This window comes from Solanum pennellii, chromosome 8 (genome assembly GCF_001406875.1).
Source record: "Solanum pennellii chromosome 8, SPENNV200".
In the NCBI taxonomy this organism is placed as follows: domain Eukaryota; kingdom Viridiplantae; phylum Streptophyta; class Magnoliopsida; order Solanales; family Solanaceae; genus Solanum; species Solanum pennellii.
The window spans coordinates 67,858,656-67,928,790 of record NC_028644.1 but is presented as its reverse complement, the minus strand read 5'-3'; the positions used below and the strand labels follow the sequence as shown (position 1 = coordinate 67,928,790).

General features: G+C 35.5%; 11 protein-coding genes and 3 pseudogenes across 12 annotated transcripts; 1 reads left to right on the top strand and 13 right to left on the bottom strand.

Annotated features, from left to right (window-relative positions):
- Nucleotides 1-345: 345 nt before the first annotated feature.
- On the bottom strand, nt 346-5,047 carry LOC107027948 (PGR5-like protein 1A, chloroplastic). The gene is made up of 11 exons (XM_015229002.2): nt 4,789-5,047; nt 3,498-3,613; nt 3,233-3,329; nt 3,037-3,137; nt 2,627-2,683; nt 2,449-2,525; nt 1,941-1,992; nt 1,554-1,664; nt 1,373-1,470; nt 1,198-1,274; nt 346-630 (listed from the first exon to the last, which is right to left on the bottom strand). Exons 1-10 carry the CDS (start codon nt 4,970-4,972, stop codon nt 1,205-1,207), a joined length of 963 nt encoding a protein of 320 aa, XP_015084488.1. The 5' UTR covers nt 4,973-5,047; the 3' UTR covers nt 346-630; nt 1,198-1,204.
- Nucleotides 5,048-8,607: 3,560 nt separating this feature from the next.
- On the top strand, nt 8,608-10,603 carry LOC107027946 (leucoanthocyanidin dioxygenase). The gene is made up of 2 exons (XM_015229000.2): nt 8,608-9,349; nt 9,568-10,603. The coding sequence occupies exons 1-2, from the start codon at nt 8,838-8,840 to the stop codon at nt 10,421-10,423; spliced, it is 1,368 nt and encodes a 455-aa protein (XP_015084486.1). The 5' UTR covers nt 8,608-8,837; the 3' UTR covers nt 10,424-10,603.
- LOC107027947 (glyoxylate/hydroxypyruvate reductase HPR3-like) lies at nt 10,572-12,610 on the bottom strand. Its single transcript, XM_015229001.2, has 2 exons — nt 12,031-12,610; nt 10,572-11,266 (listed from the first exon to the last, which is right to left on the bottom strand). Exons 1-2 carry the CDS (start codon nt 12,490-12,492, stop codon nt 10,742-10,744), a joined length of 987 nt encoding a protein of 328 aa, XP_015084487.1. The 5' UTR covers nt 12,493-12,610; the 3' UTR covers nt 10,572-10,741.
- A 3,767-nt stretch (nt 12,611-16,377) lies between these two features.
- LOC107027878 (subtilisin-like protease SBT1.7) lies at nt 16,378-18,680 on the bottom strand. Its single transcript, XM_027918993.1, has one exon. The coding sequence runs from the start codon at nt 18,649-18,651 to the stop codon at nt 16,444-16,446; it is 2,208 nt and encodes a 735-aa protein (XP_027774794.1). The 5' UTR covers nt 18,652-18,680; the 3' UTR covers nt 16,378-16,443.
- A 496-nt stretch (nt 18,681-19,176) lies between these two features.
- Nucleotides 19,177-23,665, bottom strand: LOC107028998. Of its 2 annotated transcripts, XM_015230270.2 has the most exons (8): nt 23,389-23,665; nt 23,221-23,312; nt 21,841-21,979; nt 21,584-21,715; nt 21,266-21,415; nt 19,955-21,100; nt 19,673-19,842; nt 19,177-19,581 (listed from the first exon to the last, which is right to left on the bottom strand). In XM_015230270.2, exons 1-8 carry the CDS (start codon nt 23,464-23,466, stop codon nt 19,425-19,427), a joined length of 2,064 nt encoding a protein of 687 aa, XP_015085756.1. In that variant the 5' UTR covers nt 23,467-23,665; the 3' UTR covers nt 19,177-19,424. The 2 variants fall into 2 exon arrangements, with proteins under 2 accessions (XP_015085756.1, XP_015085757.1); XM_015230271.2 differs by lacking the exon at nt 23,389-23,665 and having other exon boundaries at nt 21,841-21,992.
- Nucleotides 23,666-26,827: 3,162 nt separating this feature from the next.
- Nucleotides 26,828-31,529, bottom strand: LOC114078465 (subtilisin-like protease SBT1.2). Its single transcript, XM_027919378.1, has 2 exons — nt 31,205-31,529; nt 26,828-28,774 (listed from the first exon to the last, which is right to left on the bottom strand). The coding sequence occupies exons 1-2, from the start codon at nt 31,527-31,529 to the stop codon at nt 26,892-26,894; spliced, it is 2,208 nt and encodes a 735-aa protein (XP_027775179.1). The 3' UTR covers nt 26,828-26,891.
- Nucleotides 31,530-33,691: 2,162 nt separating this feature from the next.
- On the bottom strand, nt 33,692-36,148 carry LOC107027025 (subtilisin-like protease SBT1.7). The gene has a single exon (XM_027918924.1). It carries the CDS (start codon nt 36,089-36,091, stop codon nt 33,821-33,823), a length of 2,271 nt encoding a protein of 756 aa, XP_027774725.1. The 5' UTR covers nt 36,092-36,148; the 3' UTR covers nt 33,692-33,820.
- A 1,085-nt stretch (nt 36,149-37,233) lies between these two features.
- On the bottom strand, nt 37,234-40,401 carry LOC114078324 (annotated as a pseudogene).
- A 3,183-nt stretch (nt 40,402-43,584) lies between these two features.
- On the bottom strand, nt 43,585-46,117 carry LOC107027023 (subtilisin-like protease SBT1.7). The gene has a single exon (XM_015228179.1). It carries the CDS (start codon nt 46,100-46,102, stop codon nt 43,862-43,864), a length of 2,241 nt encoding a protein of 746 aa, XP_015083665.1. The 5' UTR covers nt 46,103-46,117; the 3' UTR covers nt 43,585-43,861.
- Nucleotides 46,118-47,764: 1,647 nt separating this feature from the next.
- LOC107027024 lies at nt 47,765-49,975 on the bottom strand (annotated as a pseudogene).
- Nucleotides 49,976-52,114: 2,139 nt separating this feature from the next.
- LOC107027339 lies at nt 52,115-54,429 on the bottom strand (annotated as a pseudogene).
- Nucleotides 54,430-56,359: 1,930 nt separating this feature from the next.
- Nucleotides 56,360-58,747, bottom strand: LOC107027338 (subtilisin-like protease SBT1.7). Its single transcript, XM_015228517.2, has one exon. It carries the CDS (start codon nt 58,728-58,730, stop codon nt 56,490-56,492), a length of 2,241 nt encoding a protein of 746 aa, XP_015084003.1. The 5' UTR covers nt 58,731-58,747; the 3' UTR covers nt 56,360-56,489.
- Nucleotides 58,748-63,391: 4,644 nt separating this feature from the next.
- Nucleotides 63,392-65,786, bottom strand: LOC114078372 (subtilisin-like protease SBT1.7). Its single transcript, XM_027919080.1, has one exon. The coding sequence runs from the start codon at nt 65,738-65,740 to the stop codon at nt 63,503-63,505; it is 2,238 nt and encodes a 745-aa protein (XP_027774881.1). The 5' UTR covers nt 65,741-65,786; the 3' UTR covers nt 63,392-63,502.
- A 1,227-nt stretch (nt 65,787-67,013) lies between these two features.
- Nucleotides 67,014-69,475, bottom strand: LOC107027877 (subtilisin-like protease SBT1.4). The gene has a single exon (XM_027919081.1). The coding sequence runs from the start codon at nt 69,420-69,422 to the stop codon at nt 67,521-67,523; it is 1,902 nt and encodes a 633-aa protein (XP_027774882.1). The 5' UTR covers nt 69,423-69,475; the 3' UTR covers nt 67,014-67,520.
- Between the last annotated feature and the right edge of the window lie 660 nt (nt 69,476-70,135).

Here is a 70,135-nt window from a genome sequence, read left to right as displayed (position 1 = left end):
TAATATTTCAATAGAATCTACTTCTTGCCGAGCATTTTCTCAGCAGTAGGAATTGAGTTGGAAAAATCATATTTTTTAGTGTGAATTTTCCATTAATTCGGGTGAAAATATCTTTGATTTGGTTTGATTTTAATAATTTAAAAATTGATTAAATTAATTTGATTTTAATTTTTCTCCTATATCAACTCAAATCGAACCATAAACACCCATAACTGAGGTTAAAAAATTGCTTCAAGTCACTAGGTCAAATCCCCTTCGATCCATGACATTATATTATTTTTTGAATCTCCTTATTTGAATTCCTGACTCCGTCACTAATTACGGAACATTCAATAAAACATCAAGTAAAACTGCATGATAGGATCCAACTCTATTGAGGATATTTGATTATCTGAATCAAAACATTCCCCTTTGCTTAAAATTTGTTAAATTTTAACCTATAGTATATACATACATTACTTTAACTACATATTGACACACTGCAAATTGCAAAGCATCCACCATTTAACATAAGAATTTTTTTTTTTTTTTACAAATTGCTCTCATCATGTACATATTGATATGATTTATTCCCCATGCAAACTGGTGTTAGTGCATTCTCTTTGCAGATGTCCCAACACACATATCACCCTGCATTTACAACTAAAGTTGTCAGTTACAACAACAACAACTACCTTTATCGGGGTAGACAAACTGTTTCTGATAGACCCTCAGCTCAAAAGAAAAGTTGTCGGTTACCATCATGGTTGATCAGTTTAAACTCGTCTCCACACAAAATGAGCATAATTCTATACATGAGTAAAGGCGGATTTATGCAAATGTCCTTTTTCAAGACCATGTTAGGCGCACGTCTAATGTTTGATCATATATTGCTTCACCTTACAGACGAAGCATCACAGTATCATAAACGTGTGCAATATTCGAACGTTTTAGACTGTGGTCTAATGTTTTTCACATAAGATTTTAAGTCTGCTCAACAAGGATCAGACTGTATTTTAAGAGGTCTATAAGTTGCAAGAGGAATTAAAAAGATGATTATTTACTAAAAGTAGTCTGGGAAAGGGAGAATGCGCGATAATTTCACTAAAATAAGTGTCTCTTCTTTATGCTGCGTTAGGTCCAAGGTTCATTTTCCTTTTAACATAACATAAGCTTCTATTGTTTCTTTCTTGAGTAATAATAGAATAGTATAGGTACCTAGATTTCACGCGCTACTTCCTTCTGGCAATGTGATTAAGCGTGTGGCTGAATCATAGACCATCTCCGTAGCACAACTGAGCAAATTATATCCATGGTTAGACTATGGAGATATAAATCAACTAGAGAATGATGATGGAATAACCTTAGATGAAATCGACACTTTTGGACTTACTTTGTGCATTTCACTTTGTTGGTTTTACCTCCGCTAGACACTGATAATATGGTACCGAAGAAGGAAGTGTTATCTGTTCCACAATTCGGACAGGGGCCCTGAAATTTAAGTTTATCATGCGTCAATTTCAAATAGATACAACCTTTACATCATCATACAGAAAGATAATGAACTTTTATACCTTTAAGATCAGAAAATCTTTAACGATAAAGTTAGTAAATGTAAAGGATAGCCACAATATGAAGGGCAATGCAGCAAACCACACGAAAATGAAGCTGAATGGCTCCGGAAGCTGCAAAACAATTAACCATTAGTTTTCAAGAGAAGGAGAAATGATGACAGTTAGTTTTCCGAAAAACCATTAAGACGAGCAGAAACATGCATAGACAGTGTATTAAGACAAGCAGGATTCTCCTATGTTAGTATTGTCTCATGCTTAGAGATCTTCCAACTTCCTGTCACTTTGCTTCAGCGAATGAACATACCCAACTTTTTAATAATCTGCACTTAATCACTTTGACTAGGAAGAAAAAGTGAAGAACCAGGCAAAAGAATGATATATATTTACCTCCAAAAGATAAGTGATCTCGAATCCAGTCAAATCATCGAGGAAGAAAAACCTGTAATACAGCAGCCAAATAGACCTTATTAACGAAAAATGGGATTGTTGCTTTATGATCTAAGAACACAAATACAAATGATGCTATCTTGTTGTCTTTCCATTTTTGACTCAGAGTGAAGATCATCAAGAATTCAAGATTTAAGCATGAAAGTTAAACGAATAAGTTTATAAAATTGATGGAAGCATTTGGATGTCTGTGTATCTTCTTTTCTTTCACTGTCTCAAGTTGTTATCCCATTCCCAAAATTTAAAATGTCTGTTTGATATTATGAAACACAAAAGCGAGAAAGATCTGACCTTTACACTCTCTAGACAAAATTTTCCTTCTTAAAAGCTCAAAAGCAAACATTTTTGCTGAATACTTTAAAATGTCACTATAAATTTTAGAAATGGAGTTGTTTGAAACAATGCGAGTTTGAAGTAGAATTATCGAGAGAAAAGAAATGCTACTCACAATCCAAGCGCAACAACAGCTGCGGGAACATTTAGCAAGAACATCTTCAGGTAATCAACATAAAGGTCACTGTAAACCTGCAGCAAGTAAAGTTGATCAAAGGCATATTATGAGGATACACAATGGAAATAAAGTAGCATGTCCTCGTAGTACAAATGGAAAAACTGTTGGGACAAACCTTTCTACTACGGAGACTGCATCGTGGACCCTCAACCACAATATCACTGCCATCCATCTAGCAATTTAGAGATACAAAAAAGAAAATTTTGAAAGCGAAATAAGAATGATATATTTAAGAAAGAAAATGAATAAGAGAACAAGAAAGTACCGGTCAAACTTAAAAATAACTTGATACCTAAAGAAAGTACCAGATAACTGTTGATAATCGAAAACCTGGTCTTATACAGTGTAATCAGTCACTTTAATTCATAACAGAGATTACTTTGCTCTTGTTTTTGTGGTGTATTTGCATTTGCAAGTAATGTAAAGGGATATTTTACAATAACATTCAGTACCAAGCTAATATTTTTCTGTTGTATTATATATGAAACACTAATATAAGAATATGATTGACCAATGGTAAAGCACCTTAAGTTTCAACTTCAGCTTGTCAAACTCTTTATCTGTCAAAATCGGATTCCCAGATACATAAGCCATAGAAGCTTCCAAAAATCTCTGTTCATCGGCACCTACATTAAGAGGAATTGATGTCAAGGGCCCATATTGAAGACACACAAAGACCATATTTTAAGAGTTTACACGATTAAATGAAATTATTCTATACTTAGCATGACAACACTGCTCCCTTCCCACATAAGTTCTTCCTTGAGGTTATCAAATTCCTCATTCGACATTATGGCCTTTCCTTCATAATAGAATGCCTGTGGTGCACAACCAAGAAAAAGCCATTCTGTTTGTTAGAAAAGGGAACCATAAAAAAGCAATGAAGAAGAACAATCAAAAGCGGTAAGATATAACCATATATACAAGCCTCAATCATCATAAAATATAAAATCCAGGGAATGAATAGAAGATATTTGCTTCATTACTTGTAGTGCTTGGAGAAACTCTTGTTCCATTTCACCCATAGATTTCTTTTGTTTCCTGTCAAGACTACAATACTGCAAAATCTTAGTGTCCTCTTCCTCTTCTTCTTTGACCTGACCTGAAAGCAAAAAACTGAGGTTTCATGAACAAAACATGGTATGGGAACCATGAAATGGAGAATTTGGTTGAACATGTTTAGGCACTATCATCGATTTCTTTTACTCCTGTTAGTAAGGTAGTTGACAGTGAATCACTTTTCTTTGCAGCAACCTTGCCTCGCCATATTGATCATAGAAAAGGGTTTACTTTTCTGAGGTGCAGCAGAAGCTTGTTAAAACTATTTGAGCAGCCTGGAAGACTAGATGGCATTAACTTTTGCAAGCTTCCTTATATTCTCTCCCTCGATTGATGTAATCTTGCTGCTAAAAGGCCTGGTCTTAATGTATTTGATCAGACTTACTCTGCAAGTACGTAATCACTATCGTCATTCTTTGCCTAGATCACTTCATATAGGCTGGAATATCTCACAAGCCTTTCAAAAGTTATTAAGATTGGTATGTACAACGCCTATTTCTCAACCCCAAAAAAGTTGTGGTCGTCTATATAAATCCTTACTGACCATGTCACTCAATTTAAATTCCTTACATTCAAGCGCCAATGTGATGGAACTCCTAGCGTATTGTTCAATACTCTATATTATGAGAATTCATCATAAATTGACTTGTTTCATGTTGCCAACTTGTCCTCATTCTCATCCTAAAAGTAATTGCAAGACTACTATCTATAACAGCTAAAGTATTTGAACTTGGATTGAATCCTTTATTCCCTAGACAATCCTTCAAGACAATCATATTTCATAAACTCAGAAGAAACAAAAGAAAGGAGAAAAGATCCAAATTTTCCCCATACTACAATGAATATCCTACTTACCCTTCGTTATACTTCCGCGAACCATACCTTTGCTATTAGCAAATAATCTTGTATTTACACTTAGACACTGAATGAATTCCAAAATGTCCAGGAAAAAGGTCCAAAATTACACCTTTACTTTTCAATATGCCTTAAAATTAATTTCTTTAATACTTCAAGTTAGAGTTAAACCCCCATTAAGATCAATGAAAAATACAACCATTTACTAACAGCTAGCAAGTTCTCAAAGGGTATGACTGAACCCCAAAGTAGAATAATGGATAAAAATCAAATCTTTAATCAATTCCCCTAACATAAACCAAAGATTATCCACAAATCAGAGTAAACAGAACCAAAGATGAAAACTTTAAAGCCCTAACTAACCTGGCTGGTCAGCAGCAGCCTTAGGGGAAAGAATCAACAACTTTCTTCTAATAGACAACTTTCTACTGACACCAAAAGGGATCAATGGGGGTCTTGGTGAAGAAGAAGCAGAAAAGATTGGTCTTTTAAAAGGGGCATGAAAAAGTTTAGAGCTTGTTATACTGAATCCAAGTTTGGTGGCCATTCTTGTTCTTGATAGAGGTGGCAACAAATGTGTAGAAACTTAAAGAGAGTAAAAAGAAGAAAATTTTGATGCATTGTGGGAAAAAATCTTGAATGTGATGGTTATGGTAGAGAAGGGAGAGGAAAGAGTGGCAACAAATGAGAGGAATTCAAGATAAGGTTAATGTGTGGAGGGAAATTAATTTTTTCTGTCTCTATTTGAATTTCATCAACAAAATGTGTACGTATCCCATCAGAGCTCGATTAATTTGAATTCGTACTATATAAAATCTTATTTAGATAAAGTTACTTTTTATGATTTATAAATTTTTTTTTATATTTATGATTCGAATTCAAGAACTGACTAGCTAATGAAAAAACAGTATCATCCACGACTTTTGACGATAGCAAAATATACCCTTTATTTTCTAAGTTTAATTTGATGTTACATGATCTGCCACGTCAGCTTTTATGTGGTTGAACACCAGAATCTAGGATCCTACAATTGCTTGACACATGGAGGCTTGGTCTGGTCATGTGTTTGTCACGTGGGATTGATCCATCCAGCTATATTTTGGTTTTTTATCCCGTCTTTTGAATTAAGCATTATCTTTTTAGAAGTCGCAATTTTATAAGTTAATTCATTTTAGTTTCAATATATAAAGGAGTTGTTATGAGTAAAATTTGAGAAAAAGAAAGTTAATTATATGAGAAATCTTTCAAGAAGTTTTCGAGAAATATTTTATTGGACAACTAAGTTATATTCGTATTGATTTTACATATGAAATTATAAAAAGACAAGAATTATAAAAAACATTTGAAACAATCTGTTTTAGAGTAGATTAGAGCTTTCATGCTCACTTTTTGAGAGAATAAAAATAACAAAAAGCTTGGAGAATTTTTTTTTTAAAAAAATGTAAATTTTATTGGAATCATGTAGTTTTAACATGAAATTACAATCTATCCTCTTTAGTTTGTAATTACATTAATTCCTTAAAAGAGTAACACAAATTGGATACAATAATACGTAGTTTATATACATTAAAGAATATCTCAGATACATTATAACATAAATCGGATACAAAATAATAGTTCGAATACATTAAAAACTAGCTTGAATACATTATAAAATAAGTCGGATACATATATGTAGCTCGAATATATTAATATGCAGTTCGAATACATTAAAAAAATAAAAGATTATAGAGGTTTTTACAAATAGAAGCAGACATTGAGAAAATCTAAAAAATAAGACATGTTATTCGAGTAATTTTTTCGTTTTTATTAGGAGTACTGTTACCCCTTCTATATGGGTACAAGTCTCACTCTCAACATAAATTTTAATTATTATTTTTTAAAAAAATAAAACACCCTTTCTATGCAGTATCTTTTCGGATGTGAAATTATTTTATTAATCGACTCCATCATTTAACTAAATCGCCTGAAATAAAATCATTAAATTTTGGAGAAAAAAAAAAGAAAGAAAGAGTGATAAATAAAATTCAGAACCTAAAATAAAAAAAGTGATAAACCAAAATAGAAAAAAGGATCTTATAAGATAAATTAAAAAATTACTAGGATAAAATGTCATAATAATTTCTTGTTGCTTACAGGTTAAACAAGAAAATGTATTTCACTCGGAAGATTGGGGTGTATTCCACTTATGTTGTATGATTGAGTGTATTTAAGTCCAGCTAATCAAGTAAAATGATATTTTTATGGCTATCAGTAGTTTAGGGATAAATTAATGATTCATGCCGAATTTAAGAATGTTTTAAGTACTTTCCATTTTTTTTATTTGATGTTCGATATCTCTATTGAAGTATCAATTAATCTGGATTTGCGCTACACAGATGAAAAAATACTTTCTATCTTGAATTTTTCAATACCATGGCTCGAATAAAAAAAATTATTTAAGAAAGAAATAGTCTCATCTACTCACCGGATCCTTTTGTGGTAGTAAAATCTTTTCTTTTGTTTTTTAATTTGAGTTATTGATGTTATATGATCTGCCACGTCAGCTTTTCTATGGTTGAACACCAAAATCTAGGATCCTACAATTGCTCGAGCTTATTCTCCCTAAGAGTCACAATTTCATAATTCAATTCATTTTGCTTTGAATATAGGAATTGTGAAAAATTAATTTGAGAGTTAAATATGAAAAATCCTTCACAAAGTTATATTTGAATTTTTTTTGAACATCAAAGTTATATTCGTACTAATTTTTCATTAAAAAAAAAGCGAAATTTCTATGAAATATCTAAAACGATCCGTTTTAAACCATATTTTGAGCTCTCATTTCATTTTATGAGAGAATAAAAATAACAAAAACTTGGTATTTTTTTCATAAAAATAAAAATAACTTGAGACTTATCCAACTATTGGCTTTAGCGTAACAAGACCTTTTATATCGAGACATAACCAGACACGATTGCAACATAATTTGAAAGTATGAATACACTCAGTATCCACCATTGGGACAGCAGTAAAACATTAGGATTAGTACTTTTTTTTTATATTACACAAAGTCACATCATATTTTTGTCTAATAATTAATACTCCAGCAGAATTTTCTAAAAATATTTTAGTAAACCATTATGTAATAGAAATGTTTGATAGTTTGGAATAAAGATGATTCTAAATTTCTAGCTACCAGTACATGCACTATTATAAGAAATCTCACTTATTTATTGAAGAATAGACTATAGTTTTTAACTACTTTTATACAATCTTATCAAATATTAAACTACTATTTTAGTCTTTCAAAAGTTTGGGTTTTATATTGTCAAAGACTTATTTGTCAAACACTAAAACATAGAAAAAGTTTTCCTAAAACATAGGCCCATAGTTTAGGTGAATATCATTTATTGAAGAGAATAATTTAGAACCTAAACTTTTGCTCAATACGTTTATTTGTCTTTCAAAGTGCCATTTCCGTGATGTATAATAAGTTTTCCTCTTTTGAACTTAAAAACTTTTTTTTTCCAGTACATATATGAAAGTTTCCCTTCATATATTAGAGTCCGACTAATTCAGATTTGTGATGCATCTCCATTTGAAAAGAAGCACTTCCTATTAAGAATTTTTTCAGGATTCAAAGTCGAGACCTCTGGTTAAGGGAGGTACAACCCATCCGTTGCATTACATTGCACATAAAATATGGAAAACTTTTTTGGAATACCTGCTACTTCCAATTAGCACATATATCAAATATTTCTATTCACCACGAGTTAAAATGTATAACAAATTAACAATCAATCACCTAGTGTTTTTGTGTGTACTGAAATTTAAACATGAAACTCTGTAATTTTCAACTTACTTCTTTGATTACTAGCCAACACCTGGGTGCCAAATCCACCTTTACAATTCCACAATTAGTGGACTGTCAATTAAATGAGATGTATAAGAACATTCAAAAAAACAGTTTAGACAAAAACTCTTAATGATTAAGATAGTTAAATATCTTTTTTTTAAGTAATATAACTAAACTAAAACATATATGTAAAAAATGGATCCAGCCACCAGTCATTTGTTTCCACCTATAACATCATAAAATTGTGTGCCAACCACCATTCCTATTTTTAGGTTAAACTAAAAACTAAAAATTGAAAACCTTAACACAACTGCCAAAAAAAAAAAAGGGTTAGCTATGAGTCACAAGCATGCATGGTGGTTGTTGAATGTTTAAGCTTTATCTTCCATTCAAAATAACAAAACCTACCTTTTGGCACCCACAATATAAATCATCCATAAAGGGGAAGAATTTTTTTAAAAAAAACAACAATAAACAAGGGTGTTCTTTTTATTCTTATTGCTTGTACTTCTATATTTCGAGATTGAGATAGTATTCAGTCTACTTCTAAATAAGTACTCCGCGTATTATAGAGATGGTGAGTGAAGTGGTTTCAATTCCGTCGAGAGTTGAAAGCTTGGCTAAAAGTGGAATCCAAGTCATTCCTAAAGAGTATGTGAGGCCACAAGAAGAGCTGAATGGTATAGGAAACATCTTTGAGGAAGAGAAGAAAGATGAAGGACCTCAAGTACCGACGATTAATCTAAAAGAAATTGACTCAGAGGACAAGGAAATTCGCGAAAAATGCCACCAGGAGTTGAAGAAAGCAGCGGTGGAGTGGGGTGTTATGCACCTCGTTAACCATGGGATATCGGATGAGCTAATTGAACGTGTCAAGGTTGCTGGAGGTACCTTTTTTGATCTACCTGTTGAAGAGAAGGAGAAGTATGCTAATGATCAAGCTTCTGGTAATGTCCAAGGCTATGGCAGCAAGCTAGCAAATAGTGCTTGTGGTCAGCTTGAGTGGGAGGATTACTTCTTTCATTGTGTTTTCCCCGAGGACAAGCGCGATTTGGCCATCTGGCCTAAAACCCCTGCTGACTACATGTAAGCTTCTTTACATAGTTTCATGATTGCACAGTTTTCAATCTTCTCTTTTTTGACAATGGTGGTGTCTGGGCTCGCTTGTGCGTTGCCTTGACTAATCCACCGAGGTCTACTACCTCCACCAACATAGAAGAAGGTGAAGGTAGATAACCAACTGAGGTACTAAGATTCATCAACTTTTACCACTTCACTAACCGCTAAACATTTCTGTTTTGCAGTCCAGCAACAAGTGAATATGCCAAGCAGATCAGGAACCTAGCAACAAAGATTTTTGCAGTGCTTTCGATTGGGTTGGGATTGGAAGAAGGAAGACTAGAGAAGGAAGTTGGAGGCATGGAAGACTTGCTGCTTCAAATGAAGATTAACTACTATCCCAAATGTCCCCAACCAGAACTAGCACTTGGTGTCGAGGCTCATACTGATGTGAGTGCACTGACGTTCATCCTCCACAATATGGTGCCTGGCTTGCAACTCTTTTATGAAGAGAAGTGGGTAACTGCAAAGTGTGTGCCTAATTCCATAATTATGCACATTGGGGATACAATTGAAATCCTAAGCAACGGAAAGTACAAGAGCATTCTTCACAGAGGGGTTGTGAACAAAGAGAAAGTAAGGATTTCATGGGCTATTTTCTGTGAGCCTCCAAAGGACAAGATTATGCTTAAGCCCCTACCTGAGACTGTCACCGCGGCTGAGCCATCTCAATTCCCACCTCGCACCTTTGCACAACATATGGCACACAAGCTTTTCAAGAAGGATAATAACGATGCTGCTGTTGAACAAAAAGTATTCACGAAGGATGATCAGGATTCTGCTGCTGTACATAAAGCCTCCGAAAAGGATGAACGTGATATTGTTGCTGAGCACATAGTCGTCAAGGAAGACAAACAGGATTTTGCTGCTGAACAGAAAGCCTTCAAGAAGGTTGATCAGGATATTGTTGCTGAGCGCAAAGTTCTCAAGGAGGACGAGCAGGATGCAGTTGCTGAGCTCAAAGTTTTCAAGAAGGATGATCAGGATGTTGTTACTGAGCATAAAGTCCTCAAGGATGTTCCTGCTGAAGAATCTGAATAGTTTCTCTTATTGTCATACTCCGATGGTTGTTTATTTGTTGATGATCCCCTATTCCGTGTCCTCCGCGATGTCTTTATTTAATAAGCATATCAACAAAATTTCAAGCAATATCACCACTTTGTATATGAGCAACACAACATCCTGTGGATTCTTTCATCAATAAAAACACAATTATTTAAGCGAAATAATATCATGTGTTCACATACACATACATCATAGCTTTTCACGTTCAGCATGTTTTGTTGGAGAATAAAGTGACCCTCAACTTGGTGAAGAAACTTAATAAAGTTGATCACAGCAGTAAAAGGAATGTATATCTCATTCACATTCAATTTGTGCCCGCAAGGGTTTATTTGAAAAGAAAGCTTCTAAGTTGTAAATGAATAGCTCTTCAAGTGCTTTAAAAGACTCTGGAGTTATAACAGCAACATGTGGAGACAGCACCACATTATCCAACCCAAACAATTCTTCTGGCACATGAGGTTCATTTTCATAAACATCAAGACCAGCACCGCCAATCTCACCTCTCTTCAGAAACTGAACCAATTCCTTCTCATCAATGAGTGCCCCTCGTCCAACATTTATGACAATACCTTCCTTCCCAAGGGCAGTCAGCACTTCTTTGCCAACTATGCGGTGTGTTTCTTTTGTTAAAGCACAACAAAGAATTAGAACATCACTGTTGATAGCAAGATCATGAATATTAGAATGGAAAGGAAACGAAACATTGGGCTTCATCCTCTTTGAGGTGTATGCAATGCTGCAGCCAAAGGCCTCAAGTCTTTTACCAACCCTCGAACCAATGCTCCCTAAACCTACAATGCCCACTCGTTTCCCACCAACCTGCGTAAAAATACATGTTAAGTACAATATCATCTAGCCAGTTCCCACAAGTACTTTACCAGCTTCAGTAGTTCGTAAAATGACATAGAAACCATATACAAGAATCTCTTTTTTCTACTTAAGAAGAAAACTTTCTCCCCTCAATATTTACCATTTGTATAGACTCTTCCAAAACCACATTTCACTATAATGGGTGGAGATAGAATTTAAAATTGGTGCCAACAATTCATTGAGGAACAAACAACTTGCTATTATTAAGTCAACAAAGTGAAGCAAAACTGAAACGAAAACTACTTTAGTGAAATCCTATAGGTGGAGTTTGGGGAGAGTAGAGTATACAGGGACCTTACATTTAACTCGTGGAGGTAGAGAGAAATTGTTTCCGAAAGGCACTCGGTCCAATTGTTCCAAGTTTCTTCTTTTGAAAAGTTTCAATCTTTGATCATATCAAAACAATCCAAAAGAGGCATTGGACAAATCAAGATACTATTTTAAATACATACTCCATGTATTTTCACTTCGCGAGAGTCAAATTGTATGAACTTGGACATATCAAAGATGTTTGTTTTCATCATAATAATTATATAAAAGAATTACAATGTTTTAATATTTCTTTATACAGTTCGATTAAAATGTTTAATTAATAAAAATTAGTTTACTAAATATATCAGTTAAATTGATTCGAAGTGATATGTGACGAGTAAAAGTGCATAAAAAATAAACAGAATATAGTAATGATGAGCACATTTTAGAACAAAATTGACCTTAGAACCGAGGGGAAATTCTCCTTTAACAGGCCAAGAGCCAGCACGAACAAAACGGTTAGCAACAGATACACGACGGAGGACGTCAATCAATAGGCCGACGGCAAAGTCAGCGGCATCCTCGGAGAACGAATCTCCGGCGCCGGTGACGCGGATGCCACGGCGGCGACACTCAGCGAGGTCAAAATGGTCATATCCGGCGCTAGTACCCACGATGCACTCCAAATTAGGGTACTTATCCAGGGTCTCCGAGGTGACCGGAGTAGGACCAAAACAGAGCATGACCCGAACCGAGCCGGAAATGGGTGGAAGTGATGGGTCGGATTCGTCAAGCGGGTCGAAAACCCGGTACCAGGTTTTTAGTTTGGATAAGAACGAATTTCCAAATCTCGGATAGCGATGGACGAGAACTAGCCGGAGATTGGTAGTTCCCGGCGACTGATGCTGATCGGCAGAAGCCATGTTCTGGTTTTCTTGGAGTGCGTATTGAATTACTGCTCAAATTTTCAGAGCCAACCAATGGATGAAACCTTTGTCAAAACTTGTCGTCTTTCTCCTGCCTTTTTCCAAAAAATTATCTAAAAATACAACTTATTTTTTCATATTTTTTAAGATTTTCCGTCACTCAAAAAAAAAATTACAAAAATTTCTACTGTCCTATTATCGAATACATTTACGCAATGTATCAACCAGATACATCATTTTATACGATATATTGAGACATCAAATAATGTATTCGATATCAAGACATGACGTAACCATGATCGGAACACTATATATTGAGACGTTTAGAATGTATCCAAATTCATTAAATTTAAGGAATTTTTGTAATATGAAAAAGAACAAAAATACAATATAATTAGCTCTTTTAATTTTTAAAATTTAAATCAAAAGTTTCAATCATCAATTTCACCTACAATAATATAAATTTTTTGCAATGTTATATATCAATAATAAGTTGATATAGTTTTTTTTTAAAAAAAAAATAGTTTAGCTGCCTGAACAAAATAAGACCTCACTTTCTCCAATTATTATTTCCACTAAACATTATAAAAGAAAAAGACATTGAACAATCCATCAATAAAATGGACTAAATTAATATTAAATAATAGGTGAAAATTTGGGGAAAACATCAAAAGTACATCAATATTTAAGGGACTATGCAATACTTCATATAAAATAAAGATGATTTTAAGTCTTAACTATAAGGTTAAGAAATTATTTTGGGCATCAGGCATGACAATTCATGTTCCAATTTACTAGCAATAACTTTCAAACAAAAATAACTTAGACTCATCCCTCTAACTATATTCATTATTCGATTGTTGGCGTTTCTTCAATAATTCTGTCTATATTCGAGCAAAATTACGTATGTTATAAAAATAAATACATCCTGACAATAGACAATAGTATATTATGATTCTATTTGTACCTACTAAATTTCATGAATGTAAATGTAAAATGATGCCACGAATAAGTATTTACCAAATATAATTGAGGAGTACTTCACAAACTAGAACATGAAACAGCCCAATTCCACAAGTTTTCACCTTTACTTTTGTCTTCCCAAACATGATAATGAAATTTACTGGGAACATTAACCCCTGCCCAAGAGTTAGCTTCTTTTTTTTTTTAAAAAAAAAACAAATAAATAACATGTGTACATTTTTATTTTGTTTTATTTTTTGAAAGGAATATTAATAATGAGTGAATTAGAGCGTGATTTAATTAATCTATGATTTACTTGAGATTAATAATGTGTAGAGACAGAGTGGATACACTATATCTGTAAATAATTCCTAGATAGAGAATTTTTTTTTTATTAGAAATTAGGGATCAGAAATGTGGTCAATATCACAAAGAATAAAAAATCGTTGCTTATATCAAATAAAAATTAATGTTTTCATAGAAAATGATAGCGAGATTCATCAATTCACATAATACTTGTCACATTCACGTCTCAGAACAACAATGCAAATGATATGTTCACATAAATAATGAAGAGACGATCATTTTCATAATAATGTACAATTCACAACAATTCAATCGTGACACAGAAAGACTTACTGTAGAGTAGGAGCCTCGCACCAACCATAGCAGGCTTTTAACACAGTTATAGTGTTTCTATACAGAAATCTCAGTCTCGTCAGGGATCAAGTCAAACCATGTATTAATTTACACCGTATTTGATGTGTAAATATAGTAATATATTAATTTTGTGTAAAATTTATTTGGTAGATTTCCAAAAGTGGTATAAAATAGAGTGCTTTGATTAAATTATGAATTATTAAAGATTAATAATGTGAAGAGACAGATAAAGATATTTATGTTTTCTTAAAACTTTCTTCCCCATTCGTTTCCTTAATTTCTACCTCTTCTGTTCTAATTTACATATATTTTTTATGTTTTAAGAGCCAAACAGTTTAAGTTTGATCAAAAATTTGCACATGAAAATTTTTAATATTTTTGAAATAAAACTTATATATTTATAAACTACATAAAAAGTACAATGACTCACTATAATTGATAATTCAAAATATTTAAAAAATTTATAAAAAATTTACGATAAAAAATAGACTTGTTTGACTCTTGAAATTTGAAATATGACGTATAAAATGAGACGAAAATAGTAACTAATTAGCCAAGCGGGAAAAAAAGTTATTAGTAGAAGTATTTCCAACTCATTAATATTTCAATTTGTTGAATTTCAGTATTTGTAAACATTACTCTTATTAAATACTGGAGTTTTAGTATTTTAATTTTAAAATGAAATGGAGGGAGTAGCCAAGAAAAATAAAAGTTTTTAATATGTTCTCCAATCATGTTTATGTAAAAAATTATTAAACTCACTATGCAAAATAGGAATTAAAAAAAAAGTGTTCAATATCACAAAAAATTATGAGTTATTGTTTATACCCAACAAATATTGATGTTTACATAAGGAATTTCCATCGTTTTCATACAAAACTAATTATTACTCCCTATTTGTTTATATTTCCTTTTATATCTGTCCATTTTAACAAATCAAGAAAGGATAATATTTTTTTTTCTAATATATGCCCTAATTTAATTTTAGAAAATTTCTAGTACTACTAAGTTGTAATGCATGCTTTTTGGAACTAGAAAATATATTTATTATACTTGAAAAATTGTATAATTTTTTAAGTTAAGGTTAAAATTGTAACTAATATATGATAATCATTGGTATTTTAATATGTGTGTCACTTCTAAAGTGAACAACTAAATAGGGACAGAGAGGTAGTATTCTTAAAGACAGAACCATAAATAGTTGGACAAAAGGATATATAAGATTATAAAGAGTGAAATGTCACATTTCTTTTAAACAAAAAAAATGATTTGACACATCCCTCCAACGTAACGAGATTTATTATCCAACTACTGGCTTTTCTCTAATAAGACCCTTTTCATCTGGACAAAGCCACACACGGTTACAACATAGGTTAAAAATATGAATACAATCACTATCTAACGGTACAGCAGTAACATTAGGATTACTACTTTCAACTGCAGCCTTAGCTTTCATGATCTCAACTCCGATCAACTCCGGCCATTCATATGGAGTTGGATCTCCTGGTCGTTTACAACCATTGCCAGTACAACCACAATCATCACAAGGAGGGTATATAGCAGCTACAGATTGAAAAAGAAATAGAAAACCAAAACCAAAAAGTATTATTATTTTCTCCATTTTTTTTGTTATGTTACTCAAATGAAGGGAACTTCAGCTTTATAGGACTGCTAGGATACCTACCTTATTATATGGTCAAATATTTTATTAACTCTATTTCCTTTTTTGAATGTATGTATGTTCATATTTGTAAAACATATCTCCTTCATTGAGTTTTTTTCCTGTATTGTAACAAATTTCCAGATTTGTACATAGCATGTGATAAAATGCTCTTATGGCTCTAGAAATGAAGAATATGTGTTTTATGTATATCCTTTTTTTACAAAAGAAGCACTCCCTTCATTTCAAATTAATTAATTGATCCTGATTGGCTTAGTATTTTAAAAAAAAAAAAAATTTAATCAGAGGTGTATTTTATTAAACTAGCCTTATTAATAATACTTTGAAACTTTAAACTCTTTTAAGCAAAAAATTGTCTCTCTGTATATTTCAATTACAACTTCCGTTAATATCCTCAAATTTTCCAATTTAGATGATTCTTCAAAGATCCCCAAATTTGAGTGAAGTGCGAGGTACTTCAATTGAATTAGTGGTTGCAATGTAGCTAAAATAAAGTCTATAAAGAAATGCAAAGGATTTCATATCAAATATATAGTAAAATCTCACTAAATTACAACAATTTTGTAGTTTTCAGCTATTCAGAATAGCTGCAATCTACTGTTATTACATAAACAAACGTAAAAGATTATCAATTAGAAGTTCACTTATTCCAATTTAACAGATATTGGAATTCTTACAACATACTTGTTAGAGATCCATGATATAGCTCCTTGAACAAAGCGGTCAGTGATTAACCCCGTTTGGGTAAATGATACTGAATATGTTTCCTGTTGGTTTACCTGGGTGAAGACAAGGGTGGCGGGCTCAACAACTACATCGACTCCTTGAATTTGAGTGATGTTAACGGTGTAAGTTGAGCTTGCATCACCAACATTTGTAACTGTTCTTGTATAATTCTGAGTCTGTGGTCCAAGTATAATCGAGAAAGAAGGATAGTTCAGTTCTGCTTCGGATATACTTGATTGTAGTGAGCACTTGACAGTTTGTTGCGCAAGGAGTTCAATGTCTTTGTCCTTGTAGCCTAGACCACATAGATATTGGATGTAGTTCTCAACTTTGATGTCATAAATAAGTCCGGGATCACTTGCCTTTGATGGATTTACATGGCCGGCACCAGTAGCAAAAATATCAGCGGGTAGATCCCTCTGATCAAGGATGGGTTGACCTTCGAGGTTGAATTGATCAGCTGTAGTCATTATCGCGGATTTAATAGCAGCTGGTGACCAATCGGGGTGTGCACTTTTAAGCAGAGCTGCAATGCCACTCAGGTGTGGACATGACATTGAGGTTCCTGAGATGATGTTAAATGTCAAATCAGTGCCAGTTTTGTTCTCTACCGAGACGGGCCATGCTGCAAGGATGTTCACTCCAGGACCGATAATGTCCGGTTTGACTATGCCTGGACTTGCCAAGTTAGGACCCCTGGAGGAAAAAGATGATACAGATGGTGAACTCTTAAAGCCTATAATTGTGCCTTTGAAAACGATTCCAGCCGAGGGCGTGGAGGTTGAGTTTATGTATGCTTTAATACTTTCTCCAGCAGTATAACCCACGTGTGTCGCAGGAAGAACATGAGCATCAGCAAATGTGCCATCTCCGTCAATCTCTAGATTGGTAAGAATCATGGCAGCACCACCTGCATCCTTTACTGTCTGGCTTTTCTCAAGTCTTGGAACATCGCCACCTCTGTCACATACAACAACCTTGCCTTTGACATCGGTGTTATTAAGGGATCCTGAAGAACAGAGTGCAGCATCTTGATCGGAAAAGCCAGGGTATACCAAGGGCAATAAAGTATGAGGAAAACTCGTGGGCTGAAAAGCCGATTCACCATCATATTCTTGTCCATTCCCTAGCACAGCTGTTGCCACTATCTTCCTATCATGGGTGCTAGCGCCAACTGTGAGAATCCAAGGGGCCTCATTAGATAATGTAGAATTCAACGGACCTTCATTACCAGCAGAAACGCTCACAAAGATACCCTTTTGCATTGCAGCAAACGCCCCAGTGGCAATACTATCTTCATAAAACGGATCAGAAAATCCTCCGATGGAGATAGATAGCACGTCAACACCGTCATCTATTGCAGCATCTAATGCAGCCAATATATCAACATCTGAACAACTTTCTGTACACACCTTGTACATAGCAATGTGAGCAAGAGGGGCCATACCAGCAGCTGTGCCATTGGCATTGCCAAACAAACTTGCATCATCGACAAAGTTACCAGCTGCCGTACTTGAAGTATGTGTACCATGACCTTCATCATCAAAAGGTGGATCACTTGAACCACTCACCAAATTCCTCGCGCCAATGATCTTCTTGTTACACGTCACATTTCCTCTGAACTCACATTTCCCTTTCCACTTTGCCGGTGGAGATGGCATGTTCTCATCACTAAAAGATGGATGATTCGGAGTAATCCCAGTGTCTAGAACCCCAATAATCACACCCTTACCATAATTTGATTCTTGCCAGAACCCCACATTCTGAAACAACCCCAAAAAGTTTGGAGTATGCGTTGTATGCAAAGCTAATATCTTCTCAACCCTCGCGGACACAAAACCATCTTTCTTTTCCATTTCGTTTACCTCCTCAGCTGACAATCTGGCCGCAAAGCCAATAGCCACATGGTGATAAGAGTGAATGATGCACGATGGCTCCTCTGCACCAGCCAACGCTTCAGGTAAAAAGGAGCTGTAGTAGCTTTCTAGATCAACCGAGTTAGCAAGAATCCGGGCATCTGGCTTATTTACATGAACAAGGTAAGTTTGCAATGCATTTGAACGTTGCGCAACTGTCAAATGCAAACTCAACAAGAAAGCAATAGAGAAAATGAAAATGTAAGTCATGGTTGATATTTGGCTATGGATGATCAAAATATAATTATATATATACTATGAAATGAGGAAAAAGTAATATTATAAACTAATATAAGAAAACAAAAACATAGTTAATTTCTAAGTGAGCCGGCTTAGGAACAAAATTGTTGTATTTATTTACTAAAAGTATTTATTAAAGGAGAAACATCATAAGAAGTAAATCACAACAATATTGAATTATTTGGGAAATTATAATTGATATTGTCGCCAAAGGCGATAATTCTGTTGTTTATGTTAGAAAAATAATATCGGATATTTCTCAACTCCAAGTATAGTCCAACTGGATTTTCTAATTGTTGGTCATGCATAGATTATGTATTGATTATTTCATTGATCGTTTAAATTAGTATTATCAACTCAACTCAGTGTTACAACAACAATATACTCAGTGTAATCCCACAAGTAGAGTGTGTATGCAAAGCTTATTCGTATGTTGAAGGTCATATAAGAAAGACGAAATCAATAAATAGTAATGTACCTGCAGTATGGAGGATATAAGTAATTAACGAATGAGTACTCATTAATTGAAGCTGTTAATTCCATCAAAATTACATGTAACTAATGGAAGTAGATATTTGTTTTTCTTTTTTTCTAATCTATTATGGTAACAACTTGGCTTTTTTTCTTTTTAACTTATGAACTAAACCTCATATGCTTATTCTACAGTAAAAATTACAATGAAATGGGCTGAACATATGAAAATCCAGCCCTGCTTCTTACAAGTCTCTCAGACGATGCAGAATCTAATTCTTGAACTTGAGTTTTTCGGAAGGATATATACTATTGAGTTGACGTCCATTTTGTCCATGCCCATACGAGAAATCTCTGCCACGAATCTTCTTACTTTGAGTTCGTTTACTGTTGGCTTCACTGCCTTCCTCCGGTTTGTTTCTCCTACGACTATTATATGTAAATGGCACAAGAATTATGGTGTGACCAAATAGAGAAGATCAAGCAATAAATTGCGAACAGAACTGCGTGAAATACAAACCTGAAATGCAGCAACAGATACAATACACCAACAAGCGCAGTGCCTCTAGCAACTGTTTTCAGCAATGGTCTCTGTCGACGTTTGTCTTTTAATGCACCAGCATCTGTTTCTTGATTTCCCTCTGAAGCATTTTGTTCCCACAAATGTGGAACTTTATGTTTCCTGTCACCCTATTTAACAAAAGAAACGAAGAAATGTCAATGTGATTGAAAGGTGAATTCTTGAAATTACTAATGAAAAATGAGTCGGAGTTCAAGAAGATTCACAACTAAGAACACTTACATCATCTCCTGGAAGTGTAGGTTTACATGCTTCACTTGCATCACCTGAACCACAGACGGTGCAGGAACAGGGGTGCCCTTTTTCAATACGTTCACAACAATTTGCAGAATTAACGGAATTATTCCGATCCATGTTAACACCATCCAAAGTCATGGATGGTTCACATGTACTACTAACTACTTCAGAAACAAATTTGAGATACTGTGAATCACCATCACATCCTTCATTTCTGCCAACTAAAGAGACATTCTTAAGATTATTTCTACATGCAGCAGTATCAAGACAAACCATATCTTCACTTCTTGCAACCTCGATATCTTCGCTATGTGCGGAAGCAGATACCGGTTCATCTGAAGCGGGATATGTGAGCTCACTGACACTGGCAGAAATTTTAGGTTTTACCACAGAGGGTTCCTTAGTATCATGAAAAACAAGTTCAGTAGTTGCAACATTCCATGCTTCATGACTTGCAGATAAATCGTTTTGCTGCCGATCGGCCTCATTTTCCAGTAAGGAACCAGAGGTTTCTTCTGTTAAACATTCGTCTGCATCAAATTGGTCATCAAAATCCAAAGCATGCACCCGACCTAGTACAGAGCTCATGCTAGTGGTTGATGAAACTTCTGCGTCTTCATTATCCGAATATTTATACTGATGTCCATTCTGAAAAGTCCCTTTACTGGAATTTGGTCTATGGGAATCAATTGCCATAAATAAGTTCAAAATATTATCTTCACCTTCCCGCAAAACAGGCGTACTACCATCAGTTCCACCAATAATTGAATCTGAGAATGATAAGTAGTTGGAAATACAACTACCTTCCATTTCGTAATCATACATAGAATCTCCAACAATTGACTCATCATTTTCCGCATTAAGGTTACTATAATCAAAGTGTATCCTATTATTGGGACTAATATATTTCCCTCCATTTCCTAGAGAAGATCTGTTTTTCTCTCTTCTGTTCTTGCTAACAGCTGAATATTCGCCGATAGAATTGTCTGCATCTGAATCTGTGGCATTACCATCTTCAAGCTGATTCATAGATGAGCAACAAGACTCTTCTCCCACAAATTTGCTCTCTGCCTCATCAGACTCTTCAGATGAAGAATCATAGTTTGCTTCAGACTCTGTGATTTTATTTCTCTATAGCATTCATAAGGATATATTAGCATCTCGCAGATAAGAGTGTAAACATTTTTATCACTAGGAGAAAGAAAATAGTGTAATATTTCCAACTAATGGTGCATTTAACATACCTCCGTAAGTAAAATAGTGTAATATTTCCAACTAATGGTGCATTTAACATACCTCCGTAAGTTTTGATCTTGTTTCTTTATACGAGTAATAACCAGAAGAACTTGAAAGGCTGCATTGTGATGTCTCCAAGCTTCTTCGAATGCCACCCACCATATTTTTTGGCATGACTACCATAGAGGTCACCAAGTCGAAGTCAGGAACCTAAGGCATACAAACAGGTTTATAGCAGAAGTAAAGGAAGTACAAGAGTTCTACCGCAACCCAGAGAACATAATAACCAGCCAGAGAAGCACACGCTATCCAGAAGCAAGTGAACGGTGTTACTTTATAAAAAAAGGAAATGAAAAATGTCCGCAAGAAGATTTTTACCTTCAATTGTTTGGAACGGGCCTTATTTGAGAGTGCCCTTAAGCAAATGCAAACTTTCCGAATGTTCTTTTTCTCAACAACATCAGATGGGGAGAAGAGATCGATACCATTTAATCCTAGTATTTTGCATATCTGCCAAAGCCAGGGATTACAAGGTTTATCCCCTTTTGTCGGTCTCATTGAGGGGTTTTCTCCCCCTCATGGATAGCAGTGTCGTTAACTCGCCATTGAAATAGAGACAAATCAGAAGAACTTACCTTTAAAAATGAGTCAACATTAGAATATGGCATATATCTCCCACTGCATTTCCGCGAACCAAGTGGTTCATACTTCATATGTCTTAGCTCTCCACACTTTGCCAATAGCATATTCCATAACTCTTTGGCAACTTCAAACCTACACAAGTTATCTTTTCCAGATGTTAAAATACAAGGCCATATATTCTGGTAAACTGCAACACTCTTCAGAGTATAAAGTGATCTCATACTCCAGATTAGAACAGATCAGAATGTACATTCAACGAAGGTGCAAGTAATGGACAACATAAGAGAAAGTAGTTTGAAATGGTTGGTCAATCCAACTACTTTAAAAAATAGAGCAAAGAATAGATAAAGGATTCAATCCAACTACTTTGGAAGTAAGTCCTGAATCTTTGCTGCATCATTGCAGCTACGAGGGACCCTAAGTTTCCATACACTAAGAACCATTGATTCTTAGGTGAAGTAATACAGCGGCTGGTAAAACACGGGGCAGGGGATAGTACAGGTGTAACGGTTGATTGAGCTTGCCTGGACTAACACTTCTCTACACCATACAGAATCTCAATTTCAAGGGGCATACAACATGGGGGAAACGGAGCCCTCCCCGTTGGATAAAATGAAGAAATAAATGTTAATGTTCCCTTTGTCGTTTTCCTAATATTGGTAGTTGAAGATTTAAGAAGCAAGAGAATGTCTCAACGCAACAAGGAGAACTTTAGGAACATAAAGGGTTAACTCTGTCATTTGCACTTTTGAGGCAAGGAAAATAACCATTAGTATAGATATAGTAGGATAGGCTTAACAGAATATCAAGTACTCACACACTTCCAAGTGTACATAAATGATTTTAACATCAACCTCGAGAATCAAAAGATTGATTATTATTATCTATTGGTAGCTAAAAATAAAAACTTGCACGAATCTTCAGTTTTGATTCCAAAACAAGAAAACATAACAAAGTAGGAACTGAAGGAATACAAACTACAAAGTCTTCACAATCAATGTGTTAGGTAGTTTAATCCCACTAACTGCAATTAAGCTGACCTTCTTAAACACAACATTAACAAGACAAACTGGATACAAGCAACATCAAATTAAGCCAAAAACGAAAAAGAATGTAACAGTAATGTGCAAGAACTCGAACAATTAGTCACAGCATTAATAGCAATGGGGTAAACAGTGGTATCCAAACCAGCTTGTACCCACCACCTTCCACATCATCAACAGGTTACCAGTTGAAACCATCATTCTTTAATAATGAAATACCAAAACAATTGGAAAAATTCTACCTTACAAACGAATGAAAAATTCTACCTTTACCATAAAAACATCAGCAAAACCCAAGAAAAGACAATGGGAAAAAGGGGAAAAACTTACAAAAGATCCCCATCAGCAAGCAAATCAGAAATATGCAAGTGCCCATCCAATCTCATTTTCAACACTTCCCCAAGCCAAATCCTTGTTTGAGTCTAAAAAAACAACAAAATTAACCACAAATTTCAAAAAAAATCCCAAAAAAAGAAAAAATGGGGAAAGTCAATTCACCTGCAAGAACACATCATCAAGTTCACGAAAGTTAGATTCAGCTGAAGATTTTGAAGAATCACCACTGTAGCCGCCCATTTTTGTTTTTGAATCAGTCAAAAACAATTGAACAAAATCACTACAGTAACATAATTTCAAAGTGAAAGCTTAGGTATTTGACATTAATGGTGAAATTTAATGTGAGGATGGCGTAGCAGACGCGTATTTAAATTTTAGGGCAGATAAATAGTGAGAGTTCTTGTGGACTGTGTTTTACTTTTTTTATATCAGAAGAAAATTCACTCACCTTTTTCCCTAATTTCTTGGTATGTTTGAAAGTAGACAAAATTTAAAATAACATCACAATCTTTATGGGTCCACAAATTTTAAATTTTTTTTTTGTCTTTTAGGTAGGTGCGAGTTGAGTTGTGAATTTATAAATTTTGACGTAATTCATGCGAAGAAGAAATATGATTGTATCTAAACATGATTTACTATTTTTATATAGATGGAGAAAATTGATATTATTCACTGCGACTGAGTGATTGGATTGTATTTGATATAATATACTATTTTTATATGGATAATGTTACCTAGATGTATTTCGATGTTTTGGTTGTTCAATCATGTCATGAACAATATTTTCTCAAAGTAAATTGATTTGTGCTGAAAAATGTATTTTTGTGGTTCATCGTGGTATAAGAAGCTAGATGTTATAAAATTTTAATAATAACAAATAATTGAGCTAAGAAAAAGGTTTTGTACGAGGGGAAGGAAGTTTATGAGCTAATTACTTAGATACATATTAATTTGTATATTATGCATTTTATCAGATTTTGATGTACTCAAAAACGTGTAGTTACGTCCAAATGTATGTATCTTGAATACATGAGATCAAAATTTAAGTATAATTTATTCTAGATATATCCAAGTGGATTTATATGTATTTGAGAGACATAACAAATCTCGCTCGCCTTTCTCGCCACTCCCATTTCGTTCTTCATATCACTGAGATTTAATATACATGAAAACCACACTAGATACATACATATCCACTGTGATTGCATATGTCTAGATACATACCGAATGTTGCTTATCTCCCTCCCCATCTTTGTATTCAATAACAAAAATATATATATACATATATATATGATAGAAAATTCTTAATTAGTAATAAAATATGTAATATATTTTAAAAATATAGATGATAATATTATATATGATTGTGAAATATGTCTAATTACATAGTTATTCGCAAATTCATATCGAAGTAGAGCTAAAATGGATTTGGCCAAGTCTTTTATTCAAGTATAGTTGGGCTAAAATTTATTAGCCCATTTAAAAGTGAAGCTCAATAACACAGCCTCTCTAGGCCCGTTGATGTCAAAATGGGTCGTCCCAGCCCAATCTCTCTTGGCCCAAAAAGATTGGGCATATTTTTAGTAGGGCAACTTTCACATATAGCAAACAAAAAATTCATATTTGTATGCTATAGCAAACTTTGCATAATTGCGCTCCATAGCAAACATAAAACTGTATAATTCGCTATACATATACAAGTGTATAATTCGCTGGCCTAAATTGTATAATTCGCTGGCCTATTTCGCTGCAATTGTATAATTCGCTATCCTATTTCACTGCAATTGTATAATGCACAATTGTATAATTCACTGCCTATTTCGCTGCAATATTAAGTGTATAGCAAGAAGATATATGTTTTTTTCTCGCTTTATACAAAAACAGAAACACAATATATACACTTCTGTTGTATAAAGCTAGAGAAAATTGTATTTCACTGCAATTGTATAATTCGCAATTGTATAATTCGTTGACCTTTTTCTCTGCAATATTTGAAGTAAAATGTTTGTAAATTGTATAATTAAGTGTATAACACGAAGATTTATATTTTTGCATGTGTATATACAATTTTCTCTCGCTTTATACAAAACAGAAACAGAATTATACACTTCTGTGTATAAAGTGAGAGAGGCGAGCGAGAATGGAGAGTGGCGAGCGAGATTTCTGGGAGAGAGACGCTGGCAAATTTTAGCTAACGTTTGCTATGGAGCACAATTAAATCAAACCCTAGCTATTCCATTTATTTTAGGTTATTAGTTTGCTATTATATACAATTTTCCCTATAGCAAAATACTTTGGAACAATGCTCATTTTTTATTTATTTTCTAATATAAAGATCATTTATTTGAAATACTCCTGAGGGGTGGATATTCTATATTTGGTTCGAGATTCTTAAATTTTGGGTTTGATAATTTGGGAATTGATAGTTAAAAGTAGATATTAAATATTAAAATTTTAAATTTCTGCTCAGTAATTCGGTAATCAGTAAACTAAACTTCGATTTGGTGCGGTACTCGGTAATACCGCATTGAAGTTGTAATCGATTGTATTATAAAGTTAATTAAAGAAGAACAAGTAAGAACGCATCAAGAAAAACACATTAATAAAACTAAAAGACATTTAATTGAATTGTTTATTCTTTAACTTTCTCTTTGAATTTATACTAATTAATGGACATGTTGACATGTGACCTTCATTAAGAATAATTCGGTATTTGGGGAAATGTCGAATATCAAGTGGTACTAATGTCTTATATCAAACCCAAATCCAAATACCATAATTTTATAATTTTACCCCCAAATACCAAAGCAAATACCGAAATTACCAAAAAGTTGTGATTTGATTCGGTAATTCGGCTTTCGAAATTTTATGCCCCAGCCCTAATACTCTATACCTTCACTTTTACTTGTCATTTATTTCTAAAAAATTAAACATATCAAGAAAAGACAATTATTATCTTCCATATTTTACTTTTAACTTCAAATTTTCTTCAATTAATTTTCCAAAATCAAATACTAAACATCAATTAACAGGGTCAATGCATAAAATACCTATATCAATAATCATTTTCTCAATAGGTATATCGAGTCACAAGTAAAAATTAACGGAAAGAGTAGTATCAATAGGGTTTGTTAAAAGAAAGTGTGAATTTAATATCTTTTTAAATATAAATTGATAGATATGTTTGCATATTCTTAATTTTTTCTTCTTCGTTTCTCTATCTTAATGTGCTGCAAAAGGCTGTGATTTACTCTAATCCCACATCGAGAAAAAATAAAATTAGCTTAAGGTTTAAATGTGATTAACTGGTTGTAGCTTATCGCTGAGCCATGTAACGTTGGCTTGTAACCAAGTGGGGTATTAAAGTGGTTTGGATGTTTGATAAATGGGTCTGATAATGCGGATGCCGTTGGGCTTCTCTACTCTTGGCAGAATAATGGTGCACGCCACAGCTCTACATAGAGCTGGTAGCATTACAAAACCATTGAATGCTGGGGTTAATGCTCGAGAGGCCCCAAAGTTGCGGGAAATAACTAGTGGTCCAAATGGTTCCTCTAGCCCGCATCTCTTAGAGATGATTCCTCGGTTCTGATCAAGCGTGCCTATTAGGCTCGATCAAACATACAACCACTTTTTATAATTTTACAAAAAGATAGCCCCTCCCCTTATTCAAATTTAACAGAGATTGGGCTTCTAACAATATACTTATTAGACATCCATGATATAGCTCCTTGAACAAAATGGCCTGTGATATCACCAATTTGTGTAAAGGTAACTGAATAAGTTGCTTGTTGGTTCACCTTGGTGAAAACAAGTGCGGTTGGTTCGACAACTATGTGGACTCCTCGAATTTGAGTGATGTTAACGACATAAGTTGAGCTTGCATCACCAACATTTGTAACCGTTCTTGTGTAATTTTGCGACTGTGATCCTAGTATAATAGAGAAAGAAGGATAGTTTAGTTCTGCCTCAAGTATGGCTGATTGTTGTGAACATTTGATAGTTTGTTGCACTATGAGTCCAATTTGTTTATCGGTGTAGCCAAGACCGCATAGATACTGGATGTAGTTATGTGGTTGGATGTCATAGATAAGTCCTGGATCATTTGCTTTTGATGGATTTACATGTCCGGCACCAGTAGCAAAAATATCAGCGGGTAGATTCCTCTGATCAAGGATGGGCTGGCCTTCGAGGTTGAATTGATCAGCTGTAGTCATTATCGCGGATTTAATAGCAGCTGGTGACCAATCAGGGTGTGAACTTTTAACCAGAGCCACAATGCCACTAAGGTGAGGACATGAGATTGAGGTACCCGAGACGATGTTAAATGTCAAATAGGTGTCAATTTTGTTCTCCGCTGAAACGTGTGTTGCTGCAAGGATGTTCACTCCAGGACCGATAATGTCTGGTTTGAGTATGCCTGGACTTGCCAAGCTAGGACCCCTAGAGGAAAAAGACGATACTGATGGTGCACTCTTAAAGCCTATGCTAGTGCCTTTGAACAAGATTCCTGCCAAAGGCGTGGAGGTTGAGTTTACGTAGGCTTTAATCATTTCTCCTGCACTATAACCTACATTCGTCGTAGGAAGGAGATCAACATAAGCTAACGTGCCATCTCCGTCAATCTCTAGATTGGCAAGAACCATGGCAACACCACCTGCATCCCTTACTGTTTTTCCTTTCTCAAGTCTTGTTACACCACCGCCTTTGTCACACACGATGATTTTGCCCTTGACATTAGTGTTATTCAATGATCCTGATTTACATACTGCAGCTTCTTGATTTAACAAGCCAGGGTATACCAAAGGAAATAAGGTATGACAGTCTGTGGGGTGAAAAATCGATTCACCGTCATATTCTTGACCATTTCCTAACACAACGGTTGCCACTATCTTTCTATCATGGGTGCTAGCGCCAACTGTGAGAATCCAAGGGGCCACGTTTGATAGTGTAGCACTAAGTGGACCATCGTTACCAGCAGAAGCACTCATGAAGATACCCTTTTGGATTGCAGCAAAAGCGCCAATGGCCATACCATCATCATAAAACGGAGCAGTATATCCACCAATGGAGAGAGAAAGCACGTCAACACCATCGTCTATCGCAGCATCAATTGCAGCTAATGTGTCAACATCGGAACAACCAGAGTCTGAACACACCTTGTACATAGCAATGTGAGCAAGAGGGGCCATACCGGCTGCTGTGCCATTAGCATTGCCAAACACATTTGCATCATCAACAAAGTTTCCAGCAGCTACGCTTGATGTTAGCGTGCCATGGCCTCCTTCTTCAAACAGTGGATCAGTTGAACCTCTCACAAAATTCCTCGCACCAATAAGCTTCTTATTACACGTTACATCCCCTACGAATTCACATTTCCCTTTCCATTTCTCCGGTGGAGGTGGCATGTTTTTATCACTAAAACATGGATGACCTGGATTAATCCCAGTGTCCAGAACCCCAATAATCACACCTTTACCATAATTCGACTCTTGCCAGAACCCCACATTCTGAAACAACCCCAAAAAGTTTGGAGTATGCGTTATATGTGTTGGGCTTTGTGGAGGCTTGTGAGCCGGCCCGACCCATTACTGAAACCCTAGGTTAACTATTTGGTTTTCCTATAAATATGATCCTTGTATTTGTAATTCAAAATAGTAGCACAAGTGAAATAAAAATCCTCCTGTTACAGTCGTGGAGTAGGGAAACCGAACCACGTTAAATTCTTGTGTGTCCCGTTTGTGTTCCGTTTCTCTTTTCTCTAGATTATTTGTGTGTGTTGTGTGTTTAATTCCCAACAATTGGTATCAGAGCGAGGTTTCAACAACACTGTAACACAAATTGTGAGAAATTGTCACCTAGGGTTCTTGTGTGAAGAACTGTGTGCAGGAAGGAGTGTGCCGCCGCCGTTCGCAAGCTACAGCCGTGCAAGACGCCGTTAAGGGAATTGCCGAAGGTGTGTGCGATTTTTTTTGTGGTGCAATATTTCTGACGAAATTACCAAGATCTGAAATTAGTTGTACCGAGTATCTCATTTAGTCCTTTGAGATGACAGAAGATGGGAAGTTCCGAATTGAGAAGTTCGATGGTACAGATTTCAGTTGGTGGAAGATGCAGATTGAAGATTTGCTGGTTCAGAAAGATTTGGACGTAGTGTTGGGTGACAAGCAAGGAAAATTGTCTGATGCAGAGTGGGCAGTTTTGGATCGGAAAGCTATGTCAGTTATCCGACTCTCGTTGACCAAGAATGTTGCGTTCAACATTCTTAAGGAGAAGACAGCGAAAGGCATCTTGGAAGCCTTGTCTAACATGTACGAGAAGCCATCTGCAGCAAACAAAATTTTTCTGATTAGAGAGTTGGTGAACACAAAGATGAAGGAAGGCAGTTCAGTTACCGAGCACATCAACTCATTGAATTCGATCTTAGCCAGACTTTTGTCAGTTGGCATTAAGTTCGATGATGAAGTTCAAGCTTTACTACTGTTATCATCATTGCCTGACAGTTGGTCCGGAACGGTTACAGCAGTTGCCAGTTCAGTGGGACCTAATGGATTCACCTTTGAGAAGATTCGTGATCTCGTTCTTGGCGAGGATGTCAGAAGAAGGAGTTCTGGAGAATCATCAGGTGATATGCTAAACGTCGTCAGAGGCAGAGGAAATAACAGAGGTAGTGGGAGCAGGAACCGAAGAAGGAGTCAGTCAAAGGCTCGGGATGGCTCAGGTGTAACATGTTGGAACTGCAAGGAGGTGGGGCATTTCAGGAATCAATGCCAGAAAGACAAACAAGTCAACATTGCAGAAGACAGCGTCAACGAGGATTTGTTTATCTGTTGCGCGGAGAGCAATGTGGATTCCTGGGTCATGGATTCTGGTGCTTCTTTTCACGCTACCCACAGCAGTGAAGCATTGCAGAATCTGGTTATTGGAGACTTTGGAAAGGTAAGGCTTGCAGACGATAGAGCTCTTGATGTTACGGGCATGGGTGACATGGTGCTGAAGACGCCAGTCGGTTTCTGGACCTTGAAGGATGTCAGAGTTGTTCCAAGCTTGACGAAAAGTTTGATTTCTGTTAGGCAGTTGGATGAACAGGGACATCATGTGAAGTTCGGAAATGGGCAGTGGAAGGTCGTGAGGGGCAATCTTGTCATGGCTCGTGGAACAAAAAGAGGATCGTTGTATATTGTCGGATTACCGTCTGAGGGAGTGACCGTCCCAGTTCAGAAGAAAAACAAAGTCCGGTTCACAGAATCTCGTGGGCAGAAGAAGGTTGTCTTTGCAAGAAAGAAACCCAGAGCCACAGGTCAGATTCAGGATGAACGAGCAAGGAAAGGTTCAGGAAGACCAGTCAGAGGCGTTTGTGGCAGTGGGAGCACCGGCCGTGCTTCAGCCAAGGCTCCTAGAAGACAGTGGGTCAAGAGAACCAGTATTCCAGCTGTTGATACGTCTCCAGAAAATTTCTTGCTGAGTATGGAGAGTGTTTGTTCTCAGGGAGTTCTAGGATCCGGCAGTTCGTGTCTCAAGTGGGAGCCGGTAGGGACCGAGGACGAGTCAAGGGCAGTTTCAGCCGTGACTGATGTGTTGAAGCTTCGGGGAGCTTCAACGGGCCTTTCAGTTGACTGATGAGAAGGCCGCTGTAGCAGGAGAGAGTTGAAAAAGATTACTAGAGATACAAGTGTTCTAAGTGGATGGCAGTTGAAATTCTTCAAGCCTCCAAGTGGGAGATTGTTGGGCTTTGTGGAGGCTTGTGAGCCGGCCCGACCCATTACTGAAACCCTAGGTTAACTATTTGGTTTTCCTATAAATATGATCCTTGTATTTGTAATTCAAAATAGTAGCACAAGTGAAATAAAAATCCTCCTGTTACAGTCGTGGAGTAGGGAAACCGAACCACGTTAAATTCTTGTGTGTCCCGTTTGTGTTCCGTTTCTCTTTTCTCTAGATTATTTGTGTGTGTTGTGTGTTTAATTCCCAACAATATGCAAAGCTAAAATCTTCTCAACCCTCGCGTACACAAAACCATCTTTCATTTCCATTTCTTTTACCTCCTCAGCTGACAATCTGGCTGCAAAACCTGATACCACATGGTGATATGAGTGAATAATTCGCGTTGGCTCCTCTGAACCAACAATCTCTACCGGTAAAAAAGAGTTATAATAACTTTCCAAATCAGCTGAATTAGCGACAACTTGTACATCAGGCTTATTTACATGAACAATATAAGTTTGCAAACTGCTCTGAGGTTGAGCAACTACGAAATGAAAAATCAACCAAAAAGCAAACGAGATGATCAAAATGCAAGTCATCATTAGTCTTTCTATCATCATATACAACCCCTAGTGAAGAAACAGGTTCTTTATACTACGAGTTGACGGAAGAATAATACGATAAACCAAGCAAAGAAAACGAAAAACAGAGCTTTCTAATACAACCGGCTTACAAACAAAGTCATTGTTATTTTATTTTAGAATAAAGAAAAACATAACAAGAAGACACCAAGTAAACCAGAATGCTGGATTGTATAAAGAGACGAAAACTGTATTATTTATTTCATTGGCTGATCAAATTAGTAGTTCATCCTTCTAACTTAATCAACATTCACAATGTAGTCAGAGTTTTGGTTAGCGGAGAATCTGTGGGACACAAACTTGATACGTTATCACTTGTGTATATTTCGAGTAAACTGGTTGAAGTTATTTCTCTCTATATTTTGTACTATCATACGTCAATTGGCCAAACCACGTTAAATCGTTGTGTCTTTTGATACATTTCTCATTTGTCTTCATGGTCCTTTTGAGATTTGATTTGCTAGCTTTCGCATTACACAAAATTATTTTTGGGTCCCAACAGTTCAACCCTAATATTTGGAAGCATAGCTGAAATCCTACCAAAAAATTCAAATATCAAATTTTAATACTACTAAAAATCCAAAATTAACTCTTGGGCGGCCAGACAAGGGGGTTAAGTAAACGTCTAGGTCAATTATGCCACGGAGCAATGTATTAATTGAAATTTGTTTACTAGTATGTTGTCAATTTTTTACTTATCATTATGCATACTTTTAAAATTATTTTTCTGAAAATACAATAGGCAATTAAATTTGCAATATTTTTTACTTCAGGGAAGTCTCAATTTTTTTCTTTTTAATTTTTCTACTACTACTAGAATATTTTGATAGTTTGTATAACAATTAATTTAATTGATAAAAATTCTAAAACTATAATCAATAAGCTATAATTGATAACAACTTATATGGGATATAAACATTTGTAGTGTTATATAACATATGATAATTTATATTATACCTATTCGTGTGTTGACAAGAAATATTATATTGACAACTGAAAAAAAATTAATTATAATGTATTTGAAAAATTATATATATATATATATATATATATATAAATCAAATAAACATAATATCTCGTTTTTTAAAATTTTGTTGAATTGGATTTCTGAGGCTGGTGGCCAAGGGTGACCACCACTTAGTTTAATAGTTAATTGAGAAGCAATATTGAACTCAATGATAAGCTGGAAAAAACAAAATATTATTAATTAATAAAATAGATGTTGTTAAGTAAAGTTATAAAAGAAAAATTTGAAACCGAGTAAATTTGGCTTATTCAAATATTAATTAACTCAATCAGAATCAATCAGAGTCAAATTCATAAATAAGTTGCGGATCATTGATATTGACGAATTAATTGAATCCATAAATAAGTTGGGAATTATTAGGAAAAATTATTTTATAGTGTTTTGTTGTTGAAAAACACTTTTTATTAAAATGTGAATATAACTTCTTCAGAATTTTATGTCATATCCCATACCACTTCAAACATAATTATAAATCTCTAATGCTAAAAAATTTCTTTTGACACTATTTCAATTTGGTAGACTAGAAACATAAGTCCAGTCATCCAATCTTGTATTATATATTCATTTCACTCAAAGAATCAAAAGTCTAGTCACCAAATCTTGTAATGTTATATTTCACTCAAAGAACCACTTTTTAACACAATTGAATCCAAAACATTGTAAATGACATGATGAACAGCACGCGCAATGTAATTTTAATTTGCTACTTGAAAGAATCTAGATATAATTATGTAGGCTCGACATAATCATGATAAAGTTTGAGTAATTTCATGAATGAATACTCGAAAGTCAACTTTTGATTCTGAATTGGTGTCCATATCCACAGGAGTTCCAAAGTGCTAACCATAAATCTAGAAGTCAACTTAACTTTTGCAACATGGCCAACTAAAATATTCATTTTGAATTATTGCCTATAGATTTCTCCTTTTCAGTTTAAAGATATTTTACTTTGCTTACTAATTTATTAGCCTTATCTTGACTCAGCATAGTTCTCCTGATCAAAAATCGTTGAAAATATGAGTTGTTAAACATTTACTGGGAAAAATTGGTATAGTATTTCATTTTTTTGTACTGTTGGGTTGACAAGAGAGAAAAAAGACAACATAATAGTATTTGATTTTATTGCAAATGAAATAAGAAAGATAAGAGGATACATTTATGTAGAACATAGTTTTATTGCTAATGAAAAATCTTGATCAGTGTCTCACTGAGATCAGCTTCTTCATAAAAATCGAACAGCGATTTGGCTTCTAACAATGTGTTTTTCAGAAATCCATCTGAAAGATCCCTGACTAAAAGTGGTGTTTGGTGAAGTAGCCAAAGGTGTAAATGTCACTTGATAGCTCAGTTTTTGTTTCACCTCTGAAAAAACAAGTGTAGTTGGTTCAATTTTCACATTAATGCCCGGCGGTGAACCAATTTCAACTCTGTATGTTGAGTAGGCTTGTCCTACGTTTGTCACAGTTCTTGAATATACTTGAGCTGTTGAGTTGACTCTGACAAGGATCGAAAATGATGGATAATTTAGTTGACCTTCTAAGATGCTAGTAATCTCTGAACAGTTAGCTTTGCGTTGCAGAAAGATCCCGACTTGTCTGTCTGTGTAATTTAAACCACATAGATAAGATAAGTAATCGGATGGTTCTATGTCATATATCAGGCCGGGATCATTTGCTTTTGATGGATTAACGTGGCCTGCACCCGTGGCAAAGACATCAGCTGGAAGGTACGTCTCATCCTCGATTAAGTTGGATCTGAGGTTTAAATCATCGGCTGTTGTCATAATTGCTGACTTAATTGCAGCTGGAGACCAATCGGGGTGAACACTTTTTAGTAATGCTGCAACGCCACTGAGGTGAGGACATGACATTGACGTGCCTGAGATCATGTTGAATCTCGAGTTGGTATTTGTTTTGTTTTCCAAGGAAATATGCCAAGCTGCTAGGATATTAACACCAGGACCAATAATGTCCGGCTTTAGAATTCCAGGACTTGCAAAATTTGGACCCCTGGAAGAAAATCCAGCAACCACTGGAGCACGATCATCACCGATTATAGTTCCCTTGAATACTATTGTTGCAGTAGGGATCAATGTTGAGTTCATATACTCTTTGATTTTTACACCAGCTGCATAGCTAACGTGTGTGACCGGAAGGACATGTACCTCGGCCGATGTTGTGTTAGCCATGTCTTCTGGATTCATAAGAATCATGCCAGCACCACCAGCTGCCTCAACTGCTATTCCTTTATTAGCTCGTGTCGTTATACCAACCTCACACAACACAATCTTTCCCATGACATTTGTGTTATTCAACGAATCAGGGGTACAATATTTAGCATTAAAGTTACTAACATTGCTTCCAGGATAGATAAGAGGCAACAGTGTTGGAGGAAAGTCACTAGGTTGAAAGGCTGATTCTCCCTCAAATTCTTGATTGTTTCCAAGCACAGCAGTGGCCTTGATTTTCCTATCGATCGTGCTTGCACCAACAGTTAAAATCCAGGGTGCTTCATTAAACGTTGAAAAACTGGACGGCCCTGAATTTCCAGCAGCACAGCTGACAAAGATTCCCTTTTGCATAGCACTAAATGCTCCGAGTGCAACGTTGTCTTCATAGAAATTGTTAGTTAATGTTCCAAGGGAAAGAGAAAGCACGTCGACTCCATCATCAATAGCCATATCCATTGCAGCCAAAACATGGCTCTCAGAGCAAGTGAGACCAGAACACACCTTGTACATGGCAATATGAGCAAGAGGTGCAACGCCCACGGCTGTGCCATTGGCATTACCAAAAATGTTAGCACCTGGCACAAAACGTCCAGCAGCCGTGCTAGCAGTATGTGTACCATGCCCCATCTCGTCCCATGATGTTTCATTCCCCGAGGACTGGAAGTACCTCGCACCAATGAGCTTGTTGTTACACTTTGTGACATTAAATTCACACTTACCCTTCCATTTAGCAGGGGGAGGTGGCATCTCATCATCATTAAACGAAGGGTGATCCGGGAAAATCCCCGTGTCAATAACTCCAATAATCACACCTTTCCCATAATTCGAGTCATTCCAGAGCCCCGTATTCTGGTGCAACCCCAAGAAATCAACACTATGTGTGGTGTATAAATCAAGTAACCTCTCGGGGCGTGCTGAGATAAATCCTTCCATTTTCTCCATTTCCTTTAAGTCATCCGGGGACAACTTAACTGCAAAACCTGTTAGAACATTTCGATAGGAATATATCAAACGTGGCGCCTCACGAGAACTATCTGAGGTTGTTGCAGGCAAGAAAGAAAGATACCAGCTATCTAAATCTTGATATCTGGTACCCCTTTCGCCCTCTGGAAACTCACAATGAACAATATAAACTTCTGAATTTCTCTGTTCTTGATCTTCTTTAGGCCTTCGATAAATAGGATGTTCAGTTGCATTACTGGTGCATAAAAAGAAAACACAAATAAGCCCAATTATAGTGACAATTGAACTAAATTGAGCCATGAAAACTTTAAGAAATATAATTTTGGATTATATCCTTCATAGAGGTATGAACTTAGAAAAATGATATATTTGTCTCAAGAATTTTATAATTTTGATTGAGGGTATAAAATATATATATATAGTCATTGTTGAAGTATATATTTTTATTTGCTAGTCAGAAGCAATTGTAGATATTGTGAAATAGTCATGCCTGGAGATTCTTGGATTATATTTAAAAAAATAAAAATTGATTTGGTCATCAACACGCTAAACACAATATGATTATATTTTTAATTTCTCTTTGATAATGAAATTGACATACCAACAGCATATCGACACGGAGAAGTCGGTGTACGATATACTTTTTCTGTTCGAGCCAACTTGGGCACACCTAAAGTAATATACCAGATAACTTTATCAGGTAACTGCTTGAGTTGAAAATATGTATTTATGATGTGCATTATTTTTTAAAAAAATTTGATATTCGGTATTTATTTACAAATATTGAAATATCAAATACTGTATCGAAATACATAATTAAATATAAAATCTATATGAACACCACAATATTATCTCTCTTAATCAATGGAGAGATGATGAAAGTGAACTAAAATAATAATAATGTTATAAGCTTGCACCTCCTCCAAATAATTTTTTAAAATATAGATTTGGAGAATCCCAATAGGGGCCTGATGTCAATTACTTGCATAATATGCTTTCTTAGTTTATAAGTTTTGAGATTTGTCAATATTGACAAAATCAAGCATTTTACCACTTAAAATGACAACATAATATTTGTTTTTATTGCAAACAACAATAATAACATACTCAGTATAGTCTCACAAGTGCGGTCTGATGAGGGTGAGGATGACAAGGCGGGGTGCAATGGAAGAAGAAGATACATTTACAATGATAAACCAATGTTTAACATCTTGTAGATGGTTTTATTGCAAATGAAAAATCTTGATCAGTGTATTACACTACAACAAAAATGATCATTAGCGGCAATTAATTCTTAATTGCTGCTAAATATGTATTTTTAGCGGCATTTGTCACTCTTTGTATATGTCCCTAAAGCCTTTAGCGACATAGGTTCTAGCGGCACTTAACTAATGCCGGTAAAGGCTTTAGCACTCTTTATTAATGTCAATATTTAATGCCGCTAAAAGTCGTTTTTGTTGTAGTGTCAATGAGATCAGCTCCTTCATTTGTTTCTTCAAAATAAATCGGAAAACCCAACAGCAATGGGGCTCCGAACTATATGGTTTTCAGAAATCCATCTGAGAGATCCCTGAGTATATATGGTACTTGGTCTAGAAAAAGGTGTAAATGTCACTTGATAGCTCAATTTTTGTTTTACCTCTGAAAAAACAAGTGTAGTTGGTTCAACTTTCACATCAAGGCCTCGCGGTGAATCAATATCAACTCGGTATGTTGAGTTGGCTTTTCCTACATTTGTCACAGTTCTTGAATAAACTTGAGCTTCTGAGTTGCTTCGGACTTGAATTGCGAATGATGGATAATTTAGTTGACCTTCTAAGATGCTCGTAACCTCTGAACAATTAACTTTGCGCTGCACAATGACAGTAACTTGTCTGTTTGTGTAATTCAAACCACATAAATAAGGTATGTAATCAGATGGCTCAATATCATATACCAGGCCAGGATCATTTGCTTTTGATGGATTAACGTGGCCTGCACCTGTGGCAAAGACATCGGCTGGAAGGTATGTTTCATCCTCAATTAATTTGGATCCGAGGTTAAAGACATCAGCTGTTGTCATAATTGCCGACTTAATTGCAGCTGGAGACCAATCGGAGTGAACACTTTTAAGTAGTGCTGCAACGCCAGTGAGGTGAGGACAAGACATTGATGTGCCTGCAATCATGTTGAATGTCGAGTTGGTATTTGTGTTGTTCTCCAAGGAAAAAGGCCAAGCTGCTAAAATATTTACACCAGGACCAATAATATCCGGTTTCAGAATTCTAGGACTTGCATAACTCGGACCCCTGGAAGAAAATCCAGCAACCACTGGAGCACGATTATCTCCTATTTTAGTTCCCTTGAACGCGATTGTTGCAGTGGGGGTTGTTGTTGAGTTTATGTACTCTTGGATTTTTAGACCATCAGCATAGGTAACGTGTGTCACGGGTAGGACATGTGCTTCAGCTAATGTTGTGTTAGCCCAGGATTCTGGATTCATAATAATCATGGCAGCACCACCAGCTGCCTTCACTGCTATTCCTTTATCAACTCCTGCTGTTATACCAGCCACACACAACACAATCTTTCCCATGAGATTCGTGTTGTGCAGCGAACTAGGATTAACAATATTGAGCAAGAATGTCACTAGTATTCTTTCCAGGATAGATAAGAGGCAATAGTGTTGAAGGAAAGTCACTAGGTTGAAAGGCTGATTCCCCGTCAAATTTTTGATTGTTTCCAAGCACCGCAGTGGACTTGATTCTCCTATCGATAGTGCTTGCACCAACTGTGAGAATCCAGGGCGCATCATTAGACGTTGAAAAACTGGAGGGCCCTGAATTTCCAGCAGCACAGCTGACAAAGATTCCCTTTTCCATAGCACTAAAATCACCAAGTGCAATGTTGTCTTCATAGAAATCATTAAATTGAAAACCAAAGGAAATTGAAAGAACATCGACACCATCTACAATAGCCATATCCATTGCTGCCAAAACATCACTCCCAAAACAACCAAAAGCAGAACACGTTTTGTAAATGGCAACATGGGCAAGAGGTGCAACACCCACAGCTGTGCCATTAGCATTGCCAAAAATGTTAGCACCTGGAACGAAACGTCCAGCAGCCGTGCTAGCAGTATGTGTACCATGTCCAGCTTCATCCCATGGATCATTATCCGTGTAGTGGAAGTATCTCGTGCCAATGAGCTTGTTGTTACACTTTGAGGTATTAAATTGACATATACCCTTCCATTTAGCAGGGGGAGGTGGCATCCCATCGTCGCTAAACGAAGGGTGGTCCGGGAAAATTCCCGTGTCAATAACCCCAATGATCACACCTTTCCCATAATTCGAGTCATTCCAGAATCCCATGTTCTGGTTCAACCCCATGAAATTCACACTATGTGTGGTGTACAAATCAAGTAGCCCCTCGGGGCGTGCAGAGACAAATCCTTCCATTTTCTCCATTTCATGTAAATCCTCTGGTGATAACTGTTGTTCAACTTGTATTCCAAACATACTTAGAACAAAACTTTGAACATCTTTGTAAGAAAACAAAGTTTAAGAACATTTTCACAACTAGAAAATTAGAACTAGTAGCGAAACTAGAATCAGAAACAGATTTTAAAAAAACATACGAAATATTTTTCTTAAAGAAGAATTGTTGTTAATATGTGTCTAAAGAATCTTACTGATTCCAACAAACTATGCAGAAACACGAAGTTACCAAGTTTAATGAACCAGTGAAGAACAAAAGAAGAGAAGAACTGAAATTAATTCACAAATCTAAAGTTTGTAAAACACGTACCAGAATCTGGAAAATTTTTAATAGGAAAAAGATCAAGTCCACTGAATTCACAGTGTCCCCTTAAGGAAATTACTCCCCTCTAGTATCCAAGGTTTGATTTGGAATATGACCTCCCAGGGTAAAATGATCTCAATCACCAGAGTATAGATACCAAAAACTCCGGTGTCAGCGAACCACTCAATGGCAGTAAAGTACACTTAGAATACTAGATTTAGTAGTTGAAGAAGAAGTCAATGAATTCTATATTAAAATGAGAGGAAATCCCTCAATTTATAGAAAACAAAGGGTGGTGCGAAAAGGTTCTTATTGTGCCTTAACGGAAAGGTCACAAACCTTTGAAAAAGTCACAATCTTTCAGAATGGTCGTCACCTTTCATAAAAGTCACAACTTTCCATAAAAGTCACAACTTTTCATAAAAATTGCAACTTTTCATAAAAGTCACAACTTTTCATCAAAGTCGCAACATTTCATAAAAGTCACAACTCTTCATAAAAGTCGCAACTCTTCATTTTCCATTCACACCTTTTTTAAAATCCAACAATAACTTAGCTGCATATCCCGTTAGAACATTTCGATAGGAATATATCAATCGCGGTGCTTCACGAGAATTATCTGAGGTTGTTGCAGGCAAGAAAGAAAGATAATAGCTTTCTAAATCTTGATTTCTGGTAGTCCTTTCCCCACCAGGGAACTGACAATGAACAATATGGATTTGTGAATTGTCCTGTTCTGTTGCATTAGTGGTAAATGGAAAAACACACAAATCAGCCCAATTATAGTAAGAATTGACCTGTATTGAGCCATTATAACTTTAGTGCTAGTGAAAGAACTGTTATTTGGTGAGTGTTTTGGAATTTTCATTGAGGGTATATATACTTACTGGAAGTATAATTTTTTATTTGCAAGTCAGAAGATATTTAATATACTCATGCCTGGGGAGATGCACACAAAAAACAATTTTATTCTATTTAACTTCTCTGTGACAATGAACTTGGCATATCAACATCATATAAATAAAGTCATTAATCTACAATATACTTTTTAAGTAATGTTTGAGTCAACTTGGACGCGCCTTAACTAATATATGAGGTGAGTTGTTCACCTCACAAGTACATGTTACCAATGTAATCATGCTCATATAAGTTGGAGCAGGCAGATCCACACACCTTGTGACGTAGCTGAATTTTTAACCTGAAATCTTCAGATGGTTACTCCGATCAATAGGGCATTTCCTTTGGAACCAAAATAAGTCTATAAGTATACCTAAATTTGAGAGTTGAAAACAAGTAATCATCAATAAAATGACAGAGAACCACGAGGTTTCAGGTTTGAATCTCGGTGAAGGCAGAAGAAAATTAATAACACAAGGATCCATCTTAACTAATGGTGAGATTTGTTGCGAGCGTGCACCTCCCTCCAAATAGGTTCGATGTTAGTTAGTTCTATGAATTTTTAGTTTTGTCAATATTGACAAAATCAAGCATCATTACCACTTAATTTGACATTTTGTTTGGACTTAAAAAATTTTAGATTCGCGTTTTGGTGACACTATCATCTATCTAGTGTACATCATTATATTCTCAAAAAGTCATAGCCACCTTTTTAATCTACTAATCTATACCTTACTATCTATAATGATTTCTATACCAAAAATGTCATGGCTGAGCTCATACTAAAGAATATAGCCAAAAATGTCATGGCTGAGCTCATACTTAAAATATAACCAAATATGTCATGGCTGTGTTACCTTCTATATTGCACAAATTTCCCCATCAGGAAACTCACAATGAACAATATTGATTTGTGAATTCTTCTGTTCAGATTCATTAGTGGTTAATGGAAAGAGAACACAAATCAGCCCAATTATTATTTATAACGAAAAAAAGACAACACAATATTTGTTTTTATAGCTAATAACAACATACTTAGTGTAATCTCACAAGTGCGATCTGAGGAGGGTGGAACAGATGAAGAAGAGGATATATTTACAATGTGAAGACATGACTAAACAAAGTTAACATCGTGAAGATGGTTTTATTGCAAATGAAAATTCTTGATCAGTATGTCACTGAGGTCAGCTCCTTCATTTGTTTCTTCACAAATAATTGGAAAACCGAACAGCAATTGGGCTCCTAACAATATGATCTTCAGAAATCCATCTGAGAGATCCCTGAGTATATATGGTACTTGGTGTAGCAAAAGGTGTAAATGTCACTTGATAGCTCAAGTTTTGTTTCACCTCAGAAAAAAACAAGTCTAGTTGGTTCAACTTTCACATCAAGGCCTCACGGGGGATCAATGTCAACTCGGTATGTTGAGTTGGCTTGTCCTACATTTGTTACAGTTCTTGAATAAACTTGAGCTCCTGAGTTGCTTATGACTTGAGTTGAAAATGATGGATAATTTAGTTGACCTTCTAAGATGCTCGTAATCTCCGAACAATTAACTCTGCGCTGCACAATGACAGTAACTGTCTGTTTGTATAATTCAAACCACATAAATAAGGTATGTAATCGGATGGCTCTATATCATATATCAGGCTGGGATCATTTGCTTTTGATGGATTAACATGGCCTGCACCTGTGGCAAAGACATCGGCTGGAAGGTACGTTTCATCCTCGATTAAGTTGGATTTGAGGTTTATGACATCGGCTGTTGTCATAATTGCTGACTTAATTGCAGCTGGAGACCAATCCAGGTGAACACTTATTAGTAGCGCTGCAAAGCCACTCAGATGGGGACAAGACACTGAGGTACCTGAAATCTCAATGAAGGCGGAAGAAAATTAATGAAACAAGCATCACTCTTGACTAATGGTGAGATTATGAAAGAGAATTATAATAATGTTGCAAGCGCGCACCACCCTCCAAATAGGCCTATTGTTAATTACTTCTATAATGCAAATATGCTAGCTTCCAGGTTTTATAAGTTTTGAGATTTGTCAACATTGACAAAATCAAGCATTACCAGTTAAATTTGACATTTTGTTTTGAATTAGTTTCATGTTTGTTTTATTTCATACTAAACTGAGTACATTTCCAAGAAAAAATCAAGCATGACAACACCAGTGGATGCAGTCTTAGTAGCACATTAGGGGTGTGTTTGGTATGAAGGAAAATGTTTTCCTAGAAAATGTTTTCCTGGAAAACAATTAGATTTTGGATTTATTTTCTCATGTTTGGTTGGTGAGTAGAAAATATTTTCCGGAAATGATTTTTAGTGTTTGATTTATGAATGAAAAATATTTTTGAGGAACATCTTTTATTTTTACTAGAATACAAAATAATTTATGAAATTGAAAATATTTTTTTTAAAATTGATGTTTTTTCCAAAAAAAAAATGTAATTTGAAATTGGTGGAGAGCTTTGAAAAATGTTTTCCTTAATTTTTGAAGGGAAGTCATTTTCCTTAATTTTGAGGAAAATGAGTTGATTTGGAAAACATTTTCAAAAAATTTTGCTCCAACCAAACATGAGAAAATTGGAAAACATTTTCCAGTTTTCCTTCATACCAAACACACTCTAGATTTTAAATCATAATTTCAAAAGTTTAATGGAAATTAAGATGAATATACTTCCTTATTATTTTTAAATCTACTATGCTTAATAATTTTTTTTTACTAGCTACAAATCTATACCTTACTAACTACAATAACTTGTAAACTTTATTCAGATCCCTAAAGACAGATACTTGTTGGGAATATTCTCTTGAATTTTGAACTGTTCAAAGTGATTATGAGTTATGTATTACATTGTTCAACAGTTTTAGTAGTTCAAAATGTTGTTTTACTAAAATTATGGTGTTGTCACCAAATTATTCAATTTTTCACTTTAAATTAATTTTCTTCTTTGAAACACACTACAATTTGCAGGTGCAGCCATTTGCAGGCTTCATGCTGAGCATTTCTATATTGCACAAGTTATTGAACTTAAGGGAGAAAGAAGTGTTGAAATCACGATATCTGGTTGGCATTTGCTCATCAGTAAACTCACAACGAACAATATAGGTTTGTGAATTGTTCTGTTCAGATGCATTAGTGGTTAATGTAAAGAGCACATAGATCTGCCCAGTTATAGCGAAAAAGATAAACATAATATTTATTTTTATTGCAAACAACAACAATAACATACTCAGTGTATCACAAGTGTGGTCTTTGGAGGGTGAGGCTGACAAGGTGGGGTGGAACAGATAAACCAAAGTTAACATCTTGAAGATGGTTTTATTGCAAATGAAAAATCTTGATCAGTGTATCACTGGGATCAGCTCCTTCATTTGTTTCTTCAAAATAAATCGGAAAACCCAACAGCAATGGGGCTCCGAACTATATGGTTTTCAGAAATCCATCTGAGGGATCCCTGAGTATATATGGTACTTGGTCTAGAAAAAGGTGTAAATGTCACTTGATAGCTCAATTTTTGTTTCACTTCCGAAAAAACAAGTGTAGTTGGTTCAACTTTCACATCAATGCCTCGCGGTGAATCAATATCAACTCGGTATGTTGAGTTGGCTTTTCCTACATTTGTCACAGTTCTTGAATAAACTTGAGCTCCTGAGTTGCTTCTGACTTGAATTGCAAATGATGGATAATTTAGTTGACCTTCTAAGATGCTCGTAATCTCTGAACAATTAATTTTGCGCTGCGCAATGACAGTAACTTGTCTGTTTGTATAATTCAAACCACATAAATAAGGTATGTAATCGGATGGCTCTATATCATATATCAGGCCAGGATCATTTGCTTTTGATGGATTAACGTGGCCTGCACCTGTCGCAAAGACATCTGCTGGAAGGTACGTTTCATCCTCGATTAAGTTGGATCCGAGGTTAAAGACATTAGCTGTTGTCATAATTGCTGACTTAATCGCAGCTGGCGACCAATCAGGGTGAACATTTTTTAGTAGTGCTGCAACTCCACTGAGGTGAGGACAAGACATGGAGGTGCCTGAGATCATGTTGAATGTCGAGTTGGTATTTGTGTTGTTCTCCAAGGAAACAGGCCAAGCTGCTAAAATGTTAACACCAGGACCAATAATGTCCGGTTTCAGAATTCTAGGACTTGCATAACTTGGACCCCTGGAAGAAAATCCAGCAACCACTGGAGCACGATTATCTCCGATTGTAGTTCCCTTGAATGCAATTGTTGCAGTGGGGGTTGTTGTTGAGTTTATGTATGCTTGGATTTTTAGACCATCAGCATAGGTAACGTGTGTCGCGGGTAGGACATGGGCTACAGCTAATGTTGTGTTAGCCCAGGATTTTGGATTCATAATAATCATGGCAGCACCACCAGCTGCCTTCACTGCTATTCCTTTATCAACTACTCTTGTTATACCAACCTCACACAACACAATCTTTCCCATGACATTTGTGTTGTTCAGCGAACTAGGGTAACAATACTGAGCAAGAATGTCACTATCATTGCTTCCAGGATAGATAAGAGGCAACAGTGTTGAAGGAAAGTCACTAGGTTGAAAGGCTGATTCTCCGTCGAATTCTTGATTGTTTCCAAGCACAGCAGTGGCCTTTATTTTCCTGTCGATAGTGCTTGCACCAACTGTGAGAATCCAGGGCGCATCATTAGATACTGAAAAAGTGTATGGTCCTGAATTTCCAGCAGAACAGCTGACAAAGATTCCCCTTTCTATAGCACTAAATGCACCAAGTGCAATGACATCTTCATAGAATTGTCTAGATCGACTACCAAGGGAAATTGAAAGTACATCGACACCATCTTCAATAGCCATATCCATTGCTGCCAAAATATCGCTCCCAAAACAACCAATAGCAGAGCACGTTTTGTAAATGGCAACATGAGCGAGAGGTGCAACACCCATAGCTGTGCCATTAGCATTGCCTAAAATGTTAGCACCTGGAACGAAACGTCCAGCTGCTGTGCTAGAAGTATGTGTACCATGTCCATTTTCGTCCCATGGATCATTCCCCGTGTAGCTGAAGTACCTCGCACCAATGAGCTTGTTGTTACACTTAGTGGTATTAAACTGACATATACCCTTCCATTTAGCAGGGGGAGGTGGCATCCCATCATCGCTAAACGAAGGGTGGTCCGGGAAAATTCCCGTGTCAATAACTCCAATGATCACACCTTTCCCATAATTCGAGTCATTCCAGAACCCCATGTTCTGGTTCAACCCCATGAAATTTACACTATGTGTGGTGTGTAAATCAAGTAGCCCCTCGGGGCGTGCAGAGACAAATCCTTCCATTTTCTCCATTTCCTTTAAATCTTCTAGTGATAACTTAGCTGCAAAACCTGTTATAACATTTCGATAGGAATATATCAATCGTGGTGCTTCACGAGAACTATCTGAGGTTGTTGCAGGCAAGAAAGAAAGATAATAGCTTTCCAAATCTTGATTATTGGTAGATCTTTTCCCATCAGGGAACTCACAATGAACAATATAGATTTGTGAATTGTTCTGTTCTGTTGCATTAGTGGTAAATGGAAATAGCACACAAATCAGCCCAATTATAGAGAGAATTGACCTGTATTGAGCCACCATAACTTAAGTACTAGTGAAACAACTGGTATTTGGTGATTATTTCTCAGTTTTGATTGAGGGTATATATACTTACTGGAAGTATACTATTTTATTTGCAAGTCAGAAGCTACTTTAGAAATGTGAAATAGTCATGCCTGAAGATACACGCTAAGACGATTTTATTCTATTTAACATCCTCTGTGAAAATGAACTTGGCAGAGCAACATCATATAGATGAAGTCAATACTCTAAAATATACTTTTTAGGTAATGTTCCAGGCAACTTGGACGCACCTTACATGAGGCGACTTGTTCAACTCCCAAGTATATGTTACGAAAGTAACCGTTCTCATAAAGGCTGGAGCAGACAGATTCACACAACCAGTGTCGTAGCTGAATTCTTAACCTGAAATCTCCAGATGGTTACTCCGATGGCTAGATCATTAGGCCATTTACTTGGAACCAAAATATACCTAAACTTGAGTTCTGAAAACAAGTAATAGTCAATAAAGTGTATAGAGAGAATCACGGGGTTTCAGGTTTAAATCTCAATGAAGGCGGAAGAAAATTAATAAAACAAGCATCCCTCTTGACTAATGGTGAGATTATGACAGAGAATTATATTAATGTTGAAAGCGTACACCTCCCTCCAAATAGGCCTATTGTTAATTTCTTCTATAATACAAATATTCTAACTTCCAAAGTTTTATAAGTTTTGAGATTTGTCAATATTGAATAAATCAAGCATTACCACTTAATTTGACATTTTATTTTGAATTAGTTTCATGTTTGATTTATTTTCATACTAAACTAAGTACATTTCCAAGAAAAAACCAAGCATGACAACACCAGTGGATGCAGTCTTAGTAGCACATTAGATTTTAAATCATAATTTTAAAGTTTGATGAATTCAATGTTAAGAGTTCTAAAGATCAAATTTCATTTAGTTTAAATTTTGGATTCGCATTTTGATGACAATATATCTATCTAGTGTTCATTATTTATATTCTTGAAAAGTCATAACCTCATCTTCACCAGATAACATGCTTTTTTTCTAAAAATATTAATCTACTAAAAGTAAACTATAAAGGTACTAATCATGAAAAAGTAACCTTACACTTGATGACCACTTCAAGATAAGGATATCAAAATGAATTTACTTCCATATTTAACTTATTTGGAAATATTCTCTGGAATTTTGAAATGTTCAATGTGATCATGAGCTATGTATTACATTATTAAATTAATTTACTAAAATTATTGGTTTTGTCACCAAATTGAATCAGGCAAATTATTCGATTTTTCTCTTTAAACTAATTTTTTTCTTTGAAACACTCTACAAGTTGAAGGTGTGCAGCCTTTTGCAGGGCTTCACGCTGAGCTCCATACTAAAGAACATATTTAAAAAGGGCATGGTTGTGTTACCTTCTATATTGCACAAATTATTTAACATGAGGGAAAAAGAAGTGTCTAACATGTAAAAATATGTGTTAACGATTTAGTGTTGTACATATATTGCTTTTTCTTGTGTTCGTAATATAAAAAAAGAAGGTACTTTTTAAGTGTACTATGTGGTGGGGATGGTACTTTGTATATTTAATAGAAATGTATATTGAACATGATTTTATTGCAAAAGAAAAATCTCAATGAGTGTGTCACTGAGATCAGATCCTTCAATTATTTTTCAGAAAAGGAAAAATCGAACAGCAATTGGACTCCTAACAATGTGTTTTTCAGAAATCCATCTGAGAGATCCCTGATTAAAAGTACTGTTCTGTATGGTATCCAGAGGTGTAAATGTCACTTGATAGCTAATGCTTGTTTCACCTCTGAAAAAACAAGTGTAGTTGGTTCAACTTTCACATCAAGACTCGGCGGTGAACCAATTTCAACTCTGTATGTTGAGTTGGCTTGTCCAACATTCATCACAGTTCTTGAATATACTTGAGCTGCTGAGTTGACTCTGACTTGGATCGAAAACTATGGATAATTTAGTTGACCATCTGAGATGCTAGTAACCTCTGAACAATTAACTTTTCCCGGAAAAAAGAATCCAACTTCTGTGTCTATGTAATTTAGACCACATAAATAAGGTAAGTAAACGGTTGGTCTACTTCATATATCAGACCTGGATCATTTGCTTTTGACGGATTAACATGGCCTGCACCAGTGGCGAAAACATTGGCCGGAAGGTATGTTTCATCCTCGATTAAGTTAGATCCGAGGTTTAAGACATCGGCTGTTGTCATAATTGCAGCTGGAGACCAATCGGGGTGAACACTTTTTAGTAGTGCTGCAACGCCACTGAGGTGAGGACAAGACATTGAGGTGCCTGAGATCATGTTGAATCTCGAGTTGGTGTTTGTATTGTTCTCCAAGGAAATATGCCAAGCTGCTAGAATGTTATCGCCAGGACCAATAATGTCTGGTTTTAGAATTCCAGGGCTTGCATAACTAGGACCTCTGGAAGAAAATGAAGCAACCACTAGAGCACGATCATCTCTTATTATAGTTCCCTTGAACACTATTGTGGCTGTTGGGGTTGGTGTTAAGTCTATGTATTCTTTGATTTTTATACCATCAGAATAACCAACATGTGTCGTTGGAAGGACATACGCCTAGGCCAATGTTGTGTTAGCATTGGCTTCTCGGTTCATAAAAATCATGGCAGCAGCACCAGCTGCCTTCACTGCTTCTCCTTTATCAGCTTGCGATATTTTACCAGACTCGTACAACACAATCTTTCCCATGACAATTGTGTTGTTCAGGGAAGCAGGGGTACAATTATTTAGCATCAGAATCACTAGCATTGCTTCCAGGATAGGCAAGAGGCGATAGCGTGGGAGGAAAGTCATTAGGTCGCAAAGCTGATTCTCCCTCGAATTCTTGATTGTTACCAAGCATAACAGTGGCCTTTATTTTCCTGTCGATAGTGCTTGCACCAACTGTAAGAATCCAGGGCGCTTCATTAGACATTGAAAAACTGTATGGTCCTGAATTTCCTACAGAACAGCTGACAAAGATTCCCTTTTTCATAGCACTAAATGCACCAATCCAATGCTTTTTCTATAGAAAGCATTAGATAGACTACCAAGGGAAACCGAAAGAATATCCACACCATCTTCAATAGCCATATCCATTGCAGCCAAAATGTCGCTCCCGGAACAAAAGTTAGCAGAGCACGCTTTGTAAACAGCAACATGAGCAAGAGGTGCAACTCCCGTGGCAGTGCCATTAGCATTGCCAAAAATGTTGGCACCTGACACGAAACGTCCAGCAGCCGTGCTAGCAGTATGTGTACCATGACCATCTTCATCTCATGGATCAATCCCCGAGTTCAGGAAGACCCTGGCTCCAATGAGCTTGTTGTTACACTTTGTGACATTAAATTCACACCCACCCTTCCATTTAGCAGGGGGAGGTGGCATCCCATCATCATTAAACGAAGGGTGGTCGGGGAAAATTCCGCCGTCAATAACTCCAATAATCACACCTTTCCCATAATTCGAGTCATTCCAGAACCCCATGTTATGATACAGCCCCATGAAATTGACACTATGTGTGGTGTGTAAATTAAGTAGCTCCTCGGGGCGTGCAGAAACAAATCCTTCCATTTCTCCATTTCCTTTATATCGTCAGGTGATAACTTAGCTGCAAAACCTGTTAGGACATTTCGATAGGAATATATCAAACGTGGTGCCTCACGAGAACTATGCGAGGTTGTTGCAGGCAAGAAAGAAAGATACCAGCTTTCTTTGGTTGCCATTTCCCCATCAGGGAACTCACAATGAACAATATAGATTTGTGAATTGTTCTGTTCAGCTGCATTAGTGGTAAATGGAAAAAACACATAAATCAGCCCAATTATAATAAGAATTGAATTGTACTGAGCCATGATAACTTTAGTACAAGTGAAAGAGCTGTTATTTGGTAAGTGTTTTTTGAATTTTGATTGAGGGAATATATACTTATTGGAAGTATATTTTTTTATTTGCAAGTCAGAAGCCAGTTTTAGAAATGTGAAATAGCCATATGTGGAGATTCTTGGATTTAATAGACAATAGAAAGTGAATTGGTCATCCATACGCTAAAATGATTTTAATCTACTTAACTTCTATTTGCTAATGAAGTTGGCATATAAGTATCATATATATGAAGTCATCAATCTACAATATACTTGAGTAATGTCTAGTCAACTTGTACACACCTTAATTCAGGTGACTGGTTCACCTCGCAAGTACTACCTCCGTCCCAAAATAGGTGTTATCTTAGGAATTCAACACAAAAATAGTTTATACTCCAGCTTTTTAGTAGTGTTCAATTTTCAAGAGACGTTTATAAAATAAGGGTAGTTTAGTAAACTAATGCTGACATAGTGAAAGGGAATTACAATAAAGTTTAAAGAATCCCAACTGGACTGATATTGTTAATTACTTCTGTAATAAAATATGCCAATTTCTAAGATTATACGTTTTGAGCTTTGTCAATATTGACAAAATCAAGCATTAACACTTAATTTGACCTTTTGTTTTATAATGAGAAAAAAAAACATGTGCATGTGGTGTCTCCTTAACTCCATACCGTTGAATCCTTGAACTAGTTTCATGCTTGTCGGCCTGAATTATGCGAGATAGACTACTTATACGCTCTGTTATATTTTTGGATCAAAATTTCTCCGTTATTATCCCAAGAGACCACAAATACCATCAAGAGTTAACAATCCAAATTTTTAGTGATATGAGACTAATCCTGTTAGGTTTTATTTGTCCTAAATTTCTTACCATAAATAGGTTTTCCTTTTAGGAAAAGGTTTTGAATTGACTAATCCTTTTCTTGTAGGAAAAGGTTAAGGACTCTATAAATAGAGGAATGTTCCTTCTACTTAATCAGCATTCACAATGTAGTCTTAAGGGATTTGAGAGTTTTGGTTAGGGGGAGAATTTATGGGTCACAAGCTTGATACGTTATCACTTGTGTGAACCTCCATGTATTCCGAGTGAATTGGTTGAGGTTGTTTCTCTCTGTATTTTGTACTCTCATATTTATAGTGGATTGCTCATCTCCTTTGTGGACGTAGGTCGATTGAACGAACCACGTTAAGTCTTTGTGTCTTTTGATATATTTCTCGTTGTCTTCTTACTCGTGGTCTTTTGAGGTTTGCTTTGCTAGCTTCCGCATATACACCTGCTTATTTCCGGTCCTAACAAATCCTTCCACCTAAGCGTTGCCAACTAGCATTTACTACGAGAAATTGGATCTTTCGTGGCAACAAGAGTCGCCACAAAGTTCTAAAATATCGCAACTAAAGGTTTTCAGTGATTATGCGAAAACCAAAAGTCGCTGCTAAAGGTGCAGTTTGTTGTAGTGAATCTTAGTTGTCAATGCTTAGGTGGAGAGGTTAATTCCACGTGGTTTGCCACATCACCAAAAATTTGGGTTGTTAGCTCTTGAGGATATTTGTGGTCTTTCTCAAAATGTAATAGAGGATATAAATAGACTATTTCACAGAATTCAGGTGCAATTTTGACTATATTTGTATTATAAATTTTAATAGCCTCATCTGCAACTATAAATTTACTAAGCATGAGAAAGAGACCTTACAGCAGACCTCTTCAAAATAGGATGATCAAGATGAAGACACTTTCAAATTATTTTTAAAATCGCTAATGCATCATTCTTTTTCATTAATATAATCAATACTTAATAATTTTAGTGTCCCCTGAGAATATTCAAATTATGTCATATCACACTATTATAATGTTCTAAATTTACAACTGAAATTTCAAGACATTATCTTGGAGCTTTATCAATAGAATTTGTAAGTTCGTGACGATAGCTATTTTTCGTACGAATGCTATAAGGTGTTCTCTACTCTTATGCTAGCTTTGTAAACAGCATATATGATTGGAGATAACATACATTTTTTGAACTCTTTTCTTTAAAAAAAAATGGAACATATAAAAAGTAAGAGAAACGATGAACGAAAAACTGACTTCTATCAAAGAGGATATGCTTTTTATTCTACTATCAGCTGTGAACAAACAGCGAGACACTTTATTCAATAATGAAATAGTAACATAAAGCATACAGTAAAAGCAAGCCAATTTTTTCACTAGACCAGCACAACTGCAATTGGACTTCTCACAGAGTGCCTAGTAGAAGTCCATTTCAAGAATCCCTCAACAACCACAACTTCTGAACTGCTGGTTGTCTTGGAAAATGTCACTTGGTATGTTAACTTCTGGTTCAACTCGGAGAAATTTAGCTCTGTGGGTACAACTTCTACGGCAACTCCTATAAGTGAAGCTATCTCCACTTTGTAAGATGATGTAGCATCACCAACGTTGGTCACAGTTCTTGTATATGTCTGAGGAGTTGATCCAAGTCCATATATGGAAAAAGAAGGATAGTTTAATTGTGCTTCAGGGATACTATTCACTTCCAAGCACTTCACTGTGCGTCGTAACAGGCTACTTACCTGTGCATTTGTGTATCCCAAACCACATAAATACGGAAAATAGTCCTCGGAGGGGGTATCATAAACTAGTCCTGGATCATTTGCACTTGATGGATTAACGTGTCCTGCACCAATCGCAAAGATGTCTGCAGGAAGTAACCTTTCATCTAGTATCGGTTTACTGGCAAGGTTTAAAGTGTAAGCGGTTGTCATGATTGCAGACTTAATAGCAGCAGGAGACCAATCAGGATGTGTGCTCTTCAGCAGAGCTGCTACGCCACTAAGGTGAGGGCAAGACATCGAGGTGCCTGATATAATATTGAATGTGGATTTGGTTTTTTTGTTGTCATCCGCGGAGGTAGGCCAAGCAGCAAGGATATTAACACCAGGACCAATTATGTCAGGTTTCAAGATCCCAGGATTAGGTTTACTTGGTCCGCGAGAAGAAATGCAGCAACTACGGGAGCATTTTTATCTCCAATTACTGTTCCTTGGATTGTGATTGTAGCAATAGGGTTCGATACTGAGTTGGTATAATCAAGAATTTTGCTTCCATCTGCAGCTGAAACAACCAATGCTGGAAGAACATGAGCATCAGCTGATTTAGTGACACCATATTGTGATGGGTTGATGACAATCATGCCAACACCTCCAGCATCCTTCACAGCTTGTCCTTTTTCAATATTTGAAGCGACACCTGCCTGACATATGGCTATCTTTCCTTTTATTGCAGGGTCAGTTAGTGACCCTGGTTTGCAATAAGGGGTTTCAGATGGATCACCTATACTTTTTGCAGCATCATATAGAGTGAAGTATGTAGAGTCGGAAATCTGTGGACGATAAGCAGATTCCCCTTCAAATTCCTCCGTATTTCCAAGTGTAACAGTGGCTTTTATCTTTCTATCAATAGTGCTAGCGCCTACCGTAAGAATCCAAGGGGCTGTGTTTGATGCTGTGATGTAGGATGGACCACTATTTCCAGCAGAGCAACTTACAAGAATCCCTCTTTCTGTTGCAGCGTAGGCCCCGAAAGCAATACTGTCTTCATAGAAAGGAACTGGACTTCCACCAAGGGACATTGAAAGAATATCTACTCCATCATCTATAGCTGAATCCATGGCAGCTAAAATATCACTGTCAGAACAACTATTAGAATTACACACCTTATATATGGCTATGTGGGCAAGAGGGGCAACACCAACAGCAGTGCCATTAGCATTGCCATATACATTAGCACCTTCCACAAAGGCTCCTGCAGTTGTGCCTGCTGTGTGTGTACCATGTCCATCATTATCTATTGGGGAACCATTAGCAAGTTGGTAAGACCTCGCTCCAATGAGCTTGTTGTTACACTTGGTCGCGAAATCGGACTCACAAACTCCATTCCATTTAGCAGGGATAGGTGGCATCCCGACATCGCTAAATGAGGGGTGATCTGGGAAAATTCCCGAGTCAATAACTCCAATAATCACACCTTTCCCATAATTCGAGTCTTTCCAGAACCCCATGTTCTGTTGCAACCCCAAGAAATCGACACTATGTGTGGTGTGTAATTTAAGTAGCCGCTGGGGGCGCGCAGAAACAAATCCTTCCATTTTTTCCATTTCCTTTATATCTTCTTGTGATAACTTAGCTGCAAAACCTGTTAGGACATTTCGATAGGAATATATCAAACGTGGTGCCTCACGAGAACTATCAGAGGTTGTTGTAGGCAAGAAAGAAAGATACCAGCTTTCTAAATCTTGGTATTTGGCACTCCTTTCCCCAGAAGGGAACTCACAATGAACAATATAGATTTGTGAATTGTTCTGTTCAGTTGCATTAGTGGAAAATAAAAAGAGCACACAAATCAGCCCAAATATAGTAAGAATTGAACTGTATTGGGGCATCATAGTACTAAAGAAAGAGATATTATTTGGTGTGTGCTTTTTGAATTTTGATTGAGGCTATATATACACATTGGAAGTTATTTTTTAATTTGCAAGTCAGAAGTTAGTTTTAGAAAAGTGAAATAGTCATCTTTGGATTGAATAGAAAATAGAAAGTGAATTGGTCATCTATTCGCCAAAACAAATTTATTATACTTAACTTCTATTTGCTAATGAAGTTGGAATAGCAACATCATATAGATGAAGTCATCAATCTACAATATACTTAAGTAATGTTCGAGTCAACTTGAACACGCCTTATCTAATACATGAGGCGTCTTGTTCATCTCCCGAGTACTCACTCCGTCCCAAAGTAAGTGATGTTAGGGATTCCACACAAAAATTAGTATGACTTTTTGAACTATACCTGTATACTCCATTTTCTTAATAGTGTTCAATTTTTAAGAGATGTTTATAAAATAAGGGTAGTTAAGTAAACTACAGATGCCACAATCGGATTTTGACATAGTCTCCTGTAAAATTAGTGGAGGTGCGACAAGTTAACTTATACACCACAAATATAATTAAATTAAAAAGAAAGTACTATATAACTCAAACAATAATGTCAATTAGCTTTTCCCCCAAATTTGAAAAATAAATTTACATTTCCCTATATATTCCCTCTTAACTAACGCTGAGATAGTGAAAGGGAATTACAATAAAGTTTAAAAAATCCCAACAGGTCTGATGTTAAGTACTTCTATAATAAAAAAGATAACTTCTAAGTTTTATAATTTTTGAGCCTTGTCAATATATATTGAAAAAATCAAATCATTACCACTTAAAGTTGACCTTTTGTTTTAATGAGATAAAAATATGCGTGGTGCCTCCTTAACTAAAGATCGTGGAATCTTTGAACTAAATTTATGCTTGTCAACCTGAACTATTCGAAATAGACTACTTATACCCTCGGTCATATTTTGGGATAAAAAATACCTTTGTTATTATCCCAAGAGACCACAAATACCTTCAGAAGTTATCAAACCAATTTTTTTTGTGACGTGAGACTAATCCCTCCATCTACGAGTTGCCAACTAGGAAAGCAGCGACAATAGTCGCAACAAAGTTCCAAAAGTTGCCGGTAAAGGTCCAGTTTCTTGTAGTGAATCTTAATTGTCAACGGTTAAGTGAAGGGATTGGTTCCACGTGGCTTGCCATATCACTAAAAATTTGGGTTGTTATCTCTTGACGATACTTGTGGTCTGTTGGGATAACTGCAGGGACATCTTTTGATCCCAAAATGTAATGGAAGGCATCATCAGTGGTCTATTTCGCAGAGTTCAGGATAATTTTGACCCTATTCCGAAAATTTTCATAAACATTAGATTATAAATCATAATTTTCAACTGTATCATCTATCTAGTGTACGTTATTTATATTCATGAAAAGTCACAACCTCATCTGCAACTATAAATTTACTAAGCATGAGAAATAGACCTTACACCAGACTTCTTCAAGATGGGATGATCAAGATGAAGACACATCCAAATTATTTTTAAGATCCCTATATGCATCATTCTGTTTCATTACTATATTCAATACTTAATGATTTTAGTTTCTCCTGAGAATGTTCATAATTAGAGGGTTGAAGAAATATAATTATGTCATATCACACGATTGTAATGTTCTAAATTTACAACTGAAATTTCAGGACATTATCTTGGAGTTTTGCGAATGGAATTTGAAAGTTCGTGACAATAGCTATTTATCGTATGAATGCTATCAGGTTTTCTCAACTCTTACATATGCTAGCTTTGTAAACAGAATATATAATTCGAGTCTGGAGATTAACAGGCATTTTTGAACTCTCTTTCTTTTAAAAAAATGGAACATATAAAAAGTAAAAGAAACGATCAATGAAAAACTGACTTCTATCAAAGAGGATATGCTTTTATGTTCTTCAATCAGCTGTGAACAAACAGTGGAACACTTTGTTTAATAATGAAAAAGTAACATAAAGTATACAGTAAAAACAATCAAATGTTTGAGTACTTTATGCACTTATATATATAGCCAATTTTTCACTAGACCAATACAACTGCAATTGGACTTCTCACAGAGTGCCTAGTAGAAGTCCACTTCAAGAATCCCTCAACAACCACAACTTCTGAACTGCTGGTTGTCTTGGAAAATGTCACTTGGTATGTTAACTTCTGGTTCAACTTGGAGAAATTTAGCTCTGTGGGTACAACTTCTACGGCAACTCCTGTAGGTGAAGCTATCTCCACTTTGTAAGATGATGCAACATCACCAACGTTGGTCACAGTTCTTGTATATGTCTGAGGAGTTGATCCAAGTCCAAATATGGAAAACGAAGGATAGTTTAATTCTGCTTCAGGGATACTCTTTACTTCCAAGCAATTTACCTTGCGTTGTAACAGTTTACTTACCTGTGCATTTGTGTACCTCAAACCACATAAATAAGGTAAATAGTCCTCGGAGGGGGTATCATAAACTAGTCCTGGATCATTTGCACTTGATGGATTAACGTGTCCTGCACCAATCGCAAAGATGTCTGCAGGAAGTAACCTTTCATCTAGTATCGGTTTACTGGCAAGGTTTAAAGTGTAAGCAGTTGTCATGATTGCAGACTTAATAGCAGCAGGAGACCAATCAGGATGTGTGCTCTTCAGAAGAGCTGCTACGCCACTAAGGTGAGGGCAAGACATCGAGGTGCCTGATATAATATTGAATGTGGATTTGGTTTTTTTGTTGTCATCCACGGAGGTAGGCCAAGCAGCAAGGATATTAACACCAGGACCGATTATGTCAGGTTTCAAGATGCCAGGACTAGGTTTATTTGGTCCGCGAGAAGAAAATGAAGCAACTATGGGAGCGTTTTCATCTCCAATTATTGTTCCTTGGAATGTGATTTTAGCTGTAGGATTTGATATTGAGTTTGTATAAGTAAGAATTCTGATTCCATCTGCAGCCGAAACCTCCAAAGCTGGAAGAACATGAGCATCCGCTGATTTTGTGACACCATCTTCTGGCAGGTTGATGGCAATCATGCCAACACCTCCAGCATCCTTCACAGCTTGTCCTTTTACAACCTTAGAAACGACACCTGGATAACATATGACTATCTTTCCTTTTATTGCAGGGTCAGTGAGTGACCCTGGTTTGCAGTAAGGGGTTTTAGATGGATCACCTTTACCTTTTGAAGCATCATACAGAGTGAAGAATTTTGAGTCGGAAATCTGTGGACGATAAGAAGCTTCCCCTTCAAATTCCTCTGTATTTCCAAGTGTAACAGTAACTTTTATCTTTCTATCAGTAGTGCTGGCGCCTACCGTAAGAATCCAAGGGGCGGTGTTTCCTGCTGTGATAAGGGATGGACCACTATTTCCAGCAGAGGCACTTACAAGAATGCCTCTTTGTGTTGCACTGTACGCCCCGAGAGCAATATTGTCACTATGGAAAGGGACTGGACCTCCACCAAGGGACATTGAAATAATATCTACTCCATCATCTATAGCTGAATCCATGGCAGCTAAAATATCACTGTCAGAACACTTGCCATCGGAACCACATACCTTATATATGGCTATATGGGCAAGAGGAGCAACGCCAACTGCAGTTCCATTAGCATTGCCATATACATTAGCACCTTTCACAAAGGCTCCTGCAGCTGTGCTTGCTGTGTGTGTACCGTGTCCATTACCATCTATCGGGGAACCATTGCCAAGTTGGTAAGACCTCGCTCCAATGAGCTTTTTGTTACACTTGTTCGTAAAATTTGACTCACAAACTCCTTTCCACTTAGCAGGTGGGGTAGGCATCCCAACGTCACTAAATGAAGGATGGTCAGGAAGAATTCCAGTGTCTAGAACTCCGATGATCACACCTTTCCCATAATTAGAGTCTTTCCAGAACCCCATGTTCTGTTGCAACCCCAAGAAATTGACACTATGTGTGGTGTGTAAACTAACAAACTGCTGGGGGCGTGCAGAAACAAATCCTTCCTTTTTTTCCATTTCCTTTATATCTTCTTGTGATAACTTAGCTGCAAAGCCTGTTAAGACATTTCGATAGGAATATATTAAACGTGGTGCCTCACGAGAACTAACGGAGGTTGTTGCAGGCAAGAAAGAAAGATACCAGCTTTCTAAATCTTGGTATTCTGCAGTCCTTTCCCCAGAAGGGAACTCACAATGAACAATATAGATTTGTGAATTGTTCTGTTCAGCTGCATGAGTAGTAAATGAAAAGAGCACACAAATCAGCCCAATTATAGTAAGAATTGAACTGTATTGAGCCATCATAATTTTACTACTAAAGAAAGAGATGTTATTTGGTGGTGTCTGTTTTCTGAATTTTCATTGAGGATATATATACAAATTGGAAGTTTATTTTTTTATTTGCAAGTCAGAAGGTAGTTTTAGAAATGTGAAATAGTCATTCTTGGATTAAATAGAAAATAGAATGTGAATTGGTCATCTATACGCTAAAACGATTTTATTATACTTAACTTCTATTTTTTTAATGAAGTTGGCATAGCAACATCATATAGATGAAGTCATTAATCTACAATATACTTTTTAAGTAATGTTCGAGCCAACTTGAGCATGACTTAACTAATACATGAGGTGTCTTGTTCGTCTCGCAAGTACTCACTCCGTCCCAAAATGAGTGTGACGTTAGAAATTCAAGACGAAAATTAGTATGTTTTTCAACCAGACCCTTATATTAATGGTGTTCAATTTTTAAGGGAAGTATATAACAAGGGTAGTTTAGTAAACTACACATTATGTTTGCTGATTTCTTAATGGACGTGATTTTTGCCAAGGTGCTCATATATGTTAGAGCTAACGGACTCACACACCTAGTGTATAGTAGCTGAGTTTTTAACCTGATATCTATAGAAGGTTACTCCGGTGTGTAATGGCTCGATCGTTAGGTCATCCTCGTGGGGACCTAAAAAAGTCTAGAAATATATCCTAAATCACTTGAGAGCTTGGAACCCTAGGATAACCCGCAATCTCTGCCACAACTTTTGCCTTTTGGGTGAGCATTAGTGCAAACTGAGCATTGTTGAGCTGGAGTTTGACTAGCCTCAATCGCCACATGCTACCTTCTAATACTTTCGGATGCCACAATAGAATTTTGACCTAGTATGATGTGAAATTAGTTGAGGTACGATAAATTAATCTAGACACCAGAACTATAATAATAATACTAATAAAAGTACAATATGACTTGAAATAATGTTATTAGCTTTTCCCCCAAAATTGTATTATACATGTACATTTAACATTCCCCTATTGTATCCCTCTTAACTAACGCTGAGATAGTGATAGGGAATTTCAATAAAATTTAAAAATCCCAACAGGCTGATGTTAACTACTTCTATAATAAAATATCATAACTTCTAATTAGTTTTATATATAAGTTTTAATCTTTTCCAATAATTTGACAAAATCAATCATAATTTTAAAATTGTAGTGAACTCAATGTGAAGAACTTTAAAAATCAAATTCATTAAGTTAAAATTTTAGATTGGTGTTTGGGTAATTGTATCATATATCTAGTGTACATTACTTATATTCTCCAAAAGTCATAACTTCATCTTCAAACATGATAATTTGTTTTTTTTGCAAAATAAATAAATAAATTATTTGAGATTAAACTATAAATTTATTAAGCATGAGAAAGAGACGTTACACCTGACCTCTTTAAAATAGGATGATCAAGATTTAGACACTTCCAAATTATTTTTTAAAATTATTATAGCTTAATTAATCATTTTTTCAATAGCCACAAATCTATACCTTAAAACATCATGGACTATATTAATTTAGATACTAAAAATACAGATAATATTTTTTTAAATATTTTCTTGACTTTTGAAATGTTCCATGACATTGTGAGTTATGTATTACATTCTTTAATATTTTTAGTAGTTTAAATGTTATTTCACTAAAATTATGGTGTTGCCACCGAATTGAATCAGGCATACAAATTATTTGATTTTTCTGTTTAAACTAAATATGTATCTTCTATCAAAGATGTGACTATAAAATTTAAATAGTGAACATTGTTTTTCGTAATTTTTTATTTTGTTCCAAAAAGTTCACCACTTGCAACTGGAAAAAGAATGCTATATCGTTATATTACTTGTGGCAATTAAGAGAATAGACGTATGACTAGTATAAGGGTTAGAATTTGGAGAGAAAAAATATTATTCAATATCATGAATTTACATTATAACTAAATATAATACCATTTAATGCTACGTTTTGTTTCCCTGGTTGATTTGGTAAAAACGTTTTTAGAAAATTTATGATTTTTCGTGGATTTTCAGTCGAATGAACAAGGCAGGAATTAAAAGATCGGAAAAGAAAAATTTGTTCTGTCATTAATCTTATGCGTCAGCCAACCCGGCATTGAACAAAATAAAGTTATTAATTCATTCATGACAAAAATAAAAGAAATACTTGTTCCATAATGGTTGTTCAACTTATAAATTAGTCAAATACAACATAAATCACAATTTTAGTATCGTAAATTTCCATTATAATATTAGTTCATAAAAACATGAATTAACCATATTTTAATAAAATTCCATATTGTAGTTTGTACCAATAAAATTTGTAATTATACTTCGCAATTTAATTTCGAAATTTACTACTACAATTTATTTAATTTTCCACATTAAATTTTATCGATACTAATCAATTAAAATAAACTTCTGAAAAAAATTTAATTAACTAACTAGTTTAACCCTCTATTTTATACTTATCTCTTATCTCGAATCCTGGGTCTCACATGAAAATCGAATCCTGGGTCGCATGAAAAACTTATAAGTAATCATAATGGGGTATCTTCTATCTCAAATTTCAGACATGGTTATATCAACCAATTATTATTTATTAATGTGATTTTTCATCATTCAATCTATTAAGAATATATTGACTCGTAATAGAGTTTCACATTTTAATATATTAAAATAATAAATTAAACTACATAGATCATAATAATTATATTAAAATTAAGAGTAGTCATGTAATGGACTAAAGATATTGTTTATTAATATTAGAACCAAAAATAATATCTCTATTTGGTTCATTTAATACATACAAAATGTACTAATACAAGAAGTTAGAATTTCTCATAATTAAGATCGAATCATTTTTAATCTTGTGATACAATCATCAATATGTCTGTCCTACCTCATCTTTGATTGTGAACAATGATAGTAACTTACAAGAACCGACAATTTTAATATTTTGTGTATGAATTAAACAACTTCATACAAAAAATCATTTACTATCATATTATACTAAAAGCATGAAGCTCCATAGTTGAAAGTTGAATTACAAAAATATCCCTAATCATGTTAAAAATAATTATTTTATCCTGATCATTTAACTAATGTATCAAACTTTTCATATTACAGTATTTATATCTTTTGTCTTTTAAACTTCAATCAGTTAAATATTCTATACCCTTTTCATATTTTTTGCACTTTATAAAGTTATCACCCTATCAAATTTCTTTATCATTTTATTCTCACTCCTCTTCTGTTAGACTACAGAAAAACTACTATTACTATCGCCCTCTTATTTGTTGAATTTTGTCTAGCATAAGGTAATACTATTTTTTTCCCATTTATCATTTTATTCTTACTCCTCTTTTGTTAGACTACAGAAAAACTATCACTTACCTCTTGTTGATGTGAATCATTAGGCAATTTTCATGTACTTTTTTTGTTTTAAATATTAATATTTATTTGATCTTAATTAGAATGATATTTTGTATCATAGTTTTATCTTTATAATTTTAGATGTTTTTTTTTGTTACGGGAGAAGGTATCATCAAGAACTTTACTCCTTAAGTATTTCTTTTTACTATATATATGTTATAATTAAAGTCTTAAGAAGGGTATGAATGTTGTATTTGTTCTTATCTGTTTAATTTTTTTGTATTCTTTACCGATTTATACTTCTTTAATTTAATCTACTATGAAATTATGAATGTTATGTATATTTTTATTAGTGCTGAAATTACTAATTTATGACTTTTATATTCATTTTTAAATGTACTTTTATAATATTTTTTTCTTTTATCCTTTCCTTACTGATATAGTTTCTTTAAGTAGATACATATTTGTGTACTTAGTATATGGAGCGTAATGAGAGATTATTAAGGATAAATCATATAGATATATTCATATTATTAGATGCTATAGTAATATTATTATTCTTCCATATTTCTTGCTTGATGGTCAATGTAATATTCGATTATTATGAATTTTATTTAATGAATAAAATATAAATTGGTAAAACTAATATTTTTAAATTCAATATTTTCTATATAATAATTGTATGGAACAAACGTGCAACGCACGTTCCGAAAACTAGTATAAATAAAAGAGTCACATATAAACATAATAACTTAATTAATTAGAAACTTTATTATATATAATAAATAAAATAAAACAAATAATCTTTATCAGGGATCAATAAAACACTTCAAATAAATCACATGGTTAATAATATCACAACAATAAGATACATTGTTAACAAAAAAAAAAAAAGAGCGTTAGGCAATTTGCTAATGAAAAGAAACTACAATTAAGATCGATATCGGTCAAACTAAAGGTATTAAACATAACAAACTTTTTATTCTCGAAGATAATTACATTTTAATCAAGTTATTGATATAAGAAAAATAGAAGTAAGTATGTCACAATCAAGATTCGGAGTCATGATTAAAGGCTACGTTATTAGGTAACTAACAACAAATTTTTCAGATTCGAATAATAACAGAAATTCTCACATGATCACTCACCTTATGTTTATTATCTCAAAAAGTCGATTTTTTTCTATGAAAATAATGAAATCAAGAAAGAAAAGAAAAGAAATATATAAAATGTAATGATAAAGGAAAAGTAATGGTTTCATATTATTTAATCAGTTGTGAACAAACATTGAAACAATATTTCATAATGATAAAATTATTAAAGACCAGTGAAAATCAAAATAGTAATAAAAGATTGAAAAAGTAAAATAAAGAAAAACAGCATTTTCTGCACTTATGTAGTCAATACTAATACAACTGCAATTGGACTTCTCACAGAGTACTTATTAGAATTCCACTTCAAGAATCCCTCAACAACCTCAGGCTTTGAGCTGCTGATTGTCTTGGAAAATGTTACCTGGTATGTTAACTTCTGGTTCAACTCGGAGAAATTCAGCTCGGAGGGTTCAACTTCCACGACAACACCTTTTGGTGAAGCTATCTCCACTTTGTAAGATGATTTGGCGTCACCAACGTTGGTCACTGTTCTGGTATATGTCTGAGGAGTTGATCCAAGTCCGGATATGGAAAATGAAGGATAGTTTAATTGTGCTTCAGGGATACTTTCAACCTCCCAGCAATTCACTTTGCGTTGTAAGAGTTTACTTACCTGCGGATTTGTGTAGTTCAAACCACACAAATAAGCTACATAGTCCTCAAATGGAGTATCATAAACTAGTCCTGGATCATTTGCCCTAGATGGATTAACATGTCCTGCACCAATTGCATAGATGTCAGCAAAAAGGAGTCTTTCGTCTAGTATTGGACTATTGGCAAGGTTTAACGTGTCAGCGGTTGTCATGATTGCAGACTTAATAGCAGCAGGAGACCAATCAGGATGTGTGCTTTTCAGCAGAGCTGCTACGCCACTAAGGTGAGGGCAAGACATTGAGGTGCCTGATATAATATTGAATGTGGATTTGGTGTTTTTGTTGCCATCCATAGAGGTAGGCCAAGCAGCAATGATATTAACACCAGGACCGATTATGTCTGGTTTCAAGATTCCAGGACTAGCTTCACTTGGTCCGCGAGAAGAAAATGCAGCTACTATGGGAGCATATTTATCTCCAATTACTGTTCCATGGAATGTGATTCTAGCAATAGGGTTTGATGTTGAGTGCATATAGGAAAGGATTTTTGTTCCATCTGCAGCTGAAACATCCATTGCTGGAAGAACATGAGCATCAGCTGATTTAGTGGCACCGTAACTTGGCTGGTTGATGATAATCATGCCAACACCTCCAGCATCCTTCACAGCTTGTCCTTTTTCAATATTGGAAACAATATCATCTTGTAGACATAATACTATCTTTCCTCTTACAGCAGGGTCAGTGAGTGATCCTGGTCTGCAATAAGGAGTTTCACTTGCATTTTTTGCAGCATCATATAGAGTGGAGAATGTTGAGCTGGAAATCTTTGGACGATAAGTTGATTCTCCTTCATATTTCTTTCTATTTCCGAGATTAACAGTAGCTTTTATCTTTCTATCAAGTGTGCTGGCACCTACTGTAAGAATCCACGGGGCTGCTTTTTCCACTGAGGCAACAGAAGGACCTTCATTGCCTGCAGAAGAACTTACAAGAATGCCTCTTTCTGTTGCACTGTATGCCCCAAGAGCGATACAGTCATCATAGAAAGGGCTTGGAGATCCACCCAAGGATATTGAAAGAATATCTACTCCATCATCTATAGCTGAATCTATGGCAGCTAAAATATCACAGTCAGGACACTCGCCATCAGAATTGCAAACCTTATATATGGCTAGGTGGGCAAGAGGGGCAACACCAACAGCAGTGCCATTAGCATTCCCAAATACATTAGCACCTTTTGCAAAGGCTCCTGCAGCTGTGCCTGCTGTGTGTGTACCATGTCCATTATCATCTATCAAGGAACCGTTAGCAATTTGGTAAGACCTCGCTCCAATGAGCTTGTTGTTACACTTGGTTTTGAAATTAGACTCACAAACTCCTTTCCACTTAGCAGGCGGAGGAGGCATCCCAAAGTCGCTAAATGAAGGATGGTCAGGATAAATTCCAGTGTCTATAACTCCAATGATCACGCCTTTCCCATAGTTGGAATCCTTCCACAAGCCCATGTTCTGTTGCAAACCGAGAAAGTTCGGAGTATGAGTAGTATGCAAGGTGAAAATCCTCTGTTTCTGAGCAGAGACAAAGCCGTGTTTATTCTCCATTTCCTTCACTTGTGCTGCCGTTAATCTTGCTGCAAACCCTTTCATCACATTGTGATAGGAATAGAGCATGCTAGCAGCCTCTTCATTTTCACTTGAGCTGATTGTTGTAGATTTAGGCAAAAAAGAAAGATAATAGTTATCTAAATCCGTTACCGATGATTGTGTAGAAATTACGCTTTCAGGGGATTCAACATGGACTATATAAGTCTCGAGATCATTCTGAATAGTAGGCCATGGGAAAGAAGAAAAGATGAAAACAAGAAATATTTTCAAGAATCCCATGGCTGCTAATACAAGAACTGATTATGTTTTTAGAAAGTTTATTTGATGAATTTATCTGCTTTGAAGCAACTCTATTTATAGTGTTTTGTTAGTGACCTATTCAACTTCTAGAAAAAAACTAAATATTGTGGCAAAAAGACCATGTGGAGAAGAAAAGAAAGGTTAGTAGTGTGAATGAGACTAGCTAAATTGAAAAATAATTTTTTTTTTCCTAAAAGGGAAAAGGGTTAAAATATCGCCAAGCTTTAAGAAAGGCCTTATATATGATATTCGTTAAAATTTGACTTATCTATGTTATTTACGGTTAAGAAAAGGCTCATCCATGCACTTCAATGCGATAAGAACATTGGAAAAATGACTTATTCAATCAAAGTGGATCAAGGTAAAAGTTGGTACTTTTTAAAGCGAGATAAATCCATCCTAATTTTTTATTTAATTCAATTTCATTGGGCGTGCATAAAGGGGTTGATTAAGAATGAGAATATCTGTTTATGTAGATCTCAACAATCCTTACTCTATTAACTAGTTTTAAGGGTTTAGGTATGAAAAATTCATTTCTTATTATATTAGAGTTATATTCATCCTAATTCTTGATTCATTCCATTTCACTTGGCGAGCAGAAAAATTATTAATTATGAGAACATCTCTTTATATAGATTTGAACAACCCTTACTCTAATAACTACTTGTAAGGGTTTAGGTAGGGAAAATTCATTTCTTAGTATAATAATGCCACCAATACATGATGGGCCACACATAAATAGCAACAATGCATTCTATAATTCTAGTGTTTTTTTTTTTTGTGAAAATTATAACAAAACAAAATATGTATTGGTTAATTTCATTTCTTTGCAAGACAAATATGTACCATGGATGATGTACATCAGTCCCCTTCAATTGTAGAATTTTTGACATGTATAGTTGGCTATAGATTTCTCAATTGGCCATAATATGTTAAAAAATAAAAGTTCAATCGAATTAATTACAACGTTTTTTCTAGGAAATTCTTAGGATATGTCTCCAGAATTTTAATTGTCCTATTAATAAGTTTAGCATTAACGTCACAATTACTTTTTGAAGTCACCAAAGACTAAGACTTTATTTTTGAAGTCACTGTCAATAATCTGGATCAAAGGGTGTGTTATTATGTAGGTGACAACAAATTTCCCAAATTTAAGTATGAACTGACATTCTTACTCGGTCACTCAACTAATATTTATCATCTCGAGAAGTCACTTTATTTGTTGAACAAAAATGAAATCTAAGAAGAAAAGTTAAGCAGGGCAAGGCCACTAATATCAAAGAGGATATGCTTTTGCTTTCTTCAATCATCTGTGAACATAAAGTTTATTGAAACAATACATTTAACAATGAAAAAGTAACAGAACGTTTATTGTGTAAACAAACAGCATTTTCAAATGTTTGAATACTTTGTGCACTTACTTAGCCAATGCCAACACAACTGCAATTGGACTTCTCACAGAGTGCCTGTTAGAATTCCACTTCAAGAATCCCTCAACAACCCCAGACATTGAGCTGTTAATTGTCTTGGAAAATGTCACTTGGTATGTTAACTTCTGGTTCAACTCCGAGAAATTTAGCTTGCTGGGCTTAACTTTCACGACAACGCCTTTAGGTGAAGCTATCTGCACCGTGTAAGATGATTTGACATCACCAACATTGGTCACAGTTCTGGTGTATGTCTGAGGAGTTGATCCAAGTCTCGATATGGAAAATGAAGGATAGTTTAATTGTGCTTCAGGGATACTCTTTACTTGCAATCAATTTACCTTGCGTTGTAACAGTTTACTTACCTGTGCATTTGTGTACCTCAAACCACATAAATAAGGTAAATAGTCCTCGGAGGGGGTATCATAAACTAGTCCTGGATCATTTGCCCTTGATGGATTAACATGTCCTGCACCAGTTGTAAAGATGTCTGCAGGAAGTAACCTTTGATCTAGTATTGGACTACTGGCAAGGTTTAAAGTGTAAGCAGTTGTCATGATTGCAGACTTAATAGCAGCAGGAGACCAATCAGGATGTGCTCTCTTCAGCAGAGCTGCTACGCCACTAAGGTGAGGGCAAGACATTGAGGTGCCTGATATGATATTGAATGTGGATTTGGTGTTCTTGTTGTCATCCACGGAGGTAGGCCAAGCAGCAAGGATATTAGCACCAGAACCGATTATGTCAGGCTTCAAGATTCCAGGACTAGCTCTACTTGGTCCTCTTGAGGAAAATGCAGCAACCATAGGAGCATTTTTGTCTCCAATTATTGTTCCTTGGAATGCAATTGTAGCAACAGGGCTTGATGTTGAGTTCATGTAAGCAAGGATTTTCGTTCCATCTGCAGCTGAAACAACCAATGCTGGAAGAACATGAGCATCAGCTGATTTAGTGACACCATATTGTGATGGGTAGATGACAATCATGCCAACACCTCCAGCATCCTTCACAGCTTGTCCTTTTTCAATATTTGAAAGTTCACCTGCACGACATAATACTATCTTTCCTTTTATTGCAGGGTCAGTGAGTGACCCTGGTTTGCAATAAGGGGTTTCAGATGGATCTTTTGCATTTTTTGCAGCATCAAATAGAGTGAAGAATGTTGAGTTGGAAATCTTTGGACGATAAGCAGATTCTCCTTCAAATTCCTCTCCATTTCCAAGCTTAACAGTAGATTTTATCTTTCTATCAAGCGTGCTGGCACCTACTGTAAGAATCCAAGGGGCTGAGTTATCTACTGAGGCAGTTGAAGGACCATTATTGCCTGCTGAGCAACTAACAAGAATGCCTCTTTGTGTTGCACTGTACGCCCCGAGAGCAATACTTTCATCATAAAGAGGTCTCAGAGAACCACCAATGGATATAGAAAGAATATCTAGTCCATCATCTATAGCTGAATCCATGGCTGCTAAAATATCACTGTCAGAACAACCAACAGAGTTACACACCTTATATATGGCTATATGGGCAAGAGGAGCAACACCAACTGCAGTTCCATTAGCATTGCCATATACATTGGCACCTTTCACAAAAGCCCCCGCAGCTGTGCTTGCTGTGTGTGTACCATGTCCATCATCATCTATCGGGGAACCATTGCCAAGTTTGTAAGACCTGGCTCCAATGAGCTTGTTGTTACACTTGTTTGTGAAATTGGACTCACAAACTCCTTTCCACTTAGCAGGCGGGGGAGGCATCCCAACATCGCTAAATGAAGGATGATCAGGAAGAATTCCAGTGTCTAGAACTCCGATGATCACGCCTTCTCCAAAATTGGAATCTTTCCACAAGCCCATGTTCTGCTGCAAACCAAGAAAACTTGGAGTATGAGTAGTGTGCAAAGACAAAATCCTCTGTTTCTGAGCAGAGACAAAGCCGTGTATCTTCTCCATTTCCTTCACTTGTGCGGCAGTTAATCTTGCTGCAAACCCTGTCATCACATTGTGATAAGAATAGATCATTGTAGCATCCTCTTCATTTCCACTAGAGCTAACTGCGCTAGTAGTTTTAGGCAAAAAAGAAAGGTAATAGCTATCTAAATCCATTAACGATGATTGAGCAGTAATTAGGCTTTCAGGGGATTCAACATGGACGATATAAGTCTCGAGATTACTCTGAATAGTAGGCCATGGGAATGAACAAAAGATGAAAACAAAAAGGATTTTCAAGAATCCCATGGCTGCAAATATAAGAAGTGCTGATGTATTTGGACTGTGTATTTGATGAATTTTTCTGCTTTAAAGCAACTCTCTTTTTATAGTGTTTTATTATTGACCTATTCAACTTCTAGAAAAATTATTGTGGAAAAAAGACCATGTGTATGTACAAAATTATCACTTCTCCAGTATCAGAAAATTATATTCTATAGTTTTATTTTCCAAATGACATCCACTATAATATATTTAAGAGTTTGTTTGGTATGAAGGAAAACATTTTCTGGAAAATGTTTTCCAATTTTCTCATGTTTGATTGGGGCAAAAGTTTTGGGAAATGTTTTCCAAATCAACTCATTTTCCTCAAAATTAAGGAAAATGACTTCCCTTCAAAAATTAAGGAAAACATTTTCCAAAGCTCTCCTCCAATNAACACCCCCAAAAAATTAATTTTGCTTTTTAAAAATACTATCAACTTCAAATTTTTATTTTTTCACTCCTACCCCCTCCTCCTGCCTCCCCTCACTACCCCCACCCCCACCACCTCACCCAAAAAAAAATTATTTTTAAAAAATATTTTCAATTTCATAAATTATTTTCTACTTAGTAAAAATAAAAGATGTTCCTCAAAAATATTTTTTATTCATAAATCAAACACTAAAAGTCATTTCCAAAAAATATTTTCTACTCACCAACCAAATATGAGAAAATAAGTCCAAAATCTACTTGTTTTCCAG

Excerpts from the sequence above, each read along its gene's own strand:
- LOC114078465 (XM_027919378.1), bottom strand. The coding sequence starts at position 31,529 with ATGACTTGCATTTTGATCATCTCGTTTGCTTTTTGGTTGATTTTTCAT. Across the intron at positions 28,775-31,204 it reads TGAGAAGATTTTAGCTTTGC|ATATAACGCATACTCCAAAC; the intron begins ATATTGTTGGGA and ends AAAGCCCAACAC.
- LOC114078372 (XM_027919080.1), bottom strand. The coding sequence starts at position 65,740 with ATGGGATTCTTGAAAATATTTCTTGTTTTCATCTTTTCTTCTTTCCCA.
- LOC107027877 (XM_027919081.1), bottom strand. The coding sequence starts at position 69,422 with ATGGGATTCTTGAAAATCCTTTTTGTTTTCATCTTTTGTTCATTCCCA.
- LOC107027025 (XM_027918924.1), bottom strand. The coding sequence starts at position 36,091 with ATGGCTCAATTTAGTTCAATTGTCACTATAATTGGGCTTATTTGTGTT.
- LOC107028998 (XM_015230270.2), bottom strand. The coding sequence starts at position 23,466 with ATGGGCGGCTACAGTGGTGATTCTTCAAAATCTTCAGCTGAATCTAAC. Across the intron at positions 21,101-21,265 it reads CAAGATCAAAACTTACGGAG|AGAAATAAAATCACAGAGTC; the intron begins GTATGTTAAATG and ends TGAATGCTATAG. Across the intron at positions 19,843-19,954 it reads CTACACTTCCAGGAGATGAT|GGTGACAGGAAACATAAAGT; the intron begins GTAAGTGTTCTT and ends TTTGTTAAATAG.
- LOC107027947 (XM_015229001.2), bottom strand. The coding sequence starts at position 12,492 with ATGGCTTCTGCCGATCAGCATCAGTCGCCGGGAACTACCAATCTCCGG. Across the intron at positions 11,267-12,030 it reads AATTTCCCCTCGGTTCTAAG|GTTGGTGGGAAACGAGTGGG; the intron begins GTCAATTTTGTT and ends ATTTTTACGCAG.
- LOC107027023 (XM_015228179.1), bottom strand. The coding sequence starts at position 46,102 with ATGGTGGCTCAATACAGGTCAATTCTCTCTATAATTGGGCTGATTTGT.
- LOC107027338 (XM_015228517.2), bottom strand. The coding sequence starts at position 58,730 with ATGATGGCTCAATACAGTTCAATTCTTACTATAATTGGGCTGATTTGT.
- LOC107027946 (XM_015229000.2), top strand. The coding sequence starts at position 8,838 with ATGGTGAGTGAAGTGGTTTCAATTCCGTCGAGAGTTGAAAGCTTGGCT. Across the intron at positions 9,350-9,567 it reads AAAACCCCTGCTGACTACAT|TCCAGCAACAAGTGAATATG; the intron begins GTAAGCTTCTTT and ends TCTGTTTTGCAG.
- LOC107027878 (XM_027918993.1), bottom strand. The coding sequence starts at position 18,651 with ATGACTTACATTTTCATTTTCTCTATTGCTTTCTTGTTGAGTTTGCAT.
- LOC107027948 (XM_015229002.2), bottom strand. The coding sequence starts at position 4,972 with ATGGCCACCAAACTTGGATTCAGTATAACAAGCTCTAAACTTTTTCAT. Across the intron at positions 3,614-4,788 it reads GGCTGCTGCTGACCAGCCAG|GTCAGGTCAAAGAAGAAGAG; the intron begins GTTAGTTAGGGC and ends TTTTGCTTTCAG. Across the intron at positions 1,275-1,372 it reads AACAAAGTGAAATGCACAAA|TTGTGCTACGGAGATGGTCT; the intron begins GTAAGTCCAAAA and ends TAATTTGCTCAG.